The sequence below is a fragment of the Athene cunicularia genome (assembly GCF_003259725.1).
Source record: "Athene cunicularia isolate RWA chromosome 3 unlocalized genomic scaffold, athCun1 chr3_part1, whole genome shotgun sequence".
Classification (NCBI taxonomy): domain Eukaryota; kingdom Metazoa; phylum Chordata; class Aves; order Strigiformes; family Strigidae; genus Athene; species Athene cunicularia.
This window is the reverse complement of record NW_020799097.1, coordinates 59,452,115-59,521,672: the sequence shown is the minus strand read 5'-3', so window position 1 is coordinate 59,521,672 and position 69,558 is coordinate 59,452,115. Positions and strand designations below refer to the sequence as shown.

Here is a 69,558-nt window from a genome sequence, read left to right as displayed (position 1 = left end):
CCGGGCGCTGGCCCCGGGGCTGGGGAGGGACCCCGGGGGCCGGAGCCACGCCGGGCCTCCCCGCAGCCCTCGGGCAGTGCAGAAACGGAACGTGTATCGAGCTACCCGAGAGAGAGAAAAATACCCGTAGTGTGAAGAAAAAAAAAAAAAAAAATCTGGGCAGGCGTTCGGAAAACTAGAATTGCAAATAAGCCAAATACATTTTCCCTGCCGTGTCTGGGAGAAGTATGTCAGCGCTAGCCACATATGACAGGAAAAAAATCCATATTGCTGCATAAAGGAAAAATTAACGTTGCATTAAAATAAAATGCTGATTAAAATCTATTGCATAGCTTTCCTACAGAAAAAAAACAAAAAAAAAAAAAAACAAAAAAACACACCAAAAAACCACCACCAACGGTTTTGATCATGGAAGGAAGTGAACAGCAAGGCTTCCAGCCTGCCTATAAGCATACTGAAAAAGTACATAATAGACCAGTAGAAAAAAAAAAGAGCATGTCTGCACAAAGGCACAAAAATAGGATTACACTGGCAGCCCCTTTCTGACTTGCATCTTCCCACATCTCGTAACGCTGCACTTCAAACTGAATGTTCTTTGTATTTCATATAGAGATTAAGCAATTGTATGCATTTCCCGACATGAGTACTTCAGTATGTACACACACAAACACATCTTTACTTGCTGAAGTCAACACTGAGCAAGGCTAGGGATAAGTACGTGCAAGCCTGAGTTTGATACATTGTCTACTTTAGCTTTCAAACCACAGCATTTTCTGTTGGTAAATTTGCCTGTCGCTCCAAACCGAAATTCAAAGGATGCGGAATTTTGCGTGTAATGGACAGCTATGTCCAGCAACACAGCCTGCTTGTTTCTCTCACTGTCATCCTACCCCAAGCAGATTCGTTCTTTCTCTTCACAGTGACTGCTCACTTCTGAGGTTTCACCCCGAATGGCCTGGGCTCTGCTGCTGGGATTCCTGTTGCCAGACGCCCGTTGTATCCGTGGCCTTCTAAAAACCACTCTCCCAGTACAGAGCAGCAACAATAATGCTCTTATACAACTCAGCTATTTGTCACTCATAAGTCAATGGAAAATACTCCAGTCCTCTTGCCAAGAGATGATGTAGTGGCCTTCTGCACTTCTTATTGGGAAACCCAAGTTCAAGGTTCATCTTAATGGTTTGCGTCTTGTCAGCTATTTGCTTTGTTGTGGAAGTGTACATAGTCAGTGAGCTGTGAGGGACACAGAGGAGACGGTGTTTATGACACTGTCCACAGTTCTATCACTGTCACTAGTCCATAAAGTGTTTCCATACAAGCAGTAATGGTTGCTAATTTCTCATGGCTCCTTCTCCCTGTGCAATTCCCTTCATGCAAAAATTTGGACTACACGGAATTGTGCGTATATGCAAGAGGAGTAAGCTAGTGAATTGTTAAGTACAACAAATAAAGTAAAACCACTTCACCCCAAGTATATGCCTGTAACTTGGAGAAGTCAGTACCAGTTTTATAGGTAGGGATTTGACTACATCTACACTGGTTTGATTCTAAAACCACATTTACTGGTGGAATTAGGTCAAGTGTAGTGGCACCTGCCGCATGAAGGCCATACTAGCATGAATTGCATACTCCCCCAGCTGGAGAGATTCTTTCGAAGCAGATCATAGAAACCAAAAGTGACGCCTGAAGGAGGGATCCTCTGCTGCTTTATGTAAAGAAGGTTTCATCAGATATTGGGTAGTAGGATCAGATATGGATTCATCATATACCAAAGCTAAAATGGGTTATAGTTTTCGCTTTATGTTCAGAACTATCTTAACAACCTTTTTATTCATGTCCAAAGAGGAGTCAAATTCACTTTTGTCAGTGCTGTTTTTTTCTGTGTACCAGCCTTTCTTGCCTTTGCAGCTTCTCAGGTTGCTGTTAGTCTCAAAACCAAAAGCTAGTACTTTTTCAGTCCCTGTCCCATTGTGTTTTCCTCTTTTTAGGTATCTGCAATATATCTCCATGACTTGTGAATTATTAAGGTCAACAGCAGATTAGTTGTAGGGGTCTCTACTTCCCCGAATATCAATATTACACCAATATTAACCCCAACATGTGTTATTTACCTGACCTTTTTTTTGAAACGGCTTTTCCTGCTGTTGAGCTTGCATGGTCTTTAATGTGAGATGGCATTGTAAGAACTCAGCCTAGTTTCTGTTCAGCTGCACTGTTGTCATACCCAGGTACCTAATCACCAGTCAGAGCCAACACTAACATCTCTGTAACTGTACACCAGAGCTATAAACTTTAATAGTTTGGAGACACAGAGAAGCAAGATATGCCAGGATAACCTACTTAGTTATTAAATCAGTAGCATTTTTCACATCTGAACCACAAGAAATAATTTAATACTATAAAATGCTGAGCTGTGTCAAGAAGCAACAAGAGGGGGCTGCTCCAAAAGCAGAGGCAAGTTGGAAGATGAAGGCAACACCAAGGTAGGCAGGACAGTGGCCTCACCAACAGGTCCTCATCCCGTAGTACCCGAATGCAGGAAGAACAGGTCTGGGGATGATAACCAGAATCAAACAAGAGTCCAGCTCTCCAAATAGGTTCATAGTGAGGAGATAGATCTAAGGTCAAGCCAGGAAGTCGAGTCTGCAAATAGGGGTCAGGGTGAGTGAGGTGCAAGGTGAGGCACAAGCATAGCTGCGGTGGTAGCACAGGCAGAGACTGAGGGCAAGGGCTTGAGCTTAAATGCAACACTCACTCCTTAAATGCAGGGAGGCACCAACAATGTTTCTCCAAGCTCTTCCTCACACATCAAATGTCACCACTGCCTGACACAAGGTTACATGGCTGTGCCAGGCACAGGCAGCCAAACCCATAGGAGTGGGGAGAAGAGGCTGCAGAGCCTTTAGGTGCAGTCACAGCCATGACAAGCTGGTCAAAATGGAGACAGATATGAAGATTTTTAGCTTTAGCACTGACTGAAGGGGCAATAATGATAGTGTTTTCTGAGGTGAGAACTGCTGGGCTGAAAAAAGGATGTGAGTACAGATAGGTAAGGATTCATCTGGGAACTAATATCAATATTTTCATGACCTTTGCATTAAAATGGGAAGGTTTTTTAATGAGTAAGATTAGGGAAGACCAATGTATATGTTATAAATTTATACACTTATGTATCTACATTGTAAATTTATACAATTTTTATTCTGGATGACTGGAGTATAGGTAATTAGAAGATACTAAACACTACAAGACCCAAGGTCATGCACATAAGGACTAACAGTAACAGTTTCTTAGGAGAATTAACAATGAGAATATAACCCAAAACTCCCGTGTGGAAGTTACTGGGTCACAAGGCATTTTTGAGTCACTAGAGTGAGGCAGCTGTGAAATAAACAATGCCTAGGATACATAAGGCCTAAGATCAAATGAAATATTTCCAGTGAAGATATGAAAATTAATACTGTTGTACTGCTGCATCCCACTTAGGATATCATATGGAATTATGATCACTTATGCTCAAGAATTAATTCGGACTTAAACAGAGCAGAGGCCTCTAGTGAATGGAGAGCTTCTCTGAGACACATAGATTAGAAGAGTTTGATTTGTTTAACCTAGGAACATAAGATGCGAGTCAGTTCCAAGCATATCAGTGATGTTACTGGATGGAATTGTCACAAAAGGAAATGAGCATAAGCAGGATACAAATCAGTATAGGCTGGAAAACTGGAAGATGGTTTCGAATCATTAGGTGTGGAAAGAGCCTTCTGTTAGGAGATCAGAGGGAGAAAAATTATTTCATTTAAAAGTAGGGCTTGGAAGATTTATGAAAGTAGTTCCATGACAAACTTGCCTGCGAAAGGCAGGAGGAATGGATTTGATGACCTGTGCAACCCTGTCCTATATTCTTCAGAGGACTGTAATCAAAGGATAAAGCAAATAAACATGAAAAAGAGGTTTAAAGGATAGAGAGAGGAATCGAGTACAGCACTTGGGATGAGTTGAAATGTGTGAATCACAACAATCAAAGAATTAACCCATTTTAGGAGCAAAGTCAGGCATGGTCTGTGATTTAGACCCAAATCAGGAGGAGCCAGAGATGTCCTTGTGCCAGGGTTGTGTTCATCCAAAGTAGGTATTAGGGAAAGGGCAGGCAAAACCAAGATAAAGACAGACAAGGGATAAAGAAATGAGATATGTGACTAGGAATCAATATCGAAGCAGGCGAGAGAATTCAAGATCAAAATAGACAAAGGAGATATGAAGAAAAGGAACCTAACACTGCTAGAAAGCCATTCTTGTGAGACCCCTCTGTTGCCGGTGTCACTGAGTATTGTCAGTTTCAAGGCTGATATGCTATAGGATGCAGATCACTGCTGGTCAGGAAGTAATCCTGGAAAATTACAGGGAGAAAGAAAGGAAAAATAATCAGAAGAACAGTGGGAGAATAGGATAGACCTGGGCCTAGATAACAAAGAGAGGGTAAATATGATAATTTGACAGGAAAGGCTGTGAAGAGAAGGGTGACAGCAATAGCAGTTGTTGCATCCTGAAGAGTCAGGAGCTTATTTTGTTTCAAACCCTCCATTTTGCCTTGTTCACCACACTTGTAATTAGTCAGTCTGAATCTCATGCACCCAACCCACCTACTGCCATTGTTATTGATTAACTCTTACAAAACTAAATGCTCATCTATTAATACCTCACTATTGGTACTTAAGCATAAGGAACAGATAGGAGTCATGGTCTTGCCTGATATTGGATTCCATGTGCCATTTGTACATGCCACTCATTTCTTTGCTTGACTTCTAATAACTTCCTTTTAAGCCACTGTCCTTTCTATGCTGCTATTTTGAGTGGCTTTTGTTTTAATTTTGGTCCTGTGAAAAAGAAACGATTTAGAGAGCGATGGCAGCAACATTATGTTAGCTTATGTTTAGCTAAGAATATGAAGCAGAAAGCAAATAGAGTTGCTCAACCCATAATTAATTTTTGCAACCAAAGCCTTTATATATTCTCCATAAATAATATACCTGTTGCAAAGCATTTTTGGCTTATTTTTTGAGAATCAGATAGCTGCCAAAAAAGACTTAACTGATTTTAATAGCTACTCATTACAAAAACCCTAGAACTTACTCTGAAATGACACGTAATCCTTTCAGTTTTAGAATGCATTTAAAAACAGACTCTATCATTCATTTATTTAGGAGGTCTGTTCCATGTGAGAAACTGCCAAAATTGTTAGAACCAGTTAATAAAAAGAGTTAACATTTACTAATTTTGCCCTGCGGTATAACTTTGCCTCTCACAGAACGGAGACGGAGATTGTTTGGCTGAATCATCAGTGTGGGCTTTATGTTTTCCTGCCAGCCGTTAATGAATTGTAAAAAATAAAAATTAAATAATAATAATAAAACAGAAGATTAAACCAATTCTGTAGAATTATATTGACATGCCTTCCTAAAAATGGGTATTACTGCAAAACATGCAGATAGGGAGAGAAACAGATGGACGATATCTGACAAATAAAATTTCCAGATACTGCCCCATCTGTTTCCTTCTACACATTTCAGCTATAAGCTTTTTAGCATTATAGGGTTGCTTAGGTGATATTCCTCTTTGCAATGACGTCACACCCAAAGACTAGCAAAAGCAGGTTGATACAATAATCTGAAAGCAAGAATCAGTTCACTAGATTATTACCAATTTATATCCTAAAAAATACAGGAATTAAATGTCCCTCTTTTATAATGGAAAGATACTATCTTCAATAAATTGTTTAATAAAACTTTTGGTTTGCTTTTGAAATAGTAAAACCAGCAAAATTAGAGACAAAAAATTCAAAATGCACAGAAAGCATTGCTTCACATATGAAGTAAAAGATGTACTTAAAAGTACATTGGAGACTTTAGGTCATTATCAGTTAAGATGTGAGGAGTTCCTGATGGTCTTCTGTAGATTTGAAGACTGTATTACTTTATCTGGTAAATTCTAAATTTTTAGCTCTAAAAAGAACTTATTTTTAGCTCATTAGTTTTATTGCTTTCTTCACTCCCTGATACATTTCTACAAAAAATTTGGTTTTCCTCTCTGAGACTCTCAATTACTTCATTTATGAAAACAAAATGTGTTGTGAATATTGCTACATTTTATGCAACAAGAATTCATTAGGAAGTATCATGGCTCTAAGGAGGATAACCATACAGACTATCCAAAAGGCAACACAGTCCAGACTCCTCCCACTGACTTCAAGGAATCAGAATGGGCATTAGTCTAGCAAAGTATTTAGAGAAACGTCTTTCATCACCTGGGTATTCATGGAGACAACTGAAAGGAGTATGCAGTGTTAGAATCGGTGAAATCAGGTTACACACATGATTACATCTTACTGAACTGCCTGTACTGTGATTTGATGGAAAATTCTTTGTCACTTTTCTGGATCAAGGCCTTTAGAACTCTGCATCATAGTGTAGTTGAAGCTGGTGATAATTTTGGCTTAAAACAGAGGAGCTTGTGCTAACTAACTAGAAAGCAAATCAAAAAAGGAAGAAGAAAAGAGGGAAAGGAAGGAGAGAGGAAGGAAGGAAGGAAGGAAGGAAGGAAGGAAGGAAGGAAGGAAGGAAGGAAGGAAGGGAAAACTCTTGAATCCCTTTAACTAGTATTGAGTTTTTCTCAGCTGATTTACTCCCAGATATAAAGGGCCAAACAAGAGATCTTCTTTAAAGAGTTCTTCCATGCAGCTACTCTGCAAAGTGACAGATCCTTATTGATAAGTACACTCCATCATGGATGGCTGGACAATTATTTTAATTAAATAAAATTAGTCTATGGCATGAAATCTAAATGCTTTCATTATTGGTATACTGCCCATCTTCTATCCTGCAGCACTGTGCACACAGTACAAAAGCATATCCTACCTGTTCTAGACATCAAAAATAATGCCACTTCTTCACAGAACCAATAAACATAAAAAGAAACAGGCACATGGAAAGTAATTCTGTTAATGAAACAGTTGATCTTGTTCTATCTTTATAGGCAAGAAATGGAATGTCTTACAGATCATCTCTCATCAAGATTTAGCTTGACAGCTTGACTAAGATAAACAAGATACATTCCTAGGTTTGTTTTATGTGAGGCTGGTGACTGGATGTTCAGAACAGAAGGTTCTTCATTCTGTTTCTCCTCCTCAGTCCAAGGTTGTAGACTTCTAGAACTTGCTCCAAAATCCAGTTCTTTATTAAAGAAATTCTTTAAAATGATAAGAAATGTATTTGGATCTTAATCTAGACAAAAGAGTTCTGTATATTTTATATCAGACATGCTTTTGTTGTCTTTTCAGGTTAGTATCCCAAAGATGTTGAGATAGTGTTGTTTGATTTCTTTGCCATCTACATCTGAGTTGTGGAGGAGTTCATTTGCTCATGCATTTGTTTCAATTTCAGACACTGGGTTTTTTTGTTTATAAATAGTAAAGAATGGCTTGACACATATCAGAGCATACAATAAAATATGACTATATACACTGGGCAAATGCAGGTACTTCTCTTTGATGGCATTTGTTGACATTTGTTGGCTGTAATATACTTTCCTTTAGTAAGACTTTTGACATCATCTCGTACAGGGTTCTCATTAGGAACCTGAAGACATATGAGCTGGATGAATCAACTGTTAGATGGGCTGAGAATTGGCTGGACCACCAGGCTCAAAATGTCATAATCAATGGCTTGGCATCCAAATGGCATCTTGTAGCAAAATAATGTAACTGGGGTGCATAATGCTTAATTCATTCATCAAAACAGATTTGCAGATGACACTAGACTAGTTGAAGTGTCTGACACAACAGCTGGTAGAGCTTCAGTTCAGAGGGAGTTGGAGAAACTCAAAGACTAACAAAAGCTGGACAGAACTTGGATGACCTAATGTAACGTTGGCAGAAGGGCTGCATCAGGCAGGAGGCTGGACTAATGCACCTCCAAACATCTCATCCAGCCGGCATTTCTGTCTGTGATTTCTATGACATTTGTATGGCATGCTTGCTGTTGCTCAAAGAATATGATTTATAAATTGTGAATGATCTTGTAAGAAAATAAGGAGACTTATAAATTGAAAGTGGTATAAAACAACTTTTTCTGTGGCAGATTATCATTGATGTATTGCAAACCATTACCTTTATAACTAGTTTTCAAACTTGTATTTACACCTTCTTATACAATCACTGCATTTATAAGAGACTTGTTTTTACAAATGGCTAATGAGGTATTTGACATAAACTGTTTGCAGTGTTTGGAAACAATAAAATTTAAAATACATATGAAGTTAATATGAAACCATGCATTATGCTTTAATAACATTAAATATAACAATAAATTAACAATATTAAATTTGTACATATAAATATGCTTCTAACAGTTGCTATATATGGTTTTAATTTTCTGCTAATATACATATACACATATATACCCACTTGGTGTACGTTAAAATACTACTTTTTAATGAAAGTAACATCCATTAATGTATATAAATGAATCAGATATATATATCTCATAAACACTATCCATACTATTAAAAGTTTTAGTAATACCATTGGTGTAAATTTTACCTGAGTGAAATTGGAAAAAACCTTAAAAGTTGTTTGAAAATTACCTGTAATTCCAGACTTTAGGAAGCTGATAAATTAGTACAAGTAACTGTCTCCTAGCTCCATATTTTGATTTTCTTCTACTATAAACTTAACAAAATCTCACTAGGGACTTGTCATGATTTATCTATTGTTTATGAAATCACTTAAAGACTCCCAGTTTAGATTATTAAATATAAAAAAATGAAACAGTTGAATAGGTTAAAACATAAATTATATCTCAAATCTCCAAGAGGAAATTATTGATTCCTTACCACTATGGTAGAGGGTATTGAAGTAATATTTAGGATGTCCTATCCTGCAGGATATACATACATACAGAATGCAAAACCACTGTCAAGTCAGTTCATCTTCCTAATCTCTGGATTAACATAAAATGGGTTCACACTCCAAAACTGTTAATTACCAGGACAGCTGGGAACTACCAGCATGCATCCTCACCCATCCTGAGAGTCTGTCTGCCTGATGAAGGCCTTGAGGTGATCCCTCTTTGGGGAGACTTCCCCCACTTCTGGGACTAGGATTTAAACTCAGGATGTCATTCTGGCTCTGCACCTGAGTCATGCTGCAGGTGTGGTTGTGCATACCTCCTCGCTTCTGACCCTGACCCATAGACTTGGCTCTCTAGCCTGGTCCCAGACCTGTTTCGTCACTACAGATTTGTTTGGTGATCACTGGACTAGGTTCAGTCATGGCTACAATCACTGGACCCAATCTACTTTCCTTGTTCAGCTTCTTGTCAGGAAGGCCACTGCCCTCCCTGCCTTGGTGTTGTCCTCAGCTGTCCTCTGCTTCTCCTTGCAGAGTAACCCACCTCGTCCTGCTCCCTAACACTGACAGGAAAGCATGCATAAGGATTCAAAATCTGCATAGGGTAGGAAAGTGACCTGGGTAGGCTCAGCACACTATGGTTCTTCAAGGATGTCCTAGGAAGCCTTGTATCCCCAAATTAGAAATTAGGAGAAGGGGTTAGGAGTAGATCACAACCCCCTTCCATGGATAGAAGGCCCATATTGTTGAGGTGCAGGGAATGATGAGGCAGCCCTTGAATCACAGTGCTCTCCTGCCATTATGTCCTGCTGGAATGGATGTAGTTCCATGTCTCAGAGAATTTGAATCATAGACAATATAATACAAACCCATTTACATTGCTCAGCATTGAGAGTGTTTTCCAGCACGATGACTGAAGGTAATACAAAATATAGCTTTAATGAGAGACAACCTTTACCTTGTAGACCTTATATGAGTGAAGAGGTAAAATAAGCAAGAGGTGGGAAAAAGGAAAAAAACCTTGAATTTTGGCAAAGCAGACTTTTAACAGCTAAGGTCTTTGAAGAATTTTTAAATATATGTATTTATAGCCACAGTAATTTATTGCAGAATATATTGCATACATTTGCCAGATACTATCAGTAGCCACTCATGAGTGGTGCACTCATCTATGCTAGCTTTAACCCTCAGCAAGAGCTGTTCAGGCAGCCTAAACTTGATTGGAAATTTCAAAATATTTTTTTTTCCTTGAAGGTCAACTTCTTGGAGGTGATTTCCTGTGAATATCAGCTTAATTTTAAAACAAAATGTTAACTTCTAGGAGTATTGCTTGCAGAGGAAAACTTGATCTAAGTGCTTGACCTGAAAGAATTAAAAAAAAAAAAAAAGTAAATAACATGTTAAAAGAATATTGTATACTTATAAATATGGAATTTGGTTATAATTGTCAATACCAAATTGAGCTTTTTTTTTTTTTTTTTTCTAATCAAAATGCATTTGGGCTAGAATTTGGGGACTGTGATTGGATTTGAAGGAGCAAGGAAAAACATCCTTCAAGCAGGCAAATGTTACTGTTGAAAAAGTTTGTTCTCACCCGTGCTTAAAAAAAATTGAGTAGGATCAGAGATTTAGTGGGAAGACATCCAACTTCTTAACTTCTTTTTCCCTTGTGCAGTAACCAGTAAAGCTTCTCCCAGCTCACACAGCACCATCACCACCGTCTGACCCGAGGTTACATGCATCATTTTGTCAGAGCTAGTCTTGAGCGCAGGCAGCCTAGTCTCTAGGAAGGTGTGTGGCAGGCTGCACTCAGAGCCTTGACAAGGACTGAGGAAAGGTAATGCCTTTTTCTATGGGATAAGTGTGGTCTGACCATGTGTCAGTACAATTAACTAGTTTCAGGGTTTTCTTTAGTATGGTTTAACACTGAGATTTCGGGGGGGACTTTATGCATAAGGTTATTACAATGCTGAATAAAGGCTCTTGATCTCTATTGAAGTGTCATGGTAGAGATCACAGGTTTTTCAAAGGACAGAAAAAAAACCTTTTTTGATTAACTGAAACTGTTACTATCAATAAAGGAAATAAGAAATCTAAGAAAAATATATGTAGATGTCTACCCACAGATATAATGAGATAACAAAATAAGACTGATACTGGTTTGTCACCTGAAACTACCAGACCTTTTTCAATTTAGAATCATGGGATCCAGTAGCCCAAATCATTGACAAACAGTTGAAAACAAATCAGAGTGAAAATAGCACTGTCAAAAATAAAGGAAATTTGGCTTTATTTTATCCCTGTATTACATGTGAACCTGATTCTGAAATACTAATTAGTATTAGTAGGATCAGTGTGAATGGTGTTGAAGGTTATAATCAGTATGAGCAAAACAATTTTTTTTTTTTGCCTTACATTGTAAATGAAAAAGAAAAAAATGTGTTTTAGATAGTACATTTATGAAAGGTTAGGATTCTGAGTAGCAAGCAAGGATTACTTTGGCAAGATGTGTAGGCATTTATATCTGAAAAGCAAATGGAATTTAATTATTTTGACAAACCACTGTGGTTTTCAAGATTCATTGCTCATGAAGAAAAATTAATATGCTTAATAAGTGATCATTCTTGTTCCAGCCTAGTAGTTCCAAACTTTTAAATGCTCTTTTCTTAATTCTAGTTAGCATATTAAGCATGGAATTATATAATTTTCAATATATCATTTGAGCTATAGTGGTTTATTTAGGAAATGTTTTGCAGTCCTGATCTGACCAAAAAACTGCTTCTCTGCTACCAAGTGTCAGTCTTCTTCTAGCTTCAGCTGTATTTTTAGGCGGTAAGAGTTCCCTCATTTTTTGGATGCATTTCACCTCAGTTTCTGTCACAGTGAGCTCCTTGCTCTCCTTCCATTGTGGCACAGCCTCCTTTTGGTGCTCCCCAGCACTTCTTATCAGAAAGCTGGTGTATTTTATAACTAGACTGTGGCATTTGAACAACTGGAACACAGAGATCCATATCTACACTTACAGCATTCTCCTGGATCTGTTGCAATGGCTGTCCTAACAAGGATGTTTTTTGGGGACTCACAGCTTCATTCACACCCATACCTTAAATTTCTGGGGTATCTCTGAATGTCATACCTGATTCAACTTCACAGTCCTGGTTGAGATGAATTCAAACATTAATATTTTCTGATAGTACCATTTCATCTTCCAAATTCTGGGGTGAGCTACTAATTTCAGTATATCCAAGTCCCTCTTCCAGGACTTAACACTAGGTCTGGTTATTTCTGGTCCCCCATTTGAAACCTAAGACAACATTATCATGTTCCAGTGGGGAAACATGCCCAGCTGTTCTCAGCTTTAGGCAGATACACATTCCTTCCAACATTCATGGAAAAGAATCCATGACTGGTATAAGTAACTGAGAGAAGAGACAGCTGCTCAGTATACTTCAGGGTCTCTGAGTCACATCCCATCAGCATTAGACACAACGGCCATGTTTACTATGCCCAAGGTTTTGAAATGCCAAACAGACACCCTACTGTATTGATACTCATTGCATGACAGTTCTTACCTTCATTGTCAGCACTGATACTTATTTGCCATTGCTGAAAGTTTGAAGTGTTAAGGTCTACCAGGGCTGCATGCGATATTGATTTGATGACATATGCCATTTAAAACCTACAGAAAGCAAATGAGGAATCTTTCTCGCTCATAGAGTTCCAGTAAGAATGAATGTTTCACAGACCTTTTGCTGTATCATGGGTATCACGAGGATCTGGTACCATGAGGAAAATATTATCCATAGCATCGTCTGCACTTAGACTGATTCCACTTGCCCTAAACTTACTCTAGAATCCTCCTCATTCCATTTTTTCTACATCTGTCCTCCTATTCTTTATCCCTCACTCTTGCTGAAGACACTAGATTTCTTTCTTCTCCCTATAACAGGCAGCAGATTGACTGCGCTGGCTAGAGGAGGGAAAGAACACTTGTATCCTAAATGATAACTTTCTGCTTTACTCTCACTTGTAAAATAAGTTTCACAGCACCGAGTCCAAAGTCCCTCTCACATCCGTATGTAGCATCCTGCTGTTGTGCATGCCCAGTCTTTTTAGAGAAGCCCGGGTCCTGTGAGAGTTGAATGAAAAACGTCAATTCTATTCAGTGCCTAACATAAGGCATAGTGGGTGGCTGCCCACACATGCAGAAAGTGCAAAAATCTGTCTGCAGGATGCTTCCCACACATTTCCCAATCTTCCCTTGTTCCCCTGCTACTATCCTGAACCTGAAGCCTAGAGTCAGGACATATTACCCAACCTTTTATTCTTTTAGCAACTTCTCTGAGGTCTATACTTCTAGGTTAAACACTGCCACAATGTGCAGAGTTTCCATCACTCAGCAGAAAGCCTTGCAAAACTCATCTCCCATTGCAAGGACTACAAGAAGGGACAAAGAGATGGGCTTTGAACCATCAGTGTGTGAAGAACAGGCTTATGTCCCCTCTCTCTCTTTCCAAGTAATCTGTTCCATTTTATAGCACCTCTCTGCATAAGTACAGACCAGTTGCTAGTGTTAGAATTCCTTTTTCTACTAAAACTTGTCTCCTGAGAAGAACAACTGATTTTCCATACGAGTATAGTCATGCAATTTGGAAGAAGGGACAGCAACACAAGATGCAGCACTGGGGCCTCGCTGTCTCTTGGGGGCCCACCAATGGAATGGGAATATTTTTCTGCTTGAAAGCCCAGTTTCAGGCTAGTGGCATTAGTCCTTAATGGCTATCAGCAAAGCAGCAATGCTGGAAAGTTTTCTGGCTGTGAAACAACAGCCTGGCTTTGATAGTGAGCTACCTCTGGTGGCTGAAGGCCTGAGGAACTAATTTCCTTCATCCTCTACATTTTCTTTTGGGTGATTTATGGGGTGGCCTGACAGTCTTACACACTCTGCCAAGAAATAAACATATAGTGAGTGGAGTAAGGGGAAGGATGATCTCCTCCTCATCCCCTTGACAGAGAAAGGGAAGGGTTGAAGAAATACAGGTTTCCAAGGCAGAAGACGGCTCCATTGAGGACTGTGAAAAAACATCAGAAACATCCCCCATGTCTAAACAGGGTGGAGTTTTTTCTATGCAGAACAATGATAGGTGTCTGTGAGCCCAGACAATGATTGTGGCCTGGTATTTTAAGCAAGAATCAGCAGTGAGGTATTTCTTCTTTGGAACAGAAAAGTAGCCCTACATTATTAGCATGTGTACAGGCAGCTCATACTCATTTATTCAGGCAAAATAAAACCATCTTATTTTGTGAAATAAGAAAATCTCATTGGGACAAGAATGATCAATCACAAAACAGTTTTATATAAGAATATTAACTTGTCACTAACTTCCATATTGTTTCCATCTGTTGAATTAACTAAATAATTCTAGGATTTGGTTACTGTGATCCAGCACTGCCTTACTTGAGAAGCAATACTGTAAAGGGAATATTCAGCCTTCCTTTAAAATAAGTTTCCAACCCTTTTGCTTGCAGTGATAGAATTTAAAATATGTTTAAGTCCTACTGCTGAATCACTAAATTTAAGGAATTGAGCAACTGAACTTTACCTCTGTGTCAAGATACAATGAACTTTACCTTTGTGTCAAGATACAATACACACAACTTCATGAGAAGTTAGAAATATCTCTGGACACGTCTTATTTCTAACCCATAGCCCTCTTCAGAAAAAGAACCCTTGTCAGGCCTGTTTATAACGAGCATTATAGGTGAACAGGACTTGCTAAGAGGTGAATAGCAAGAGCAGAACACAGTTGTTAGAGAGGGGAAAAATGTTTGATTTACAAATCACCTCAGAAGACCGGATCTGACTGTAGAGCAAATGGACATTGTATGACCTATACCAATACAACTATTTTTAGTAACAGTAAATATTTTCCTGATCTCTGTCTGGGAAAAAAGAGTTGGGTTATTCCACTGTATTTTCAGCATTCATGACTTACTCATTTCAATAGCTTATTGTTCAAATCCACAGTACACATAATAAGGATACTTATGCTATACTGTGATTGTATTACCTTAAATCAACAGCAATTTACTGTAACAACTTTTCATTATAGTTTTTCAGCATATGCCAAGGGAACCTTCCTTTTATTACAAATTAACAGTAAGTAGTCTCTTATTAAAAATCTGAGATGAGATGAGAATACCTCCCAGCCGTACGTCCTGACCATATCAATAGGTAATTTTTTCCCATTCCTCTGGTTTATATGGAACATGTGTGAAGCCCAGTATTGCTTTTCAACCCTTTTTATTCTTGGTTGCAGCTAACAATCTCTGGTTGGGAAAAGTGATGATGATAACATTTAAGGGTTTCATGGAGCAACAGATGCTCATCAGTCTTTAATCGTATCCTCTCTCCTCTCCCCTCCTCTCCTCTCCTCTCCATGCTGTGCTGCTTCTTTAACTTTGCCTGCCTCTGTCAGCAAACACTTTGTGGCACACATAGAACCACAAATTCAATCTTGCTATAACAAGGGTAATAACAGTTGGAGTTCTTGCTAAAATATATATTTGAACTTTAATTTTTTTTTTTGTTTCCACACAAGGAAGAAGCTAAAGGTTCTGGCTGTGATTTTTCATGAAGCCATCAGTTCCTTGCTCTAAAGCAAGTGCTGTTTCAAAAGTAACCAGTGCCTTTAAAAGCAAACAAAAAAAAAAGGTCTCTCATGCTTGTTGTTGAAATACTAATTTTTACAGTATAGACAGATATGAGTGTATAACATTAGAGTTGTAATCTGAGTAATATAAATTAAGTATCTCTATTGTTGTACATATATCATCTGTATAACTACTGAAAAGATTATTGATCTGTAAACCAAGAACACGTAGAAAAAAATGAAAACTAAAATCATCAGGGTAACAAAAATATACTAAGAAAGACTTTGTGTATCTTACAGGAAAAAATGCATGACTGAAGATTAATAGAGATGGGATGGAACTTGAGTATGAAGCTCAATGTTATGCACATAGGGCTAACAGAAATGTCTGCAGTGAAAAGTCAGTTGCAGAATACAACTGAAAAGGTGAGAGACTTGTACATGTTAATCAATCACAAGTTGTCTGTGATTCACAAATGTGATGATATAATGAAAAAGACAAATACACTCTCTACATCTCAAATATTTCCCACAAAAGAAGAAAAGATTGACAGCATTGTTCAAGCTTTGAGAGATCTCGTGAGGTACTGAGTGCAGTTCTCATTATTCACATTCAAGAAAAATTAATTCAAAATTAAATGAGACACAAGATTATTAGATGATTCTATGGGAAAAGACTAAGAGACACTTTTCTTTCAAGTAAAAAAAAAATAAAAGCTGTATGACTACTGTCTAAGAAAACATTTGTGTTAGGGCAAAAGCACACAGCTAATTCTTGTTACTATGAATTGGCAGAAGTTAAGTAAGAATAAATATAAGCTAGAAATAACATTGCAATTTCAGTGCAATACCCATTAAGGACAAATACCACCAGACTGAAACTGAGCATTCAAGCAGGTAGGTAATCTCTTCCCATCAGAAAACCCCCAGGAGACAGTGAAGCACCACTGCTGCAGCTTGGGTTGCTGTCACTTCTTCCAAACTGCATAATTAGACTGATATGGAAAACAGCTTGTTCTTCTCAGGAGGCAAAAGGAAGACTAGGAAAATATGGACCCATTGCTCAACAAAGCAGGGCAGCTGGTTACACAGGACATGGAAAAGGCTGAAGTAATGAATACCTTCTTTGTCTCGCTCTTTATTAGCAAGTCTGGCCTTCAGGAATCCCAGATCCCAGAGATGAAGGGGAAAGGCTGGAGCAAGGAAAGTCTATCATTGGTGGAAGAAGATCATGTCAAGGAATACTTAAGAAAACCGGATGGTCCATGGGCCCTGATGAGATGCATCCATGAGTGCTGAGGAAGCTGGCTGGGATCATTGCAAAGCCACTCTTGATAATCTTTGATTGATCATGGCAACTGCAAGAAGTACCCAAAGACTAGAGGAAAGCAAATGTCACTCTTGTCTTCAAGAAGGGCAAGGAAGGGAACTACAGGCCAATAGTCTCACTTCAGTCCCTGAAGAGGAACAACCCCAGGCACCAGCATATACTAGGATCGACTTAGCTAGAAAGGAGCTCGGCAGTAAAGGACCTGGGAGTCCTGATGGATGCCGTGTTGAATATGAGGCAGTAACGTGCCCATCTGAACATGAGAAAACTCTTTTTCACTGTGATGGTGACCAAGTACTCATACAGATTGCCCAGGGAGGTTGTGGAATCTCCATTCCTAGAGATATTCTGAAGCTATCTGGACATGGTCCTGGGCACCTGGCTCTAGATGGCCCTGCTTTAGCAGGGAGGTTGGACCAGGTGACCTCCAGAGGTCCACTCTAACTTCAGTCATTCTGTAATTCTGTGATTCTTCTCATGGGAATAATTTCTACAAGAAACCTTAGAAGTTTTAAATCAAATTTGATTAGTTTAAGGAACAGATTACATGAGAAATTTGTCCATAATAAAAGACTAGAACTGATGATAGTGGAGGACTCATTCCTATCTGTCCTACCCTAAAAAATTCTCATTGAAAATACTTACTGATAGAGGTAGAAATGAGATATTGCAAATATTAGAAAATTATTTATGTTGTTTAATCATACAGTGATATGTGTGCTATGCATAATTTAGGATGCTTTTTTACCTAAAAAATAATGAGCTAGGTATTTTACAGACACAGCAACAAGAAATCTTCCCTGTAATCAAGCCACTATGTCAACTCTCCTTACATTTAATGAGCCGGTTCACTTAGAATATACAGCAATATCCTTTTTTATGGGTAGATGTATAATATAAAGGACACTGATAACAAAGAGCGAGCTTCAGGAGTTGGCCAAATGTGAGTTTCAGCAGTGGGACTTATTATAGGGACACACTGTTATTTCCATTCTCATTTCTAACTTCTACTGCTATCCCCCTGACCTTGCTCAGATTCATTCAGTTCCTTAGAGTCAGCAGCTGGATGCTGTACATACCCAACCCCCTCATGAGTCTTAATTATTTTATTATCTTATGGGCTGACCCTAAGAAGTGAAAAGTCATATGCATGTGACTCAGAGGGAATTGTTCATGAGGGTCTGCAATTTGGCAAGAAGTGCTCAGTAATTCTGTGTTTAAAATATGAATAACTTCTTTATACACAATCTTAGAAGTAACAATAAGTCTATTGTATTGCTATTACAGTGTGTTGTAACACAGCCTGTGCACCAGCTGTTCTTGTTTACAACATGAGAAAACCCTTCATCATAAAGGCTTATGTTTAAACAGAAAGCATGTCATGTATTCTGCTCATGAGATAAGCATGTAATTCTTATGAACGAATATATGAGCTAACCATAGTATTTGATGATCACTTCGATCTAATTAGGTTGTGGTTGAATTAACCTTGATCTTTCATCTTATATCCTCCACCTATATCTGTGCATGCATGTATATCTACAGATTTAACTTAGAAAGAATGTGGGTTTTATTAAGCTTGCTCTACTAAACAGGTAGTAAGGTGCTATTATCATTATGTAGAATTAATTGCTTTAGTTTAATTAACTGAATTAATTTGCATCCTCTTCTGTTTTCTCAAAATAAGTCTATTTTTTAATCTAAAACACTGTGTCGACATATGCAATATGTAGAGTGCCCTTCTATTTATATAATACTGATAATAAGCCACCACACAATTCCTCTTAAGTTCTCAGTAATGAAGTGCTGGCATGTGTCTGATTTTTCTCCACATGGTTTTAACGAAGAGCTTTTCAGTTTTACTAGTACATAATTAGAATATATGCATAAATCCCACTCTATTGCTCCAATGTAATTAAAGATCTTTCTTCAAGAAGAAAATTATAAAGCTTTTTTAAGCAGAGTTGCTGAAACTTGAAATCCTTGACTAAATGCATTTTTATGCATGAAGCAATCTTCTGAAATAGTTCTGAAAACAATTAATAATGGTCTGCTTAAAAGAAACTGTCTTAGTTGTTTTATGTGGGAGAGGAGTTTCTCAGTGTTGTCTTCAGCACAACTTTTATAACAGACTTAAGAAAAGCAGAATGTTCAGGCATTCTGCTCATGTAGAAGATGCAAAATCCCTTTGTGATAATTAGCTTAAATAAATCTCTTGACAGGTAAAGTTATTTACCTATCTGGATGCCTTATACTATATATTCCAGTAAAGTGTAAAGCAGAAGAGTCACTCTTACTCCAACAATAAGCATTTTAGGGCTATACAAGTCATATTAATTTATTTAAACTTCACCTCCTTTGCCCAGGATGCAGCAGAGGTAACTAACAGTTTCAACACTTTGCACAGCAATTTCTGGGCTTCTTTTACTGCCTGGGATGGTTGGAGGAGTTCCTGGAATTTGTCTAAGAATTTTGTGGTACCTACTGCTGCTGGAAAAGTGTGGGTACTACTAGAAGCTTTGGCTTCTAGCAAACGCAGTTTGTAAAAATGTCTGCTAGTCTTTCCTGCTCAAAAGGTGCTCAGAGATTTTTTCTGTCATCGAGTCCTGATTAAGGAGCAGCCAACACCCACTGAGCTAGTGCTAGCAAAAGATCTATATAACTACCACACCTACAGTGCAGTAAGTAGTAGCTAATAGATGCAGTAGTTCGTACAGAAGAGTGCATGGAAGGGAGCTGGAAGCCCGCTTACAGCAGCGTGTGCCACAAGGCACGGTCCTCAGCATCAGCTGGAGCACCTAGTCGTACAGTAGAGGCCTCGACTCAGAGCTCTGAAGGGCAGATATGGCCATCCAGGTCTGAGGCTACAGGAAGGGCCTGGTGCCTCTCCTTGGGCTGGGGCAGGAGAAGATTGTGTCCTTGACTGCAGGAGGTGTGCTCTGGCTGAGGACCTGCAATGCCAAAAGGAGAAGACAAGCAGACTATGCAGTGTCAGGAAAAAGATTGACAGGTTCTTCACAAAGATCCTGCAGAGACAAAAGCTCAAATCATCCATCTGCGCAAGAGAAGAAGCTGTCAGAGACCTGTACTTAAGCAGCAAATGAGACTTCCAAGATCAGGAATGTTGGGACTGACTGGGGAAGAAGCTCTACAGAAAGAGTTTGGGGGTCCTGGTGGGCAGCAAACTGAACGTGAGCCAGTGGCTGAGGGAGCAGGGCTTGTTCAGTCTGGTTAAGGGAAGGCTCCAGAGGTTCTGGGGAGAGGGGCAGCTCAACAGCAGCTTCCCCATATCTACAGGGAGATTATCAAGAAGGTGAGGCCAGACTCTTTGCTTTGTTGTGTGATGGGAAGTCAAGAGACAACAGACATAAGTTGAAACAAGAGTGGTTCAGACTGGCTGTAAAGAGGAAATTTCCTCCCATAAAGACAGTCTAGAAGTAGAGCAGATTGGTTACCCAGAGAGTAAGTCTCCATCTTTGGAGTTTTTTCAGCCTCAGCTGGAAGGACCCCTGAGCAATCTTGTCTGACCTCACAGCTGACTTGACTCTCAGCAGGAGTTCAAATGGAGGCCTCCTGAAGTCCCTTCTGACCTAAATTATTTTGTGATCCTATTATGAATAAAATATTTGTCATGTGCACTGACCAGTACTTGAACACAACATGAAAATATTGTGAAGATTTCATATGGTAACTCTTCAAGCACAGAGACTTGAATGGCCCCACATTCGATATTTATATTTAATCAGAAATGCTGCTTGGCATTGGACACTGTCACTTCCCAAAGGAGCAGTGGTTTAAAAAAAAATCATTAAAAGATTAAAAGATGAGATAAAAAGAAATAATATACATAGGGTTTTAATTGAGTTCTTGAAGAAAGACCATTACTGAAAGGGAAAAACAGAAGAGATAAACCACTTATGAAGCTTGATGTACTTCTAATCTAGAGACCAGAGCATGGCGGTTTTATAGTAAGAAACAAGAGATGTTTATTCAGCTGTTTTCTGCACCTTTTGTTTTCTCTGCTTATTCTGATTTAACCACCTGAAAAATGTCTATTATTTTGATTTAATTGCTGCATACTGTCTATTCTAATATGGAGGAGTGCTGATATTTAATCTCTGTTGGAAAATACAACCAAGTTTAGCACCTCAGATCATTTGTTTACATGTGAAAGCAAAGGACAATCATACCTTCTGCAGTTCTTTCTTTTTTCATATGTACTTACAATAATGGATGTCTGTGTTGTCAGACTATGTTATTTCACTATTTATCTACATATTTGAATTTGTTTCAAAAAATTAAATGTAAGAGACTTTGAGGAAAGTCACAGGACTAAACCAATGTTTCACCTAATCGTTCTTCTAAAATGTTTCTTACCAAGAATGAGAGTAAAATATTTTGTTTCCAAATGACTGTAAGCATCACAACACTGTCATCTTCTCTGTTAACTGCAACTACTCCTAAAAGTAACAGTTTCCACCACGGACAACACTAAATTAAATGCACAGACAGATGACAATAATGCCATGCATATAAATTACACCTGTATCTTCCTGTGTAGGATTCCTTGAAGACAATACCTATAATGAAGACATATAATAAGGGAAGAAACCCTTACTCTAAAGAATGAATTCTTGCATACAGGGGCTATAGATGAGAACTGAGAGAGCACAACTTGCTGATGAAGCAATACAGTTGGGCCTGTGGGACTACAAATAAACACAGAAAATTGCAGCTCTGATGGAGACACATTTTCTTTCCTGAAGGCAAAGTAAAAAACCTATTATACTGTTGAACATACATACAAAAATATCTAGCATGCTTTTCATGTTGTGCATCTCAGTTATTTCTAAAGAAGTAGAAATAATAATTTTATGTGCTACATAAGGAATTGCTTATGTCTGCTGGTCTTCATTATCATGACAATTTTTTTCTCAACAGCTGTCTCAACTTGAATTGTAGACATCAACTTCCCCTTTACTGTAGATATGCTTTATTGCTTTCCTATCCCTCACCCTAAGCAGCAAATTACTTCATCTGGATGTTACGTTTTCAATTAGTAAACTCTTGATCTTTTCCTTTTCAGTTTGTCATGGTCTAACCTCAGACAGCAACTAAGCACTATGCAGCTGCTCACTCACTCCTCCCCGCTTCTAGTGGGATGGGAGGCGAATCAGAAAAAAGTAAAACTCACAGGTTGAGATAAGAACAGTTTAATAACTAACATATCATATTTATTATTATAATTTGTTTTAATAATACTAATAACAATAATTGTAATGAAAAGTAATATAACAAAGAGAGACATAAAACCCAAGAAGAGACAAGTGATGCACAGTGCAATTGCTCACCACCTGCTGACCAATACCCAAGCAGTGATCTGCCCCTGCTGGCCAACTCCCCCCAGTTTATGGTATGGAATAGCCCTTTGGTATGGAATAGCCCTTTGGATAGTTCAGGTCAACTGTCCGGGCCATGTTGCCTCCCTGCTTCTTGTGCAGCTGCTTACTGGCAGAGCATAGGAAATTGAAAAGTACTTGACAGCATAAGAACTACTTAATGACAACTAAAACATCTGTGTGTTATCAACATTATTCTCACACTAAATCCAAACACAGCACTGTACCAGCTATTAAGAGCAAAATTAACTCTATCCCAACTAAAACCAGGACACAGTTCATTTCATAAGGAAGTGGAGGAGGATGTTAGTATCTATCCACTGTGGACTCATCTACATAACTGAATTTTTTCAGACATTACAGACTGTTTATTAGTGTTTGTGTGTGCTATTAATGTATGGATTGCTGAATTGAAGGGCAGTATGTTGGGCTGGATAGTTCTTTTACCATACCATCTAAAATTAGAATATAAATACATATTTATTTTTGTAAAACTGTCATTTAAATTCATCAAAACAAGAACAAAACTGAGTTAACATGCCTTCTACCACTGTGACTAATGTTTAAGATTAAATGTGAGTTATTTTATCAGTCCAGTAAAAGAATTATGCCATTGAATCACTGTGTAGGTACAGTTTCTGCATGAGCTGTAGAACAGACATTTGGCATATTCCCCCGCATTCATAGATCCATTTCCAGTCCTGTGAAACAGGTGCACCTCTGTAAGGGACTGTGTTGGACTGTATATCTCAAGCATTGCTGTTGCACCACCACCACTTCCTGGCCTCAGTGTCCCGTGGACATGGAGAAGTACGCTCTGGAGAAGAGGAACTGTCCCAGACAAAACCACGACATCCACCCGAAGTTAAATTGGGGTAAAGAAGACGTGCAGGCGGGCACGACCACCATGAACCCCTGTGCACACGCACATGGAGGACCACGAGGCAGCAATGAGCCCCGTGGAAATGGGTGGACTTTTTGGAGAAATCTGGGACAATAAAAGGGCTGCGTACTCCTCTCTCGGGATCTCTCTCTCTCTCCCTCTTGTCATCACTGTTGGAGCTGGGAGCACCATCACCTGCACCGAGATCAAGCCAACAGTACATCGCTGGATTCGTGGTGGTGGTAATTAATCTTGCTGCATCTCTACTGCTTTTCTTGCTTAAGGATTCTGACTTTTCCATCCTGTTTTCTCTCTGTCCTATTGCTATTACCAGTTGTATGCAAAATAAAGTTCACAAGGTTGTATGGCATCTGACCACGTTTGTGTCTTGATCTCACTCTTGGGATCATTTAAGAATCCTCCCTGATATCAGATCGGAACAACCTCTACAGAATGGTGTATCCCAAGAACTAATTAAAAAGTAAGCCTGAAAACATGTCATGGTTTGAGCCCAGAGGGTGAGTGAGCACCAGGCAGCCACACACTCACCTCTTTACCCCCAGCACGGGGAAGGAGAAAATAAAGCAAAAGCTCAGGAATTGAGATAAGGACAGAGAAGGATGATTCACCCATTACGGTCATGTGCAAGAGATAGACTTATTAGGGGAAGAAAAATAACGTCAATTTAATTCAGAAACCAACAGCAACACTTAACAGACAGAGTAGGACGATGAGAAGCATTACCACATCTTAAAACCATGTTCCTCCCCGCAGTGCCTTCTTCCCAGGCTCAGCTCTGCTCCCAATTTCTCTACCTCCTTTCCCCCAGTGGTACAGAGGGCAGGGACTGGGGGGCTGCAGTCAGTCCTGCCGTTTTGTCCATCATGAGGGTCAGGGGGAACTTCTTGCATTCTTCCTCTCCTCCAGCGTGGTGACCCTCTCACAGGAGACAGCCCTCAGTGAAATTTCTCTGATGTGAGTCCTTCCCACAGGCAGCAGTGTTTAGCAAGCTGCTCCGGTATGGGTCACCCCTGCGTGTTGCAGTCCTTCGAGTGCCAAACTACAACAATGGGGGCTTCCTCCCACAGAGTCCCAGCCTTCTTTGGGTACAGTCACCTGTTCCAGTGTGGCATCCTCCACAGGCTGCAGGTCAGAATCTGCTTCACTGTAGAACTGTGGACTGCAAGAAAGTCTCTGCACCAGCACACACCCCTCTTCCTGCCCCTTTCTTTCAGTGACGTCGATATTCCCATAGGTGTCTCCTTCACAGTTCCTCCTCACAGCTCCCCTTCCTCCTCCCAGGTTCCCCTTCTTAAATAAGTTATCACAGAGGTGCAGTTGCTGTTGCTAATTGGCTTGGCCTTGGCCAGAGACAGATCCAACTTGGAGCTAGGGGACCTTTAAGAAACTTCTCACAGGGGACCACCACTGTAGCCCCCTTCCTCACTACCAAACACCCCTGCCACACAGACAAACCCAGCACAAAAGGCAGTGCCAAAGAGCTGTGAATGCTATTTATGATTTGCTATTGTAATCTTAATTTAGCTCCTTTATGCATCATTACAATAGTCATTTACCACATAATCGCATATATTCACCCCCATCTTATCCCATGCTCAAAGGATGTTCTCCATATAAGAGTTAGTCAGAATTTCTTTTTAATCCTCATTCTCACTGTGGAACCTCATACAAAACAGAGCACACAACATCAAAACCACACCTTGAACACTGAATCATTACATTCCTACTATCCACAAGGCTATAATTTAAGACATGAAAATATCTAACTTTCTAAATCAGTAAGAGCAAAGTACTTCAAAATAAATTAGATTTAAAATCTTGTTCTTATTTCTTAAAAAAAAAAAAAAAAAAAAGTGAATCTTTTTCTACTATAATATTTAGCAATAGGGTTAATTATTTTAATTTACATGTATCTACATGTCTGAACAAAACCACAGATTATCAGCAAAATTGCCAAAGATGTTGATGAACTTGAATGTCAAATTTAATCCGTCTCTGGTGAGAGCGCTAAGATGGGCTACACTGCAGTGGCAGTTATTCAGAAATTGAAATGAGCATTTAGGAAATGCATAGTATGGCATTCACCTCACCCACCTTCACATGACTACAGTACAGATAGATATATAAATCTAAACTAGTGATCCCAGATTTCCCTTATATACAGAGGGGAAAAATGGTCAGTTTTATAGCACTGACCTGTGGCATCTGGCCTACTTCAGGTTCCAGATTTAGGCTGAGACAAACCATTCTCTAGAAGCACCTGTTTTATTCTACTATGTATATGAAAGGAGCCTAAATGGGTAGCTCAGAAAATTTTTCTGCCGCTCAGAGGAATCCCACCCATATTAACCCATGTGAAAAACATGATGCAGGTCACCAACCTGTAACTTAGTGCTGAAGTCAGAGAGAAAACACATTTCTCCATTAGCTACAAGGCTATCTTGAGAACATCAGTCATTTTAGTTCCACAACACTAATTCCTTCCTAGATACTGGTGGTTTCTCTTCAATGAAGTAGCCAATGGGAAGAAATATACCTCTACACAGTTAAGGACTACATCATAATGCATGTGTACAAATGGCCTGAATTAAAGTCAATGCCTACTTCTGGCATTTGCATCTCTTGTGAGCTTGATTTGAAGACCATATATTTCTTGAGGATCATTTTTGGGATATGTTTAAATAGCCACTCCTAATGAAGTATCTTTCTGTCTCTTTCCTTGGCATCCTTGCTGATCCTCACAAATTCCATTTCTTCTTTCAGCAGAATATCCTTAACTGTGAAAATTGCCAGGACTGATTCTCTTTCCCTCTATTGCAAGAAATAGAAACAATCTTAGCATATAACAACTTTGAGAAACTCAGAAAAGGATTCACAATTTTGGTTACATGTGGAGATTTTTGTGGCATGTCTTAGGCAATATTCATAAAATTCTTCATACTATGACGTCCTGCCCTTGATCTTTCCAGTTTCCTTTCTGTCTCTATGCCTGTTCTTATTTTTCTCTTTCTTACATCATGCAGACATATGTTTCTTGCAGTCCTCTTCCCTACTGTTTTCTTTATCCCTCCACTATTGGCTTACTTCCTTTCATGTCCATTAGGCTTTGAATAACTCCTTCTCCTCTGTCAAGAACTGTCCTCTACAAATTCTGGTCAATGATCAAGTACTTTCAAGAAACTTCCCAGTACTGATCTGTTCAGTGTTAACCACTCTATTCTGTTCTTTTTGTTTTAAATTGGTATCTCCTTAATTTTTTTCTGTCTGGATTAGAGTTTCTCTTCTTAGGGGAGAGACCTTATCTTTCATGCCCTTCTAAAATGCCACATACATTTATAGTCATATATTTATATATAAAAGTTTGCATGCATGAACATAATTTTAAATAAATATTCAGAAAGTTGTCAGAGTAATATGCATAGAGCAAACAATAATACAGAAAACCTTACAAAGTCATACAAATAAATGTAAGTGAATGCAAAGAAACCTTTCCACAAACATACAATCAACTAATAATATTGTCTTTCATCAGGGGGTATGCCTTCTCTGTGTCTGCTTTCCGAATTTGTATAATTGGTAGAAAAACCTGGAGAAGATGAATTTTGGTAATAAACCTGAGCATTCACAAGCAGTATCAGTTACAAGTGTGAAAGAAAGTTGCAAATATTTGTATTAGGGATCCACAGTACCAAAACTGAAATCCTTATTTCACTAAAAAAAAAATTACTTATATCAGTCACCATTAACCTACACAAGGCAAAGGGTGGATGGATAGTCTGTGATTTATTTTTTTTTTTCTGGATATGCCTGTCAAACTGAATTGTGGTTTGTTTCAGATATTTCTTTATTTTGCACTATTTTAGTTTAAAGTCATTTAAGCAGTACTGAAAGCTAGACTAATATCAAAAAAGAGCTTCTTTACCAAAAAGGACACTACTGAGGTTGTGCTGGAGAGTGGGTAGCCAGGATGTGCTTAAACTGTGCAACATGGACAATGGAGTGCACCTGCATTCCTCGTCGCTCCATCATACAGCAGGGTTCTGTCGGAATATACCATGATCTATTTTCCATGACTCAAATTTTCATGCTCTTGGACCCAGGTTTACACATAGGCCTACTGCATTGACATGGAAAGATTGGAAAAGCCCTTTAATTGCCAGCTGACTCCATTATGGGAAGTGATAGCAGTGCATATCCTCTAAGAAGACATATCTAGAAGTACTGTATTTGCCCCAGTTAATAGCCGCATGACTAAGAATGGTGACTACTTAAGACACCTTTTTTTGTGGAGATCTTCTCACTTGTGAAAGAGTGTGCTAAGCAGCCATGACATGCTACTACCCCAGTACTTGAACCAAACCAATGTCCCACAGTGGAAGTGATGAGGGAGACATAGGGTTGACTGTTATATAAAAAGATCTGTAAATACACTGCTATGTAAGATAAAAACATACGGGATTGAGAAACTGTTTTGTTCTCCTGCTTTTCATTGCTGTTCTGAAACACTGTCCTGAAGGTTATAACTGAAGGATCCTACAGTTAAATAGATTTTGAAGAAAACGTGGCCAAAACAAGTGGCAGCTCTGAAGACCTAATTCCCTCGATCATAAGCAAGTGCACTATGAAATCCTATCAGCCAAGAAAGGTGTTTTTTCTGAGACTATTCACTTACTCTTCCTGTTCCTGAAATTCAGCCCTGTCAAGCTTATGAACCGCAGTGACAGTCTTCTGCTTTACAAGAAGAAAATTTTAATCTTGATTTACGTACTGAAATAGAAATAGGTGAATAGGTGATGAGGACAATGAAAACCATGCTTACAGGTCTACCATAAATCAGGAAGTTTTTCCCTAAGACAAGACATAAGGTTTAATTAAACTTACAATATTGGCTTGTGTGGATAAAGAACATCTGCAGAAAGATTGTCCAGCAGAAGTAGTGCATGGGAAAAGGGAAGAACTGAACCACCCTATGTCTGAGTCCAGTTCTCATTTCTTGCCTTTACTGTTTATTATATTTCTGTTGGCCTAGTAGTAGCACAAAAAATTATGAAATTTGCTGCAGTCATCTAGTCAGCAGTTTTTAATGCAATAATAAAATCAGATTTGATATATCTTCCTTTGCTCATTATTTATGTCAGACAGTAGATATACAGTAGTGTAGTCTAAGAGCATAATTTGTCCTACTGACTGCAAAAATCAAAACTGCAGGTAATATATAGAGTGAAAAATCCATGCCCAGTAGACAAAGAAGGATAGACTCACAGATTGACAAATCGCTGTCTGTCTTGTCGTGTTAAATGTAAACATTTCATAAAGAAGCTGTGTCCTACTATTTGATTTTAAGACACTTAATCCAAAGGTGACTGCAGTATTAAAAATAAATAAAATAATAAATATTGTACAATTGTGATCTGTGTTGTCCTGTGCTATGCTGCGTGTCAGAGATTAATAATGATATTTAATTGAAACAAATAGTCCCAACAGTATACCAAGCTTGGGAGATCTAACATAAATATTTTATCAAAATACAGATATTTCTGAAAACATATAAACTTACTTGCATTTGTATTTGATAGTCAGTAGGAAAGAATGAACTTAAACCAAGTAAAATTTATTCTTTAAAATAGATTTTATGTTCTTTTGCATAACTGTGAAAGAATATTTTTAGCTATTATTTAATTTTTCTGACTTCCAGATGTGATGTATCTTGCAGATAAGAGATCTGAAAATGGGATTCTTTCCACTGCTGTCAGAGAGCCTTGGATAAAACTGGACAATTCCTCTCTAACCATGTAAAGGCAAATAAAATGGTTCTATATCCAGAGGTATCTCTGTTCCTAAATTTGCTTGCACTTCCCTTGATTAAGACAGCCGCATGAAACCCTGACTAATATACAAGGAAAAACAAACTAAAAAAAAAACAAACCCAACCCACACAACAAAACATAAAAGCAAAACAAAGAAAAACACAAAAACTATCAAGCAGAACTGATTGCTTTCTCAATAAATTCTTTTAGACAGAAAAAAAAAAACAAAAACAAAAACAAAAAAAACCCCAAACACAAATACCAGATAAACAATGCAATTTCTTATGTAATGCATCATTTGTAAATGAACAACTTTTGCATTTGAAGTAATTCAGTTCCTCAGGGTGTTAAAATGGTTCTCATCTGTATTTATACAGATTTATAAATAAAGTATTTTTAAATGCTAATTTTGTGTCCTATGAGGTTAAACCTTTCATAAGAGATAAGTCAACTACAAGAAAATGTTTCTGTCCAGAAGTGTAAATATCTTAAGAAGTAATGCTTAAGAATAAACTTACTTATGGAAAATACATACTAATATTTGCCACTTCTGATGGTTCCATTTGCGTATCTCAGACCATTCTGTACATATTAGGAAAATCAACCTTCTAATTTTTATGTTATTATTTTCTCTCTATAGACACTGTTACCAGGTTTACTTAATGTGAGCAGTATATACACTATCATAGAGCAGTTCCCCTCAGAAATCTGCCTGAAGCTTTCAGTTGGAATGGCTTTGATGAGAGAAACCGGGTCAAAATTTGCTGTAAAAACCATAGTTGTATTCTCAAGCACCTTCCAGGTCACTCCAGGAGATCACGATACGTTAGCGAGATGACTAGTGACATTCACTTTGGTCTTCAGAAATACCAATAAATGGATATTTTGACAAGCAAGGGCCACTTGTTCAGCTCAGGTCAACATTAGCAGATTTCACAATGTGTAAAAGAAAGACTCTAGAGCATACAGTGGTAAATCCATGGACATGGCACATACAGGTGTCAGTGAAGAGGTTTGCACAAGGTAGGTACAGGAACATAATTCTGACTGGTAGTATTTCTAAAATATTTCTGGGTTTTAGAACAGATGGATAAACTGTGGAGAGGTTCAGAATATTAGTTATGTGATGAGAACAAGAGAAATTTCAGTGTCTGGTCATAAAAGACAGAACAATGAAGGTTGTCTTCATGTTTATTTAATCCTGAGCACATACGAAGAAATAGACAACAAGGCCTGCATGAAGGATATTTAATTTTGGAAATGGGAAAGACCTGAGAGTTACTAGTAAGACTGCATTTCATATACATCTGGCAGGAAAGTCATCAGTTCAGAATTCTAGCTCAGAAATATAAGCTTCTATATTTTTTTTTGAGAACTCCAGAAATTTCGGCTAACAGGAAGGACATGCTAGTGCAAGTAAGGTCTGTAACTCATCTCACATGGTCCAATTTAGATCCCTTTTGAACAAGTACTTTTTTTTTTTTCCAGTGTGATCAGCAGTGTTGTACCAGTTACTCAGCTGTTAATATAGAAATATAGCTGTTAAAACCCAGTACTCTTAATTAAAAAACAGAGGGAAGCGGAATGAATGTAGAGCAGGCATGGGAAACAACAAAAGAAAAATGGGCATAAATAATCCTACAGCAGTGCTTCCCAGCTCTCTCTCTTTACCTTTCACAAATTCCATGGGCCATGAAAGAAAAGGATACTTTTGTAAATATTATTTTTAGGATTTTCATTGTGAATAATCATAATGTATCACTATGTATATCCATACGGTAAACATACAATCACAGCTCTATGTCATTCCCCTGTCACCAGCAACTGTGAATTAGATATAGTTACAAACAAGCTACTTCTTTTTTTTTCTTGCAACTTAGAGCTTTTTAAAGAACATTTTTAAAGTTCTACTGACCTCTGTAGACACTAAAACACAGCAGAAAATTCTCACATCTGGAAAAGTGAACTTATTTACATGCATTTACTTAGCAGTCAGTCCATCAACTCTAGTTTTTAATGAAGCATTTTTTTTTCCTTTGGCAGAACTATTTATTTGTATTAGAAACATGCATAATTTCCAGGAAGAGATTCTTGCAGCCACCTGTAGATGCTTCATGAATGACTGATCTTCATAGATACCATATGTAAAAGGAAAAGGATTTGAATTGTAAATTGCAGCTTGCAGACTACTAAATCTTACTGCAGACTACTCTGGGCAGTATGTTGAAGACCCTGGAGATATTTCTTTAGCTAGCGTTTGAAACTGGCACAAGTGGATGGACTAAGGACAACAAGCTTCATTAATCCTAGCTACAATATCAAGGCTAACATAACAAAAGGATTAACAGTGTACAACTGCTGAAAACAATAAAGACATGTAAGAAAATATTTTACTTTAATACTCAGTGTTCAGGATGGCTCACCTGAAGCAGACTTTTTCATCTCTTTTCAACTGCTTTAGGGAAACACCATCTCTCTTTTTAGGAATGGTGAGATGGGACAGCTGCCTTGACACTGATGAAGAGCATGTGCATTTTGCTAGAAGAGATGAACTGAACAGAACTCACAGTGAGGAGAGAGGGGAACCAGATGGACCTCTGAACTTTGAGCTTGATGTTTGCCACCAAGATCCAGAATACAAGTCCCCAGCTCCCCTGCCACATGCCCAGATCAAACTGATCACCAGCTGGGAAGCAGGATGGAATGTAACAAATGCCATTCAGGTAACCTTTTACTTCCCCACTTATTACATCCGCCATTTGAAAAACCTATCCATCACTTAGCCTGCTTTATTTTACTTAACGATACCATCGTTTTGCAATATTCTAAAAGGTTTCTATGAATTTATTACTAATGTATTTCAACCTTTCTGCATAAGATTAGCACTCTGAAGAAATAAAGTTCCAAGGGGAAAGATAGATATGTTAGCTAAAGTTTAAAACATATTTAAACTATGTGAAAATAAAAAGCTGGTGATTACACCTGTTTTGAAAGTGCAGACATTACCTTTAATAAGTATATTTGAATTCAGTGACAGAGATGTTTGACAGAAATGTGAGGTAAACATCTAATAAAAAGAGGATAGCAAGAGCCAGACTGACGTCAGACATAAATTTACTGACATGTAAGTTAGGATAGATATAAATTGGAGCATGAAACACAAGAAGTGTAATAATACTTGTCAGTGTTAAACAAAATAGGTCAAAAAGACTGTAAGCATTTGGTCCCAGCATTCTGTGTGGAATTTGAGTATCCTTCTGAATCCCTAAATTTAGCATTAAATGTTTCAGATTCTTTTTCTCACTTTTCATGATTCATTTTCTTACATAATTCTATCATTACCACTAACTTTCTGTCTGACATAGTAAGAGGAAAGCAGTATCCACAGACACATCTAGTCCCAGTAACTGTTACTTAAACACTTTTTATGGCACCTCAGTTACAGAAAAATAATCCTTCCAGTGTCACACAAGTCTGTGATTATGCTGATGACCATTTGTTCAGGTATCCAGTTCATGCCTCAGCTCTGCAAAGGACAAAAAAAAAAGATGTATTTCTAACCCTGCTGTATTTTCAAACATGAGCACCACCACATGAGAGCCAATGCAATAACATCTAGGGCACAGTAGCGTATCATACTCAGGAAGTGTTCAGCTGTGAATAAAAGCATGAAGTCCTAAAATATCCCAACTACATTCTAGTAACACATTTTATCTTCAGTCTCCCTCAGCAGCATCTAGTCAGGACAGGAGTCTGGGAGGAGAGCCCATTGCTGTCTCTGTGAGTTTTGCCTTTGATTTCACCGAAGCCAAGATTTCTGGAAGTCAATTTTGTCAATATTTGTTGTATGACCTTTTGGCAAGTCACGTTCTCTCTCACCCATTGTTTTCCTTTCTGAAAAACAAAAGTAATGCCTCTGTAAATACATCAAAGTGCCTAAAAATTCCTGAGTGTTATGTACACAATTACTATTAATTATTAATATTATAGCTACCAGTTAAAAAATAGACCAATAACAGTGTAAAAACACAACTGAACATAGAGTTGCCTATTTAAAAACAGAACAAATGTAAACTAAATGATTCAATCAGATCAGTAACTATGGTCTTAGTCAAAACTCAGCATGCAGGGTGTTGCATACTGCTATTGGATCTCATTTGATCAAATAATTCAGAAATCCGCATTAAAAGAGAAGGTAGATACAGCTGTATTGAGCTTTCCTCCTAAGGCAGGCTGAGGATGGCAAAGCCTGCGAGCTGCAGTTTTGTTAACAGTAAAACTGAAGTGTCCTAACAACACACTGTGAAACTGCATATGTAAGCAGATATGTGAATCTATGTACACATGTGTGTATTTTTCCTGTTTCCCAATACCTTGGCATTTGGTTTAGGAACAAGGGTAGAGAGTAGAGAAAGGGAAGGGGAAAGGCAAGAGAGGAGGAGAGAGAGCAGAGAATTTTGAACGGGCATCTGTCAGTAAAAAATAACAGTTTGAAGAAATTTCTATGAATAGCTTTGAAGAGAAGTCAGAGTTGTGAACAGAATGATTAAAACAATCCAAACATTCTTGACTGGTGAAGACAAACTACGCTAAAATGACAGTTGTTTTTGCCCTACCCAGAGGAAAGGGCAGAAGTGTTTTGCATGGCAATTAGAAGTAAACATTTCAGCAGAATTCAGAAGTGTTCTAAACAGTTAGTCTGGTGAATACAATTAGTCTAAAAGTGAAATTATTTCACAGTCCAGATTTATTATAGGAATGACTGAATCTTTGGTCTCTGAAATTAAATACAGGGATTTTCTTGCAGTGTTTTGAATGCAAATGTTTTCAAACAACGAAGTAGAGATTTGAATTTTGTTTTTAACTTCAACTGAAAAAAATGTGTATTTTTGGTGATGATACTGTATGTGTAAATGATTGCAACAGACATGTAAAGTTTGCAGGGAAACGTGTTTCATATTCCAACACTGCACAGGCAAAAGAAAACCTGTAGCCAGTTAATCTAAGTAAGGACAGAGTCCATAAAGCTGAGTTAATTCAAAAGTGAAAATGAACAGCATCATCTGGCAGGGTGATGCAAGTTGCATTTGTTTGTATACAGCTGTAAAAGGCCAGAAAATTTTGTCCTGGTTGTACAGTAGTGCTGGATAAATAAGCAAAGCAGCAGTCACAAGGATGAAGGTAGTTAAATTCTAATGGTACAGCATTTCACAGCAGAACCAAAGGAAAAATAAAGTCTATTTATTTGCCAGTCACATGCAGGAGGATTGTGACAAAGAGTATGGAGAATGTTTGACCAAGAAAGAGAAAGCCAAAGTAAAAGGCATTCAGTCTATAGTGTCATGAAGCAGTACAAGACAATAAAGACTGGAGAAAAAAACAAGAGAGACAAAGGGAAGAAGTGAAATAATGGCAAGTGAAATAATGTTCATCTGAGCATAACTGTAATTTAAACCATTGTGAGTCTATCTCTGCTTAGGTCTTAGAGGCACAAACAAGTTTAACAATGCGAAAAAGTCAGCCACTTTACTAAGCAGCTCCAAAGTGCTTTCAGTATTATGATGTTTGTACAATCTTTAAATACAGTGTAATATAAGCACGCAATTCTTTCCTGGACATTTGGTAAAACATGATGTATCAAAGCATACCGAATGTGCCATTTGATTCAATGCATCTGATACTTAATGTAACCATCTTTTGTCTCCTGTCTTTTGCAGAGATTAGGTTGTACAAAGATTAGAAATACCTACTGCAGAGGCAATTTTCTTGTTCCATGATCAGAATAACACAATAGGGTGCTTGGGTATGAATAATTAAATTGTTATTAATAATGATTAAAAATTGTGTCAATACTAAATTAATAATTACAGTAGTGATCATAAATATTCTCATATTTATATTCTGTATACATTAGTTTAGAAAAGACTCAACACATCAATAATCACCATTTTTAAAAACGAAAGTGTATATCTGTATATACTTCACAGTGTGTCGTTATAGATACATATCCATATTGTGTTCCAATTTGGCTCATTTTTATATGCCTAAAAGATTCACTTGAAAATATCTCATAGTTGATATTTATTTTTTTCTGTGATATTTCCTCTGAGTTACCTGCCTTCATCTCCCTAACATAGACTGAATCTTTTGAGTGCTTACTGAGGATCAACAACTCCCAAAGACTTAAGTGGAAAACACGGTGATGCTGAGAAACAGAATTAGCAGAATTAGCAGACATGCCCCTAAAGATATAAAGGCAAACATCTTTTTAAGGTGTCTAAACACCCATCCCATCAAGCTTTGCTGACATTGTATTTAAGCATTTTCTAAATATAAATATGTACATGCTTGTGTGCTTAGAAAGCTAAATATTTTTGCCATCAGGTCATTAGGTGTACCACAATACAAATCTTCTCATCCACAACCTTAAATAATTTAGTGACATTTAACTAAATAACCACTTAGATCTTAACTGCAGTACTTGATCTTAAGTATTTATTTTCCAGACTTGAGAACAAAGGTCAATCCTTTCTGGTGCCCAGAGCAGTTAACTTCCTTGAATTATACATTGAAGCTAAAGTCATATGCTGAACTAAATTATAGATGCCTGAGAGAAATAAACTTCTGCATTTCATATCAAGAGGTGGTACTGAGAATTAAAGGGAGATGCCCAATGCTGATATCCAACCTAGGTCCAAGTTTCCAAATGGAGCTACTCAAAATATGACAGCACAAAATTCCAAGACTGTAAGAAATGCCAGTTAATATGATTTTAGATGAAATGCACCTGCAGTACTGGCCAAATTTACTTCTCATAGGTTTACAATCACAAACCCATATAGCCACAACTGGAGACCCCCAAAAAGCCTAGAGCCTAGTGAGAGCCATCTAAACTCACATCTCTTTTTCCTATAATAGAATGTCACCATTATACAATGTAATTGATAAAAGATGTATTTTAGGGACGAAGACTCTGTAACTAATGTTTGTGCCCTGGTTTTCTCTTTTGATTTTCTCTTGAGTGAAAAAATGTTTCTGGACATACATCGCTACTTCATACAACCTTTTATTTCAGCTCAGATGCTGCAGTAGATTTCTTTAGTTTTGTGCACATATTCATATAGCTCAGAGAAGGCTACATACAGGATATATATTCTATTCCCAACTCTACTTTTTATCACAAAAGCTTTTTATCAAAAATGTGTTATCCTGCAACAATGAGATTACATCTACTTCACAGAAGTCTCTTTATTTGACATATAAGCACTGTGCAGTGGACTGATTTTAAGTTAACTAACTGCCATTCCCATAAATCTCATTAGACGATGCACTATATCAGTCTACTTTTCTCTTGGTCAGCTGCAAACACTAAAAATGTTATGAAGCCAGAACTCCTAAACATAGAAAAGTGTCTCATCTAAAATTGTTTCTTGATCCAGGAAGAAATATTTGGATTGTTCTCCTGGGATTGAAGTTGCTGTTTTGTAGGTTTTGCATTTTATGTTGTTTGTCACATCATCAGGGCAATGAACAGATGGAGGGAGCATTGAATGGATTTACATCACCATATTCTACTGTAACTATAATAGAAATGTTAGGAGTGGCAAATCAGCTTTCCATAGCCCCTCTGTGTCAGATTTGCCAGCATGTAGGAGCTGTGATATAACATAGCTACTCCACAAATTATTCCCTGGACATACAGACAGTCCTAACATATGGACAATTGGTTCAGAAAGCACCATGCTAGCTCCAAAACATCCCAGAAACAAGTACATGGGTTATACAAGTAGTGGATCAAAGTACTCCAATTCTTGAAGCCATCTAGATGTTAAAATGACATATTAAAGATCTTTAGAAATTAAAGCAGTCCTCAGATTATGCTTGCCCACACCATGGGCCAAAAATTGCATTTCCTAATAGGTGAGTTGCAAGACAGTTACGGGAGGTGTCTATTAGTTTCCTTCATAAATTACTCTCAATAGTTTGGCTATAACTGATATAGAATGGTCTATAATTTATGATTTTATGTTTTAAGCTAATTACTATATGAGATGAGAGGGAGACATTCTAAAGTATAATAACACAGACACAGAATTTAACATGCAACCTCAGCCTTAAATCTGAATATCTTGATTACACTGGGTATAAGATAGATATATTTAAAAATATTTATTCTTAACCAGCACCTTTATTTTATATCTTTAAGTGATTTTTACCTGAGCTTTACTGACATAGGTGTCTAATATTACATCCTTTTGGCAACAGTAGCCAGAAGTGCTGCTGTGCTTAAAGAAATCTGAATAATTCTGTTCAGAACCTCAAATTATAACGTCACATTTCAGAAAGTATTTATTCGAAACCTGATTTTTAGCAATGTCAATTATCCATAATTTCCAACAACTTTAGCTGAAACTCTTCTTGGCTCGTACTTTTGAAATCTATATATTTTAGCATCTGAATTTCAAAGCCACTGTATCATCTTGCAGGTTATTTTAGAAATAGTAGCTAAGTCACTGCAGTGCATAATATTCTTATCCTGGTGTTGATATCCAGTTTGACACAGTCTGGTTGGGAAAATCTTGAGGAATTTGCAAGTGTCTGTTTCCTGTTAGCAGTGACTTCTTGTGGATTGTTTATTTGTCATATCAATTTGAAAATCCTTTCATCTGGAAAATCTACTACTATTAATCTTTTAGAACAGCTATTTTATAGGTGTGAGGCTATAGTCCTCCTTCAGTACAGTACAGAAGTAGCTGGTAGTTGAAATTTTGTGCATGTAAAAAAACAAATGAACTAGGAAGTAAGCATACGGTAGTGTGATGGGTTAGCCTTAGTAACAGCCACACTTCCACCCAGCTGCTCGCTCACTCCCACCAACCCCCAGCTGAGCAGCAGGGTGGAAATGGAACAGGACCAAGAAAGAATGTGGATCGAGTTAAGGACAGGGAGCTCACTTAACAGATACAGTTGTGGGGAAAACAGACACTTGGGGAAAATTAACTTTATTGCTAAGTAATAGATATATATGTTTAATTACTGCGTCTGGTATTGGAGAAGAAAAAGACAAACGTTAAAGTAACACCCTTCCTCTTGCCTTTTCCATGCTCAACTTCACTCCAGAGTCCTCTATTGCCCCCTTCCTCCTCTCTCTATGGCATTTTCAGCCCTTCCTTACACAGATTTCCCCAAGACACTGCCATCCTGGCGGTGGGGCTCAGCATGCCCTGCCATGGGGTGCTGGAGCTGGCTGGGTCCAGCATGGAGCTCTCCTCACAGAGGCCACCCTGCAGATCCCTGCCATCACCTGGGCATGGACACCCAGTACAAGTAGTAGATAGAGCACGTTGATCTTGCTGATGCTTATCCTTACTGCTGCATTCCCAAGCAAAACAGCAGATTTGTCACTACCCAGTGTGCGTTTGAGAACAGAGAAGAGAAAAAGTACACAGACAGTTGACTACTTGGACATGGATTTTCAACCACCTAAATCGTTTGCCAGTAAAGACTATGAACAAAGCTTTTGTTGTCAAAAGTCAACATGGCCTCATGCTGGGGGCCCTCCTTCTTGCTTCCTCCTGCCCTTCTCCTTCTGGTCCACAGCGAGAGGGAGCTCCCTGTAGGTCTGATGGAGTCAGAGCAGGGAATGGGTGCCAAGGTCCCTGTGTGGGGGTCAGTGGAGGATCTAGGAGAGGCCAGCTCAACTTTTCTCCTTCTGGTGGTGCTTTCGACTCAGTAATCATATGAACCTTTGTGTTAATTGGAATTTGTGAGTTGGTTTGGCATGCTGCAAAATTCAGCTTGACAACATACACCCTTAGCAGGAACATCAGTATTTCCACTATATTATATCGCAGTCAGCTTAAGTACAGTTACATGATTGAAGTGAAAGCACATCTCCACTCAAGAGCTTTAAACCCTGCCATTCTTCTAAGGCCAACTACTATCAACAGTGTTGTTAGAGTTTAATAGCCTGCCAAGTGACAGAGGTGTGATTTACATGCACATATACTTGCAAAAAGGGTGTGTCGGTTTGCATTTCTCCCATGACATACATAAATTATATACTTCAGAAACCTCAATACTATGTCTCTTCCTCCCAGACCTCTTTTTCTTTCATTTCATCATTAGGAAGCCTTCAAACCACACAGGAGCTGGCCTGCTTTGGGAGTGTTAATGCCTAAAAAATGCCTTTGCATGAGTAGGTAGATAACTACAAGCACACCCATGCTACACCACTGTATTTGTATTTTTCACTGTAATAACTTTTTGTAAGAAAAAGTGATATATGTTTTAATACACAGGGTCACAACCAGCTTTCTCGGCTCTACACTGCTGTCCTGGCACAAAACAAAATGCTGGTGACCTCTCCTCAATGTCTGCCTCCTGCCTTCCTCCCAGAGGTTGTCACCTGCAGCAGACTCAGGCTCTCAGGGCTGCTAGAGACACTGCTGATAGACTCCTGGGCCGGTTCAACTTCCCATCTTATTTAGATCCCTCTGCTAACTACGTAAAATATTGTTCTCTCTGTTTAGCAGTCAGTAGAAGCAACTAAACAGAGCTCCTTGTCTTCCATCCAGAGTCTGCCCATGACAGACTTCTTCCTTCACCACCTGTGAATGTCTTCGTTCTTGTTGCCATGCAGGCCTATCATCTGGCATCAGCTTTCAGTCAGGCCTCTTTCTAAATCCTCACACTCAGACTACGTCCAGCTTCTATTTATTTTTACTGTAAAACCTCACTAATACATACTCTGATTTACCTATCCACAAGGCTAAAGCTCTTATCTGAACACATATTTCCCCATCTGGGTCACAGTAGTACACTCTTCCCAGAGCTTGCCAAGCTTGCCCCATGCACACTCACCTGAAAAGCTGATGCAGTTCCATACCCCATGGGTCCACCAGCTCATGCAGGCACCAATTCAACCATCAAATCAAATGTAAGCCACTCGTCTTTTCTTTAACAATCTACCATTTATCTTTCTGCATCTATTGACTCAGATCTCTGTTCTTCCAGTTACAATTACCATTGTCAATTTGTTAAATATTCATACAAGCATTCTATGAAGTTATATGAAGACATTTATTTGTGCTCCTCTGATCCTCTTAGAAATGTGCTTTTGCTGACAATTTCACAGTTATAAGCTATATTGGAACCACCATTTACTCTCTTGACTCACAGTTTCTGGTATTGACTTACGGTTTCCTTGACTGCCCTGTCTGCCTGTATTCATTTCTTGTTATCTTACCCCTAGATTTTAAATTATTTGGAGAAGAGACCATCTTTTTGTACTTTGTTTGCACAGTGCCCTTCACAATGGGTTTCTGATCAAGGTCTTCCAAGTGCTCCAATAATGAAAACAATTTTGAAAGTAAGTCTTAAAATGTTTTCTATTTTACAGAAACTCTTTACAAAATAATGATTGTTTAAATGTGGCCTGAGATAAATCAGCTTAATATTTTATTCAATTTCCTCTCTTTTTTTTTTATGTGGAATTGATTCTCCTTGCTATTGAGACCCATTGTAGGGACTGATGACAAGATATATCAGCAGGTGAATGCAATAAGAGTACCGTAGAATATTCGTACATTAAAATGGGCATTCCATCTTCAAAATCCAGATGGTCAAGAAAGAGAATGACAGAACCATGTTATCAAAGATAAATGGATAGTAGCATTATGCAAATGATACTCTCTGAAATAGTAAAGGTTACCAAACAGGATCAAGCAACAGTCAGCTGCTTGAAATCAATGATCACTTTATTCTATAGGAGAACTCAATGCACTACAACTTGTTGCAGAACAAGGATCTCTGGCTCCCTCAGGTGAAGGGAATAGCTGTTGTACTTTCCCACTACACTGAAATCAAATTAATCTACCATGTTTTTTGGTTTCATCAATCCCTGAGAGCATTTGTAACAAGCTGAATGAAAACAGATGGTATAATTTCTCCCTTTTTAATTCATAGCGGGTCACATGGTGTTTAAACCCACTATTATTAGGCAACTTTGAATTTCTATATCTGTTCTATCTGCTTACTTTATTTTTGTGATATTATGTTTGACAGATACCTTTCAAAACAAAGCCCAAATTAATATTGTAATTATTTACCAGCATTCTGTGGCTGAGATGATTTTTACACTTGTGCCTCTCTATAACACATGCTGCTAAGCAGCATTGGTAGAAATTATTCTTAAAAATATTCTTTCTGTCTCTATTCTTAAATTTATGAGGTGTGTAACTTCAGTGAATTTGCGTTAATAAACCGTATTTAGACATATAACTCCTCCCAAGAAAACATTCCTCCCAAGACAGCAAGAACATAGTGATAGCCAGCAGAAAGTAAAATATTTTGTCAGATTGCATTCCTTTCCTGTCTTGTATAAACTTCCTTTACTTTCATTAAGAAATTTCATTTTTTTATAAAAAGAAAGAGTGAGCCATAGGGTTCATCAAGGAATAGAAGTTTGACAATCTCATCATCTGCAGGTGTGTATGAGAATTTAATGTTGAAAGTTAAGGATATCTGAATTATTATAATGTACTGATAGAATCAAAAAGAGTAATGTTTCTGTAACAGACTTTCCAAATGGTAAAGCTTCTTCCACACAATCCATAGATGGTTAATCTACAGTTTACTTCAATGTGTATAATTCACTGAATTCAGAAGATTAACTGAAATGACACAAGCTCTGTCTGAATGATCAAATGGAGCTATTTGAGAAAATAAAAAGCCCTAAACACTGATTACACACAGTACTGAAGATGATATATTGTAACCTAGTTTTAGCACAGTAAGCTGTATAAAATGTTTTGCCTCTAAAGCTAAATAAAAGAAATTTACTTCTATTTGCATCTATTCTCCCTCTTCTCCCCACACACACGTTTCTTGGAACCCAGTGTTTCTCCGTATTCTTGGCCAGTGGCACTAGTTTTGCCATATGTACAATACTGTGTTCACTAAATAGCTAACCAAAAAAAAAAACAAACCAAACTTAATATTTACTCCTCAAAAATATAAACATATGAGTCAAAGTAAGAAAACATTCACTCCAACTCATACACACATACGCTGCTATCCATTTAATTTCTCTCAGTCCATTTCTTGAATTGACACAAGTAACAGCACCACCAGATTATGTTTTCTAGGTCCCTAGAGCAAACAAGCATTTTTGGTTGTTTTATGTTATCAGTAGCAATGGTAGCTACAGCTTTTGCCTTTACTGTACATGGGTCTTTCCATTCATGATAGCTTTTTTTATTGCTCAGTTTTCCCCTCTAGAAACGTGTTTGATTCTGGCTAGTTCCTCCCTGATAAGCAGAGGATTTTTTTCCGTTTTAAAACCCATTCTAGTTTGATTATTTCAAACTAAATTTGGGTATTTCACAAATTATGAATAGTTGTAATGAAGCCTGAAGAAATTTAAATATGGGTATAGCAATTACATGATGTAAGATACATTATTTCTTTTCTATAAGAAAAATATTTATAAAACATTATCTTATTTTTTTTCCTTTATAATGACAATGCCCTCACTTTACTGCTTGTATCATATTTAGAAGTTGACATTGAGGGGTTTTTTTCTATCTCACTACATCTTAAAGCCATTCTCTTGTTTCGTTGCCTGCATGATTTCTGAAACTCCAAATGATATGTCCCCAGCCATTTTCCCTTGAGGGACTTAAAAATCTTCTAAGCTTTAATGGGGATCTGGAGTTTAAAATTAGTTATCTACTCCTGCTTTTGTTGCTTTTGCTTGCCTGCTGACTTTTTTCAGTTTTTCTGGGAAGCCAGCTTCTCTCAGAGCTCTTCCTTTTGTACTTTTTATTGTTGTCATCTCAAGTTAAAAAAAAAAAAACCACACCAAAAAACACCCTGCTCAGAACTGGAGGCTTCACTCTGCTGCTTGGATGGGATTTCAGAGACTCTTTACTATATCTCCTAAATTGTGAGGAGCTGCCATTGCACTGCCACCAGGTTTCCTTTCCTAATCAGAAAGGATAATCAACTGCACAGCTCATACTTCCCCTCTAGCCTTCTACTTATTCCTGTCATGCCTATAGTTAGATATTTCTCATATCCAGTCATTTTTTTCCTCACAGTCTCTTGCCTGTCATGTTCTCCTACCCTTTGTTTCTACCTCATATGGTTCACAGCCTTATGTTTTTGTGTTTACCTGATGATACCTTTTTTCTCCCTGTTCCTGCCTCCCCTGGTGCAGTCCTACTTCCAAGTTATCCAGCATTCCTGCTCTTCATTTGCTCTTCCAGGGCACCTCACAGTCTCATGGCCTTCATAAACAAACTCATCTGACTTTACAGATGACACAGAGACATAAGCATCTCTGATGGAGATTCATAAATCCTAAAATAAGTGCCCTACACTATTGGAAAGAATAATCCTGTGGTGGTCCTTATTTCTCTCCATCCTCTCCAGAGCCAGCAGATTAGCTTTATTATTTGCTGTACTTAGATAGGTGAGGTTAGGAAACCCATTCCTAATAAATGTGCATCAAAGAAAGGTAGATTTGTCATGCATGTCCTTTCTGCTGCTGTGTGTACTCATTCATTAAATGTCTGAGATAGAAGTTGACTAGATTAACCCAATTCATACCTGCCAAGAAGTGGTCATTTCCTTGGGTACCAAAGAGAGTTAAAAAAAGTAGTCACTTTAGTAAATTTAGTAATAGTCATTAAGTTTTCACCTAAAATCCATTAATTTCACCTCATGACTAAATTGGGATTTTGCTTAAAAATTTGAATGTGAGAAATTAAAGTTATATAGGAGAAAGGAACAGGAGCTAAATCCAGTCTTATAATAAATTTCTCAAATATTAAATCACTACAGATCTCCACACTGAAGTATGAACAAAGGAGAGATCCAACAGAGCTGAGTAGTTTTCCCTGCACTGTCAGAATGGCTCAGGTTAAGAAAAAGGAATTAAACTCTTTTTTTAAAATATACAAAATTATACAGTAATTACTTAACTAACTTTGTTTTAGTAATGAAAGAATTGGTTTTATCTCTATCCATACAGACAGTATTTGTATCTAAAAGTTAAGAATAAACCTGAAGTCTTTGTTAAAGGTCAAGAATAATCAAGGTCCCCAGTCTGTTCATCCAGAGATCCTCAGCTGTTGTTTCCAAACAGCAACCAAGTCTTTCCAGTGTGGCTGCAGATCAAGAAAATTAATTTTTTAAAAAGATGAAAAAAAACGAAACAAACCACAGGAAAGGAATATGACTTACTTTATAAGTCCAGCATTTTTGTTCATGGGCCAGAACAGGTCAAGAACCACTATGTCACAGTCTGTACAGACAGAATGAGAATACCTCCTCAAGTGGTAATACCAAGTATTTTACATCTAGAGACCTTAAAAAGACATCTTCAGCATGCACTTTATATGCCATATGCCTGGTTTCACAATGCATAACTATATTCAAAATTTAGATTTTTTTAAAAAGAGAGCTTAAATAACTTTGCTTTTATGCTGAGTAATGAGGGGATGTCAGAACACTCAATCACATTTCTTTTCTGATCTTTAGTTTTTATTATTAATTATACAAATTTGGGAAGGTTTGTATAATCTACTTGAAATTAGGGGAATTATTGTACTTTGTTGAATTTTAAGAATTAGGTGATCTTTCATGTCATCATAGGAGAGAGACACCTCCATTAGAGTAATTCATTTGCAAGCTCAACTATTTGTATCTGTGCATCATGAAATATCAGCAGGAAAATCAGTTGCTGCTTTTTTTATCCTAAAGGTAGAAGTCCCTGGGGTGCCACTGAGGTTTAACTGAGGTTAAGAGAGGAAAAGCAGTAGAGATTTGTTGTCTATTCCTAGCCTAATTGTAAGACGTCTTTTCTCATGTATTCCAGAAGAATATACTATGATACTCCATATCAGTTTGCTGATTCCTAGAGACCAAAAATAATAGTATACCACTATTTATGTCTTTCACCCAGACTATTAACTGTATTCTCTCCAGGCAGTGCTCTAAGACAAATTTCCCCTTTATATGCCGAGCTCTGGGAGTCATTATAGCTTGAGTAAGAGTCCACCTAAAACTGGTGGTTGGGTCTGCGATGAGGAAGGAACAGGAGAATATCAGCCAGGGGAGGATTCAGTCACCTTTTATTCTGCATGCAATCATAACAGATCTTATGCCAGCTTTCAGAAAATATAACCCAGCTTCCAGAAGATGCAACATCTCTTCCTTTTCACCTCTCAGAGGTGCATAAGGTTTGTTCCAGTGAAATGTTCTTTGTAGTATGGGTTTGGGTTTTTTTCCATTTCCTCTTCAGCCTTACTTGTTAAAAGTAACAAGAATTGTGGCTTGTCCCATACAGGCAGCATTCAAGAAAAACTCCTAACAAGCCAAATGCTTTCTCCCAGCCTGAGTTTGAACTTTCTATGGACTTTAACTCTTCCTTTTGTTATGTCAGTGCAGACTCAAATATTAAGTTATTTGGCTTCCCACTGCTCCGCTTTGCTTCTAGTCTTCCAGAGTTCCTTCTCTGCCTCCCCTCAATCTCTTTTGACCACATTTCACTCACTCACATGCTGCTGTAGTGGATGTTTTGAGTACTTGACTGCCTTCAGGTGAAACCCTGAGAATCCATGATGAGCTATAAAGTAAGGAATGGGTAAGCAGCCAGTGAGTTCATGTTGCTTGCCACTACTAACTTTAAAAATAATGTTTGTTTTAGTTTTGACTGCTTTACTTTTTTCATCTCTCTCTTCTCTCTGCTACATAACACAAAATAAAAGCCCTCATTCTTTTACTAAAGCCTGCTTTCTCCTTTGGGACCAAGCAAAATAATATGTTTTCTTAAAAGGTAATTTGCTTGGGAGATTTACTTTGTGTGATTCAGTGCATTCTTGCAGACAGCTCTGAATTCATGCAAACTAACATTTTCTATCAAACCATGCAAAATTAAGCATCAAGGATATTATTTCAGTTTTAGAACAAACACTTAAACCAATAGCAAAGCCAATGGATCAGCTGTCATATACAATAGCAGCAATTCCTTTTTTGTTGAGGCATCTATTTCTTCTGGTCTCTTTCCTAATATTTAGGAGATTCTTAAAACTAATCTGTCCCCTAAAAGGAGAACAAAATCAGTGGCTTCTGTCAGTCAAATGGACACATGCATTTTGCAGTGCAGACCATGAGACTTGTTTACTTTCTTATCTTATCACATCATCTCCTGAGCAGTCTGTCTGCCTTATCATCTGCTTATGGGACCTGAAGGATTGACAGAACAACATTTCTAAAGTTTCTCTCAGTATATAAGGTGATTGTAGATATTAATCACAGAATAAACACCTTAGCTACTTTCCTTCCTGTAGCTAAAACAGGCTGGCATTGGCAAAGAGAAAGAATAAGAAAATCAGGAAAAACAATATTGCTGGTGTCCAATTCAACCATTCCTGAAGTTAAAGGAAGATTTTTTCACTGCCATTAAAGGAGATGGACCTGCTGCTAAGGTCGTACAGGCCATGGACAATATTTGAAGTTTTCCAAAGAACAGCTTGTAGTATTTTTGAATTCAAACTCAGCTGAGCTGTGAACAAACTGTGAAGCAAGTAGGAAAGCAGATGAATTCTTTTCCTGGTGTCTGCAGAGCAGTGCCAGGAGTCTGGGTAGTCAGCTAGGGAACCAGAAATTTTCACTGGTGAGGAGAAGTAGGATATAACCAATGATACTGCAAATACATGGTGGGATGATTCATGCAACTGGAATTTTAAAATAATCAGATAAATCATGTTTACAAAAAAAGAGTAGATAAAAGAAGTTGAGGGTGGCACTCTATGTTAGAGAGATTATTATCTGTGTTAGAGCTATTGTCCGGAAAGAAAAATTGTATTGTTCTTGGTGACTACAGTTTTAAAGACCTGTCCTGGAGGTTGTATGAAGTCTGTAGTAAAACATCTTTAAAATTTCTAAAAATTATAGATGATAATTATCTAACACAAAAGGTATTGAACCTAGCATAAGGTAGTTCTATTTTGAGCCTCATTACATTGAATAAAGATGATCAGATCAGTGGATCTAATTACATTCATTATGAGAAAACAGAGGACAGTAATAAAAAACTTGGTACTTCAGAAGAGTGAATTTTACAAACCTGGAGAAAATTATGAGTGATAATTGATTAGGAAGAATAAATACAGACAGCCAATTTTGAAAACAATTTGAAAGATGTTTAACAAGAATTTATGAGATGTCCAGAAGCCACATCTCATAATTAAGAAATAGTACGCCTGTGTGTTAAAACCCCTCCTACTTCAGATGTGAAATGAATATATCAATTAATATTTTTTTTAAATAGCAAAAAGGAGAAAGGGAGTGTGAGAGTAATCATTGTACATGATGAATTATGAAGTGTAGCAAAGAAATATAGGAACCCAAAGATACTAGGAAAATAGACATCTCCCAGAGATTAGGACAGTAAGAAAATAATTATTAGGAATTAGGGGAAATAAAGCTACATTTAGTGTAAAAATTTGTAAAAAATACTAATAAATTAAGTATGAATGGAACTGTGTGTCTGTGTATGTGACTGTGTATACCTGTCTAAAAGCACCAGGAGGAACAGCAGAAAAAATTTAAAAGGGAAGGTGTGCATTGAAGACTACAGCACACCATATATGTGATTTCATTCAAATGGAGAGGTAGAAAAACTGACCTATAGATAAGTGTTAAGGTTATGAAGTAGAGGACAGTATCAATAAAACATGCAGATAAGGAAAGCAACAGTACTGTGAAATTCAGGAATTTTGCTAATATTTATGAGGGATGAGACAACATAATAAGGCAAAAGACCAAAACTGCATCCATTTCAGAAGAGTACAGAAGGTAAATCCAAAATCTGTTTGTCATCACTAGTCAAGATCAACACCAGAGACATAGTGAGCACTTGACTGCCAGCATCGCTTGTCCTCCTTGATGCTCACAAGTGATCCTGGCCAGGCCACTGGGATACACACACCAGTGTTGTTGAGTATGTGAAACTGAGAGTGCGAAAAATCAACTTAGAGATTTTTTAATGTAGGGTCAACCTCCTCTACTCTGAGATCTCTCACTGAATTCCGCTACACTGATTTCCTACACTGGCAGTAGAGGGAGGTTCTAAAATTGTTCTTAACTCTGAAAAAAGATTTGAATGTTCATAAGGAGTCTCTGTAGAGAATCAGGAGGATGTGCTCATAGCACAGAACAGTGGGTCATTTTGTAATTTTTCAGGATGGGTATCATGGTATTCTGCATAAGATATTTAAAAGTTAACTCTCAGAGTTTCTAAGGTGTGTGTCTGCACTCCACTGTGTACATATTCTTTCACCCAGCAAGAGGAAGAGGAATCTCTGAAAGGACATTAATCTCAGCTCTGCTATCTTAAAATAGGTGTGTGCTATAAACTGAGGTGCCTATTTTTTCCAAGCTTAGACTTGGACAATTAACTATTAGATAACTATAGCTATAGTATTCAATTGCTATTACATGTGGAATTCTCAGAAGATTGTGGATGACATTCCAATATTTAAAAAGTCAGTTAAATCCTGACTAGTGAAACCTGGCAACAATTCTGAGAAAAAGAATGTAATTGTTAATACAGGTTTTAATTGATACAGAATAAAAAGCCAGGAATATAATTAGTGTCAGTCATTATGGTTGTGGAGAAAGAGTCCTTATAGTCCTTATTAAACATATGTAATATAATTCTTTGATGACATTGTAAAATAGGCAGTGAAAGATAAATAATATATTTAGACTTCTAAAAGGAATTTTCACAGAATCACAGAATCGTCTAGGTTGGAAAAGACCTTGAAGATCATCCAGTCCAACCATTAAACTAACACTGACAGTTCCCAACTACACCAGATCCCTCAGCGCTAAGTCAACCCGACTCTTAAACACCTCCAGGGATGGGGACTCCACCACTGCCCTGGGCAGCCCATTCCAACCTCTAACAACCCCTTCTGGAAAGAAATGCTTCATAATATCCAGTCTAAACCTTCCCTGGAACAATCTGAGGCCATTCCCTCTTGTCCTGTCACTTCTAACTTGGTTAAAGAGACTCATCCCCAGCTCTCTGCACCCTCCTTTCAGGGAGCTGTAGAGGGCGATGAGGTCTCCCCTCAGCCTCCTCTTCTCCAGACTAAACACCCCCAGTTCCCTCAGCCGCTCCCCGTCCGACCTGTGCTCCAGACCCTGCACCAGCTCCGTTGCCCTTCTCTGGACACGCTCGAGTCATTCCATGTCCTTTTTGGAGTGAGGGGCCCAAAACTGAACACAGGAATCGAGGGGCGGCCTCACCAGTGCCGAGTACAGGGGTCAGATCCCTTCCCTGTCCCTGCTGGCCACGCTATTGCTGACACAAGCCAGGATGCCATTGGCCTTCTTGGCCCCCTGGGCACACTGCTGGCTCCTGTTCAGCCGGCTGTCAATCAGCACCCCCAGGTCCCTCTCTGACTGGCAGCTCCCCAGCCACTCCTCCCCAAGCCTGTAGCGCTGCTGGGGGTTGTTGTGGCCCAAGGGCAGCCCCCGGCATTTGGCCTTATGGAAACTCCTGCAGTTGGCCTCAGCCCATGGCTCCAGCCTGTCCAGGTCTCTCTGCAGAGCCTCCCTGCCCTCGAGCAGATCAACACTCCCACCCAGCTGGGTGTCATCTGCAAACTGACTGAGGGTGCCTCGATCCCCTCATCTAGATCATCAATAAAGATGTTAAACAGGAGTGGGCCCAGAACCGAGCCCTGGGGGACACCACTCTTGATCTGCCACCAATCAGATTTAACTCCATTCACCACAACTCTTTGGGCCCGGCCATCCAGCCAGATTTTTACCCAGCAAAGCGTGTGCCCATCCAAGCTGGAAGCAGCCAGTTTTGCCAGGAGAATGCTGTGGGAAACGATGTCAAAGGCCTTACTAAATTCAAGGTAGGCAACATCCACAGCCTTTCCCTCATCCACTAAGCAGGTCGCCCTCTCGTAGAAGGAGATCAGGTTTGTCAGGCAGGACCTGCCTTTCATAACGCCATGCTGACTGGGCCTGATTGACTGGTTGATGACTTTTAATGGCACCCGAGATGACCTGCTCCATGACCTTCCCTGGCACCGAGGTCAGACTGATAGGTCTATAGTTTCCTGGATCATCCTTTCTGCCTTTCTTGTAGGTGGGTGTTACATTTGCCACCCTCCTGTCCAATAGGACCTCCCCAGTTAGCCATGACTTCAGGTAAATCATGCTTTGCAAGCACATCTTCCAAGTGTCTGAGCACCCTTAGGTGTAACCCATCTGGTCCCACAGACTTGTGTGCATCCACATTTTGACACATTTTGACACTTTAATGCACAACATTCTAATTTAAAATTTAGTGGAACAATAGAATACATCTTTAAAGGATTCATAAAGAACCCAAAAAAGAAATTGTCAGTGTGGATCTATTGTCAAAGGAATTAGTTTTTATTAGGGTTAGGAGGTTATCTAGTAGGATAATTGGCATCTGGTCCAGTATTGTTCAATGGAGTCAACAGTGATCTGGAAGAAAATACAAAATCACCGTTGATCACAGTGGCGTTTGAGAAAGGAAAAAGACCATGGAGGTCAACAAGCAAGTAGGTTTGTTATCATGGTATGAAATAAAGGGATTTGCTTTTTTTTTTTTTTTTATTTAATGCTTATAAAGTTATATCTTCACATAAATAACACAGCAACACAGGCTTGCATTTGTTCAGGAAAATTATTTATTTTAAATGACAGCAAATGCTAAATCACATAATTAAATATTTTGTGGAAGTGCACTGAAAAGCAGGGTTCCTGAATTTATGTCCCTACTCTTTCAAGAGGATCCATGAAGGACGCTTTCCTGTATAGTTCCTATGCCCAACCCATGTTCATGCGGGGAATCAAATACATAGTTGGGAAATAGTTAGGCTTAAATGAACCGTTCCAGTAGAGTAACTGCAGATGGTGAGAAAGGCAATCAGAGCTAATTCAGCAGTCTGGCATATTAACATGTATTCTGCATGTAGGAGAGTTGTACTAACTGAATAATTTTTAGTTAAATTATTCTTAATTTCTTAATTTATTTTTCCATCTGATTAAGTCTTAAGGTGAAAACTTTTTCTCCCTCCTTTTCTTTTAGCATTGCTTTTTACTCCTTTTTATTTCATTGTCTTTTGCCATATCTCAGGTCTGACCATGATTTGATCTTCTTTATTTTTTAATTACCTATCAATCTGCTTTGTTTTTCAAAGTGTCATATTTCAGGTTAAAATAGCCTATGAAATGAAGCATTTTACCTGGGATTAAAAGTCTTAAAACTGAACATTAAAGAATTTTAATGTTTTCTCAGAGTGCTTGTCTGTGTTCATTTATGTAGTTTTCTAAGCACATTTTATTCCCTGGGGAGGGGCTTGCCCTGAGGTGAAGTAGTGTTTGAAAAAGTCCATCTCCCCTGCACGAAACTGTGTGAGTGTTTTTTCTCTGTGCTGTTCTATTTTGTAAATAGATCACCTTAAAACAGCATATTCAAAGTGCAAATTATTTGACTTTGGACTAGAACCGTTGGAATTAAAACCACTCAGACAGTAACACTTCCCAGACAGAACACTAAACAAAGAGCTGGGCGGCAATTTAAGAAACAGCTCCTTTTGCTGCTCATTTTTAATTGATGCTTCACAGCTAAGACTGTCTGTGCCATAATTTGGACATGAGAACACAGGATCAGAAGACTCAATAAGAGCAAGTGCTGAGGCCAGGCTGGACCAAGTGAGCATTGACAAACAGCACAGAGATTACCTGTGTCCCTCTTCCACTAGCAAAGAATCGGTGAAATGTTGATATGCTCTGTCTACATTCTCTGTACACTCACTCCTCATGAGAGGGGGACAAAAGCTGCCTTCAGCAACATCCATGAAAGGATTTTTTTATGGAGGAGTTTTCCCACAGATAAGTCACTCTAAGCATTGGTCTAAGGTTGCTGAGCAGCTTTAAACCAGAGAACACAGCTCGATGCCTGTACTGTCATATTACATTGACAGCAAAATAAGTGCTTCTTAAAGATACCTTTTTCTTTGAAACTAAAGTATTTAAACTAGGTGATGTTCAGGAAATGGTTCTATCAGAAAGTGTTGCTTTTGGAAAGGTAAGAAGATCAAATACAAAATAGGTCTTGAAGTCTGACAAAGGGTCTTTTGTTGTTTGAGTTCTTGTGGCCATCACTAACATTTTTGGTTATTTTGTAGAAATTTAACAATGTGCTGATACATTAAACCTTTCTTCTTCTTCTTCTTCTTTTTTAATGGAAAAAAACATTTCTGTCAAGGCAGGAAAAATACTGTCATTTCACCACATACATATTTACTGTATTGGCGCATTCAGAGTTCTCCCATTACTCACTACTAACCATGCTCTGTATCTAAAAAGCTGCAAAACCAGTTATGTCCACAATGTTTGCTTTCTGCTATTAACTGAAAGCTGAAGTTTACAAAGACATCAGCTGAAAGGAAAACTTACAGTTTCTGTAGAGAGTTTCAATTTAGAAATTCTAAAGTCTGAACTTTGAAATTGGCAATCACTGATACATAATTTTAAGAAAGAATATATATAGTGCAAAAATGGGTTTGTTTAGTAAGGCCTGAATTCAGAAGATGGGGAAAAAAAAAAGTCTAAAAAACCTCACCTCTATCATCCTGTGGTCTGTGTTGCATACCAAATAAAATTATTTGATATAAACAGCAAGGACATGTTAGAGGTTAAAATTATGTTATGCTCTGATTAAACTAACAATTAAGCATGGAAAAGCAGACACCTGTGGGAAGGACTGTAAATGGCTGTCTAATGTGATAACGTCTCTGAAAGACTTATGCTTTGGTTTAGGTTGAGGCTAGTCATACAAACGTTAATAGACTAAATTCAGCAGGGGAGAAGTCATTGTGTGGGTAAGGCCTGTGCTGACACCTACCTGCAGTTTAATTATACAGTGACCCTTTGTGTCAGCAAATACCATTTGAACTCCCAAATGCAGGTTAAGGAGCAAAATAATAATGCTGTGAGTACAGAACAAATGAGATAAGCTTGCTATAAACTGCAAGGAACTGAGAAAACATCATTGTTCTTATGTTAATATGGAAGATGACTCTGACTTTTATCCTGATTTTTTCATAGACTTGGTTTATTTGTGATGCTTTTAAACTCAATCTGTTATGTAAATGTTCTCCAAGGATTGTTCTCATAGGAAAGAAATCACATTTTGTTCTTTAAGCAACTAGATAACTTGCCAGTCAGTGAAATCCACAATTAAAAATGGCATGATATCAAAAGCTACAATTACATGTGTGCTACCTGCAGTCTGGATACAGCCAGATATCTAGTCTGTTTTAAAAAGTAGACTGTTGGAGGGCAGAAATGGTAGAATTCTGAACACTTCTGTGAAGCTCATGTAAAAGAAATGCTAATTACACTGCAGAATAATTGGGTCATGAGACCTGTATTAGAATGGAGCTGAGCCATTGGAGTGGGGAGATTTGGGTGACTGAAGTGCCACAAGCTATGTAGTTGAACATCCCAACTCCTAAATGAAACGGCACCTGTGACTTACACAAAACCATTGCTGTAAATAAAGTCACGGAAAACAACCATAAAAGGTATCTAGTCAATAATTTTATTGTTGTATCAGTAAAAATAACTGAGGTACTTCTGTTTCAGTACATGAAGGCATAGACCTTTTTAATCAAAATGTACTAGGGCATGTACTTAATATGATTCTTCCAGCTCTAATTCAGCTGAAAGCTGAAGATAGCTGCATCTAGAGTGAAGCCTGATGAAATAGGCAATGATGCTCATTAATACGATGGGCACTCTATTTTTCTCATTGACTTAGAGAAAAAATACCGTTTTAATTCAAGGATTTCTAATCTTCCTTTTCTGGTTGATGCTCATCCCACAATCTGCCCAGAAAGGACTGCTATTTTGTGGCTAGAAGAAAAGGAGAATATTTTTTATACCCTGATGATTATTTATACACTGATGATTATTTAGTGTTTGAAAAATTGCCTCTCTTCAGAGCTCTCCTTATGGATCAGGCCTGGAAGTACTTGTATCACTTAGAAATGGAGTGATGGGTATAAACCCTGCAAAGCTGAGGTAGAGCTGGGCTCCTAGACTGTCCTTTCAGGAACTGTCTGCTGGGTATAAAATCTGAAGGAGCTGATAGCTAACACCAAAAACAGAAGCATGCCTGAAACATTTGTTCCCTGCATGGCCTCATACCCACAGTTGTAGATGGAAAAGTCTGAAATTAAGATTTAGCCCATTAAACTCACCTCTTCTGCTCTGGCTCCTGAAAGCAAGCAGTGGCACTACCCACTCGGGAAGTGAAAGAAGAAAAGTGGGTCACCCCTTCTGCGAGGAGGCCTGTTTCTGTTGGGTGTTCATGGGTTTTGCAGAGCAGATGGGGGTGCTCTGATTAGGTCAGAAAAAGAGTTTAGATGGGTTTAATCCAAATCAAGTCCTTCTGTCAGGCCAGAATAGCAAATATGAGGACAAATGCTCATATTTCATCATGTCATTGGTGCTGTAAGAAATACTGAAGTAAAAATTTCTGTAGAACTAGTTAACTGTATTTTGTTTCCTCCCTACCTTTCTTCAGTCATCAGGAATGAATACGCCTGACCAGTCTGACTAATGTACATTGTTTAGTTTCAGCTTTGTAGCATAAAAAGGGAGATGTCATGGAAGCATCTTTCCTAAATTGAATCTTTTTATGAATATTGTTCAAGGGTTTTGTTGGGTTTGTGCTAATAGAAATTAAACCACATGAAAGTGTCATTTGCCCTTAAATATAGGGGAAAAATAGGGGAAAAACCCAAAGAAATACACACAGTGTTCTGTGAAACAAAAATGTCACAGCTTTTTTACTGGATAAAACAAGTATAATTCTGTTATTTTCAGAAACTGTTTAGAGGAAAGTACATCTATATATTTTACGTGTATTTTTAAACACCTAAATAAGTTTGCACAGTCTAGAATCTGAGCTGTGAGAAGAATCACTTTAGCAGTGGACTTAACAAGAGCAAAGACTGCATGAGGCATACAGAAGCCACAGAGGAAATACAAGCAAAGTCTGATGTCACTCTAATGCCATTTTCTTTCCAGAGGTCTGTTAACAATTTGTAGACTGAAGAGGATTGTCATTACTGGATCTATCTCTAGTGTTATTTTTAATTTGAATTTGAACTTGTACAGATGATGCTGCAGTTGCTTAATTTTACTGATATTGAACCTGTTCATTAATATGCATGTTGACTGAATAACTGCCTATGAACCTTCTAAAATGTGCTTCTAATCACGTCAGCGTTAAATATTAACTAGGAACCTGACTCTATCATTCAGTCACATTCTCTTTTTCCTAGCTTATCGTTACATGTGTGTTGATAGGAGCAGTTATTTTTGCTGATAATTTCATTTATCACGAATAAACACATTTCTCATGATCATTACTTACTTAGCTAAATGTAGAAGTACTTTCACCATGCTGTTAGGTGAAAGCAATGTTCAATGGAGAGCAGGTTTGGGACTGTCACTTCTAGTAAACATTTTGCCTCAGGGATTTTGTGCTAACTTTTCTTCCTCTTTTTCCTCTTCAGGGAATATTCGTCCTAGGATTGCCGTATGCTCTTCTCCACAGTGGATATAGCGGCTTGTTTCTTATTATCTTGGCTGCAGCATTATGCTGTTACACAGGCAAAATTCTAATTGCTTGCCTGTATGAAGAAAACGAAAATGGGCAGCTCATAAGAGTGAGAGATACGTATGAAGATATTGCGAACGCCTGCTGCAAAAATCTATCTCCCAAACTAGGTGGCATAGTTGTCAATGTGACCCAAGTGATGGAACTGATCATGACATGTATTTTGTATCTGGTTGTTAGTGGGAACTTGCTGTTACATAGTTTTCCTTATGTACTAGTGACTGAGAAAACTTGGTCTGCAATTGCCTTTGTTACATTGCTGCCTTGTGTATTTATCAAGACTCTCAAAATTGTTTCCAAACTCAGCCAGCTTTGCTCCTTGGTCCATTTTTTTATCATCCTTGTAGTGATGACTTACTGTCTCACACAAATACATCAGTGGTCCTGGGCAAAATTCAGACTCTCCATTGAGTTTGAGGACTTCTTGGTGTCTGTAGGGGTGATCATTTTCAGTTATACGTCACAAATATTTCTTCCCACACTTGAAGGTAACATGAAAAACCCTGGGGAATTTAGATGTATGCTGAATTGGACCCACTTTTTTGCTTGTGTCTTGAAAACAACCTTTGCACTGACTGCATTCTTGACCTGGGGTGAAGAGACAAAGGAAGTTATTACAGACAACCTGCCATCATTTCTTCAAACCCTAGTGAATTTGTGTCTCTTAACCAAAGCTCTTCTTTCTTACCCTTTGCCCTTTTTTGCAGCCACAGAAATTGTGTATACTTGTATTTCTAGAGGCAACCATTCCAATTACAGATCTCCACTATTTGCTCTGGGTGTAAGAGGCTCATTTCTCCTGATAACTCTGCTGATGGCCATGTTCATACCACATTTTGCCCTGTTGATGGGTTTAACGGGCAGTGTAACAGGTGCTGCTATGACTTTTCTTCTTCCTTCTCTCTTCCATTTAAAACTTAAATGGAAAAAACTATCCTTCATAGAGAAATGTGCAGATATCTCTGTTTTTGCTTTGGGTTTCCTTTGTAGCCTTGCAGGCATGGTTTGCTCAATAAAAGGGCTGCTTGAAGTATTTGGAGGAATGTGAAAACATTTCCTAAAAGCCAAATAAGGCCCAGATCTCATAAATGCCTTTACCTTATTAGTCAGTATATAAGAGATTTTGTCACTAGATAAAATTAAGGATATGCTTTAATTTTTGCAGGGTCAGGGCTTTAGTGAGAGTAAGTGGCTCTAAGCAAACTGGAAAATAAGCTTTATAGACAAAAAGTACAAAATTACCCCTATTTAAAATGTTGAGACAAAAGACGGTATTGGAGATGGTTTAGAATGAAAATTATTTTAAATTAATCCTATACAGTTTTGTTCATATGACATGCACATCCTGAATTGGTTACTGCAAGTGATTTCACCAATTTAACCAGAATTTCTCACATGGCTAGATACTGTTCAGTCTCAAAGCTATCAAATCTAGCTTACGGGATATGACACAGCTTGAGAGAGCTATCATTGCAAATGGATGAAATATGATTTCACATTATTGGTGGAATGTAATTCAACAAGTGAAAAGAACGAATCAGTGATTTTCATTTTTGATGTAAGACAAATTCTGCTACTTGTTTTTTAAATGACTAGGCAAAAAGAGAACTCAGTTTATAACAGCTTTGAAAGCCTGCTTTTATCATGAGTTCAAATGGGAATGCAGTCAGAGTAAAACAGGCATTCTAACAGTTCACAGTCATGGAAAAGGGAATTTGTTCTGAAAGAAGCTATAGCTGATGACTGCGGCTTTTCTGCAAGTCTAATTCCTAAGATTCATGCCTCTGCAATGCAGTTTTTCTATTGGTTGGGTTACAAGAAGTCTCACTGGTAGCATGAAAAAGTTAATATGCAATTCACTTTCCCTCTTAGGCAGGAAATTTCTTTGATCTTTGTATTTTATCTGATGATATTAAAAGCTCGAGGAAGTAAATCAAGTTCAATAAACAGGCACACAGTTAACTTCCTGTATGACTTGCTGGATCTTTAGCTTTAAAAGATATTGACTTAATAAAAAGATCAACACTGATACGTATTTCACACTAGTGATAAAACATCATGACAAGAAGCAATCTAATCAAAGTACTCTAATGAATACATATCATCTTATTGTACTAAATCTATGTTATATTAGGTAATTAAAGTAATTATTTGAAAGAAGAGTTCTCATTTTCGTTATGAACAATTTCACACAACCTTCTACTGCATCATATGAAGAAGTCTTTGCATGTCAACATAAGACTGGATTATAGAGTAAAAAGCCTAGTAGTAACGGCTTAACTAAACTGTTTTTCTATGTAGTGTCTCAGCATTAATGCTTCTGTCCTGTGTGAGCAACAGTGACCTCTCAAGGCTAATTTGCTGGATGATAAATAACATGCAATTAAAATTAAGAGAGGAGTTCTCATAAGCCTTGTATATCACCCTGTTCCTTTCTTTGCTTCCTAATGTATGCTTGTCATGTGTAGAATAGCAATGAAAAGTTTATTAAAACAAATTAATTGTGTAATTACAAAATTATTAAGAAAACTGAGGAAATAACTAGTCTCTTAGAACTTGTATTACTTCTTTGGTATAGTGGGTCAAATCCTGCACTTGAATCCACAATTTAATTTATTGATACAGAAATTTGTGCTGGAACAAATAGGAGGTATGTATGTTTAAGAAGCCTTTTTATTTTTATGTAGAATGTCAAAAATACATTATTCATTGAAATACTTGAAAGCTTGTTATTACCCCTATGACAGAGTCAGAAGGATATTATTACTTGGATGCTGTCAATGAAAGGGTATCATTACGTTTTGTGTGGAGAAGTTTCACAGATAAACAAACACGCAGGAACAGTATTTGTTCTATATATCCTATATAAATCTCTGAGGACAGAGGGAGGTTGTCCAAAGAGTTTTGTAAAAATTCTTTCACCTACTTTATTTAAAATCTCTCCACAAACAATTTACCATTTTTTCCCATCTCCTACTTCCATTGAATGTGTTTTGTCTCCACCTCTTCAGAAATTCTTGGAATTGCCTCAGTGTACTTGTGGTTGAGGGAAGCTTGGAAATGGGTTAAGCACTTTATTTGTATGGCACTTTTAGGAATTCCCTGGCTCATCAGTGCGATTCAAAACTGGCTTTATTGGACTTTGTTCTCTCAGCCTTTTCAAAAAAACAATGCCTATTCCTTTCAAGCCAAAAGATGTTTATTTCCACCCACAATCGTGCTCTATCACTTATGTAAACTCTTTCCTACAAGGGTAGATGATTCATATTTTATAAGACATGTACTATTATTGTCCTTATTGAATCATTTACATAATCTCCATTAGCATCAGGAAACAGCAAGGACAATGATTAACAAGTAAATACAACTGTAAATGCACAAAAGTGAAAGAAAAGTCATCCAAGTGCAAGACCTCAAGAAGTCACTTAACAGAGACCACTAGATTAGAAGAGAAAACATAGTTCAAGATTCCCTTATTGTGGCCAGCACTCAGCAATTTTGAAGTGTGCCATTGTTGTGGCACACAAAAGCTGTATGAGCTTCCCTTTAAAGCCACAGCCAGACATCTTCATGAGAAACTATGTTCTGGGGTCAAGATTAAATGAACCTTCCAACTCAGAAAGGCGGAGATACACTTACACACCCTACAGTTCAAGCCTGAATGTGGTGCTCAGCACATGATAAAGACAAAAATAAATATCATGCTATAAGGCTGACTCACTGGATTTCATTTCCTAAAACACACAATTGAATATTTTTAGATAGAGACATTTCTAACTACTTTCCAACGGCAAAATTCTATTAATAATATACTTAAAATATTTGCAACTGTCTATATTAGACATTAAAATACCATCTATAGAGTATGTTCAGAGAATCTAGAAAGACAGTGTTACGATCAATTGTGAACCAGGAGGCACTGTATTTATCTATATAATGACTATCGGGAATTTTTGTCACTAAATTTATACCACTAGTCATTAGAATCACTGAAGCTAGAAAAGTAAAAGATTGACTAAGTATTAATCTTATTATTTTGACCACTCCTGGATTATTCATTGTAATATGATAGTGCTTTATCAAAATTAATTCTGAAAGCAAACAATGAACAGTAGTGAACACGAAGAAAATGCTAAGGAACAAGTTATGTGCTGAAATAAAACATTTTCAAACAGTCTTGCTTCATTTGTTGTGCCAATAAAAGTATGAATAAAGGAACCTTTTACCTTTCATCAAGAGGGTCAGAGGCACTGCCTAAAATGCTTCTCCCATTTTATAGGGATTGCTGTGTCAACACCAAACCCTGAATTCCTAGTTCTGACAGTACTCATACAGATTTAAGTCAATCATATTACTCTAAAATTAAAATATAGGCTCAACTAAGGGATCTCTTGCAGGTAAACTGAGCAACTTTAAGTGTTTATTTATGAAGGCTTTTAAAAGCTTAAATCTGAAGTTAGGGTGAAAACCTTGCTCCCACTGAGTCAGTTAGAGTATAATCATTGACTTCAGTGGACCAAGGCTCTAATGTCTATCGGCCATTAACAATGTTTAATTTACTTTTACACCAAAGCTTCCTTGTCACTTTACCTCATACCTGGAGGTTCTTTTCCACATTATCACATCTTTTATCTTTTTACAGCAGTGAGATAAATGTTTTCCCTGTCTATGCTACTAATATTTTAGAGATGTCAGAAGAGCTACTGAAAGAAGTTCTTGAGGCTAACACTATTTCCTCTTCATCCTTGATTATTCACTTTATTTTTATTTTGTAAAGTTAATTCTGAACTATGTGTACAAAATTCACTTTGTATTAACTGGTTACTTTGAAAATGTGGTTGTACAAAAATGGAACAAATGAAACATCCTGTGAATGCTTCATTAAATCAAGTTTCAATTTTCAGCATTTCTTTTCAGAATTACAACATTTCTAAAACTGATAGCTGATTTCTAGAAATCATTTACCCAGCTCTTCTGCATTATTACTAATTATCTGGATGATATGTTTAGAAGGAAATGTATCTCAAAAAATATTTTGATAGTATGCTGAGATTTAGTTGTCCCAAGAGCTCATATGGGAATTAAAATGTTAGAAAATTTATTGTGTTCTGTAGTAGCTGGCAATGAATTTGAAAATACACAGTTTGAAAACCACTTCAATATTTTTGTCCACTGCTTAAGTATATGTCAAGCTGTTGCCACTTTGAAATTAACTGTTTTTCATTCTTTAGGGGTGTCATTAGCTTTATTATGTGGCCACCCCTCAAACTTCTAATATTTTTGTCTTCACACTGCCTCTTTGAGAGAGAGAAATTCCAAAATCTTCATTTTGCAGATGTAAAGCCAATATTCAGGCCATAGTTTAACTCAGAAAGGAATCCCAAGGAAGCTCTAGGTTAATACTCTTCACTATACTATGTCTTCATGGTGATTCTGACAGTCAACACTTCTTTTTTTCTCTCCTTCATCCTTCATTTTATCTCCTCTGTCAGTTTGTGTCAGGATGACATGAAGGTATATAACACATCAAGCAGCCTATTACGCAGCATAAATATTTCGCTGAAAGCTGCTTATCCCATTTATTTTTTTGTCTTTTAAGATAGAAATATTAAGATATCCAGGGAAATGAAGTAGCTAAATAATTATATAGAGAGATACAAAAGAAAAAAGGCACATGGGAGAGAAATTAAAGATAGAGCAAATGCAACAAAAAAGGCAAAAGGGGAGAGAAGGAGAAAAAGTGCGGTGAGGGACTGGAAGAGAAAAACTAGAAACTAGCAAAAAGTGAGAAGCTGAGAGCAAGTAAAAGGGAAAAGAAAGATCAGAGAAAGGAAAAAACTCAGAAGGAGACAAGGGGAAGACAAGCTGGGGAAATCATCTTATGTGAGGATAACATCGCCTGTAAACTTTTTCTACAGTTTTGCACAAGCAGTGGTTCAAGCTTCTCTAGTTGATGCAAGTCAATATATTCTCTGTGTGAACAGTTTTCATTTCTTTTGCTTCCCCAAACCTCTTATGAATTCAAACCACCTAAAAAAAAAATCCTTCTCATTTCTCTGAAATTATCTCTATGTTTAATGTTCTGTGTTTCCCAAAGGAATCAGAAAAAATGCTAAATAAATAATATTATAAACAAATTCCATTTGTCTATGTGTTCTTATCTGTTCCTCTTCTTGACCTCTCCTACAGCATTGATTCAGAGATATGAACTGCTCCTAAGCAGTTATTGCCTAGCAGACTCAAAGCCAGTGCAAAAATATCTTGAAATGGTAGAAAACCTCTTACAAGAGCCACTACAGATGGTCTATTGCATCTCAGGTCAGAACCAAATCTAATATACCAACAGAATTCCTAGTCTGGAAATGGTTTAGATCCACTTAGGTGCGTGCTAACAAACTCAGGTTAGGCAGGAGTTGGGAAAAGATAACACTGAGATGGCACTGTACCTCTGTTGCTCCTCTGATGACACAACATGTAAAATGGCAATTTCTACCAGGATACAAAATAAAGTATCCCTGTGAGCTCCTTCACGTGGTAATAGGGACCTAATTAGCCAGTCAGCTTCCCCCAAATCAGGAATGTGCAGGAGATCCAGTTCCCTCCAGAGATACAGCAGTGGGAGATAGGGCTGCCTCTGGATGTAACGTGAGTACTAATCCAAATTCTGCATGGATGCTTCAGAGAGAAAGATTTGCTCCAACATCAAGAGGAGTTTTACCGTACACTTTCTGTGCTAATGCTAAAACACTAATGATGAGACAAAGAATTATAAGATATAAAGGATTTATTGATAGCTAATCAAATAAATAAATGAAATAGGAAAGAGGATGGGATAAGGATCTTGAAGGAACACACTTGGAAGTAAATGGAGAAACAAAGCAAAGGAAGAAGAAAGAAACACTAAGAGTGCAGTGGAAAAGAAATTGAAAGGTACAGAGTTAATCTTAATTTCACTCTGTGCAAAATCAAGCAATTTAAATCATAACCTAAATTTAAGTATTCCATCAAGGTTATCTTTACCTCTGTCTTCTGGCTTCAGTGATAGATTCAAAAGGGACTGAATTCAATAATTAAGCCTTGAATCATGTTCTTGTGTCATGGGCTACCATTTAAAATGCTATTTACCCTTCCTACACAAAACTATTGACACCCATAAAATTGTTCCTACTCTAAGTGGGAAGCAAAGCAAAGCCAAACCAAAACTAGCAAGAAACGTAATAATGTACAATGAATGAATGGTGTAGTCTACTTTAGGCCAGGAACCCAGAGAACACAGGACATAAGGCTAGGTCAACAGGTTGCCATATTTGGGAGCTTTAGCAATGGTCATAATTTGTAATAATAATGTAATGAGCAAAGATAAGGTGAAGGCAGAAGGATTAAAGGAGAGCACTCAGCACATATAAGCCATGCTACATCTACCAAATACCCAGTGCAGCTGCTTCAGGGATACTAAGCCTCATGCAGACAGCTGCATCCCCTTGTTGCCATCTGTGACTTGCATCTCTGGTGCTACTGCTCACAACAATCTGCACAGTTGTAAAGGCACAACCCTCCATCAGCAGAAAATATCTGCTCCCACACCTGCTTGCAGGGAGCATGGCTAGCACCCAATCCATAGCATACAAGAGCTTTCCTGAGATTTAATCAGCTGTTGACTAATCCTAGGAGTGATGGCTACAGGGAGGAATGTCTTGCCAGCTGATGCATCAGATGGGAACACAGAATAGGCATTAAGTTATCCATTTTATTAGACAACACTTAATCTCATTGGTACAGACTCGCTAATTACACTTCAGGAGAAAGTTTTATTAAGAACGGTGTGATGGGAATCTGAAATGGGTCAAATTTTAAAGGTGGGTCAACCTAAATCAAAAAGGTAGGTCAAATATTTTGTCAGGAGCACTGATTTCCAAAAGCGGTCTTATTGGAGCACAGGAACTTAAACATCAGCATCAGATAAACAAATTTTATCCTCTGCCCTAGATATAATTACTGGGCAGACCCTTTCCTTCAGTCTCACCCTCAGTTCTGCAAATCAGAGACTTACTGGGTTGCAGCAAATTCCACTGTAACCCCTTGCTCCCTAGAAAGACTTTTCCATCACAGTTAAGGCTCAGTGAGATATCTGCTCCCTGTTCTTGTTGGATATCCCCTCATTCTCTGCTTGTGCTGTTAGTCCCTGCCTCTCTCACTGGCACATCACAAGCAACTCACCCCTGTGTGTTTTCATCAGCTTTCAGGAAAGAAGCAACTTCCCCAAACTCCCACAGGCTGCTCTTAACGTGATGTAGCAGCCAGGGCAAGGGAAACGTGTAAGTGGGCAACCTTCTCTCCTAGTTCAGTGTGCTGCTTTTACATGATAATCTGCATACAGGTAACTAAACTCATAGGCTAGTTAACACAGGTGGTCATTTGAATTAAAAACCAAATGCTCCCATCATCTTTATAATTATATCAGTCACACACTTTGCTATTGTGGGCCCAAACTTAATCTTCTATGAATGGAAGTCATGTAAAACAAGTTACTACCAAAATAAAATATATCTGCTGTAGTTACTGCAGGTAAACCCAATCTGAGTTTGATAATTTACATTTCACAGTGGCTGTGTGTATGAAACATGTGAGATGATCAGGCCCTAAAATACCAATTCAAATCAGTTAAGCATCATGCTTTCTTATACTCTCAAACTCCATTAGCCAGCCAAATTAAAAAAAAATAAAAAATAAAATCAACATTATGGAAGTCTTATTATCATAACACAGCCATACAGAGAGCTCCACGCCAGTGTGTAATGCATGAATCAAGTCAGGAGTACAGCACAGATATTTTCAGTGCCCTTGAGCAGCACCAAACAGGACAAGAGGACACGAATTTCAGAAGATCTGAGAGCTGCTAAGGCCACAGATCTCAAAAAGGGGAGGACAGGATCAGAAGTCCTAAAGAAGTCCTATACTCCTAGGAGGGGCCATATGAGTAGCTGAAGGATGCTTAATGAATAAATGTCTAATGCAAAGCATCATCCCTGAATGTTGTCCATCAGGCTCATCTTGCAGATCCAAACCCTCAAATATGAGTCAAGACTTACTTGCAAGCCTAATTTGTTTGCCTACCTGGGAACAAAAGCCTGACCTTGATTTTCAATGACACTTCATCTATTTTAACTTTAGAGTTTGGAAATGCGGTTATTTGACAAGGCCATCAGCAAATGCAACATCTTACTTGACGTCCAGATTTTATGTCAATGCAGCATTTCAGCCTAAAGTCTGATTAGGATTCTTTCAGGGTGATTGAACATGGCAAGCTTCTGGAATAACACTAAACCCTTACAATTGTAAGAGGCTCTTAGAAGAGATCTAGTCTCCTAATGACATGTGGTCAAGAGGTTACTTTGAAATCCAAGGAATCTTTCTGCCTTCATTTCTCAGGTCTGCATATTTCTTCTTGGCTGAACCTGGGGATGTGGCTCTGAGACTTTCTTCTAAAGACAGAATAAGGGAAACAAAGTCTTTGAATACTGACTTCGTGTGGTAGAAATGGTGTATTGGAGAAACGTACGTATCATTTTAAAACCTGGGACTACTGTATTTTCCTGCTTAATGTTATTATAACTACTGATAAAAGATTGCTCTATCTCAATGGTTAATTTCTAATACAGAATACATAATATGTTATATATAAGAACCATAATTTCATTCACCATTAAACTGAAACAATCTTAGAATATATTATGTACAGTGCAGAATGGAAGTGGATCAGACAATACAGGTAAGAAAAAATAATTTGCTATCTTTCTGGAAATAGATATTTTAGGAACCATTGATATTTTAGGGACGGGCAATTGTAAGCCAATGAGTATTACTAATATTGGTCACATTTAAAAGTATGATTGAACCACAATATGATCAGAATCTTGCTTTTATGCAAGAATGACTATGTACAGTATCATCTATTTAGAAATTATAGGCCTAAATTATGTTTATTTCACTGAAGATTTCTCCCCCAAATTAAACAGCAGAACCAGGGAGAAAGACACAACAAATACATAAAGCAAGGCAGAGGGATTTGAGGGAATATGGAATTTCCCAGCCTACAGTATAATCATAATCTTTGAAAACCTTATCTTTATGGTAAAATACTATTTCATTTCATATAAGAAGTCTGTAATATATTATACTTTAAAGCTCTTGACAAAAACAGGTGACAAAATCATCCAGAGATGTTTTATGATACAGCCTACTGTACGAAAGGCAAAACAGAGAGTAATCTGCTGTTTTAATTACATGCTTGGAGCAAATGCAATATCTGCAGCTTTAATAAACACTGACCCTTTAACTGAATGTGCCCTACAAACACATTAATGCCCATCTGGGAAATAATCCAATGAAATAATCCAATCATACCAACAGGGAATGACTGTTAGATTGGCAAGTGAGGGTTCATATACTCTGGTCTGTAGCAGGCTGTTCCCTATTAGCTTGTTGCAGGAGCTGTGCACCTTTCATAGAATTTTTTGTCTTTTGAAAGCAACTTGAAAAACCAGTTGTCATGAAACGAGTCAAACTAACATCAATGTGAAATTAAGCCCTCTTGGGTTACACATACATTAGTTGGCAGAAAAAGATGTAAACTGAATTTCTCTTTGCTAGCTTCACGCCTTGTTTCAGAGAGGTGCTTTTTTTCCCAGCAAAAGGGAGCTGATGTTGCTATTGTTTGCCTTCTCTTTAGTAAGGCTGCTGAATGGGCACTGTGGTTATAGAGAAAAAATAAATTCAATTGAGGAGACTCTTCAGAAAAGTGATTGAATCCAGAAAATCTCCAAACTGCCTGGAAGCACCCAATCCAGTCTCAGAAGCAAAGGCTACCTGCTTATCACCTTTGAGACTCAGATAACATGATGTCCTGCAAACAGAAACGGAAATTTTCTCCCCTTTACCACACTGATGTTTTTTGCCATCAGTTGTGACCAAACCACAGCAAAAGACTGAAAACTTTCCAGTTTTGATGTTACAGTGGGCTACAAAGTTGCAACTGGCTAGTGTCTCATGGATAGGTAAAATCTCTCTGAATCAGTGAGGTCCAGACAGATTGATAGTAATTACTGTATTAATTTAGAGCCACTGCATCCTGATAGTTATCAGGAATTTTTGAAGTGCAGAGAAGGTGTTACACTGCAGACAATATACATCTACTGGCATAAATATAAAGCTAACAAAAAAGGAAGAGAAAAAGAGAGGAACAGATAAGTAAGTGATTTGCCTAAGTCTGGAGAAAGAAATCCTGTCCTGTTCATTCTTCCTATAATGGCATATTCTTAAATTGTATGTATAGGTCCCTACCTACTGGTCTATGCACCATTTTTTAAATATGGATTGTCTCCAAAGAGAAAAAGTGAAATCAGACTCCAGTCATTTGATTCACAGCAATTGCAGGCTAATGAATTTTCCATTTGTGATGGTTTTAAGCCCTGCCGGGACCAGAGACCACGTTGCCGTTGTCCCTCCCCCACCCTCGGACATAAGTAGGGCACAAACCCCGGGTTAAAATAAGAAGAAATTTAATACAACAGTGTGATAAGCAATCTGAACAACAGCAGTAGCAATGATAACAACAATAAACAGTAATAACAGTAAACAAGACAAATGATATACAGACAAATACTGCAGTGGTTACAGACAGCCCCGTGCTCCCTGTCACCAAAGCCTCAAAGGAAAAATTTCCCACGCTCCCACGCCCGGACCTGACATCAGCATGGTATGAATAACCTGGATGGAGATCCCTTCCCCTCTCTGCTGGGGAAACTTAACCCTATCCTAGCTGAACCAGGACACCATTCATGCTAGGTTTTTTTGTTTGTTTGTTTGAATGTTGATCCTAGAAACCAAAAAGTGTGCAATTAATTCCTGTAAGGTCTCAAGCCACAAGCAGAAGGTAATAGTTTGTACTCTTTTCTAGCCTTAAAAAGCAAGGGTTGTCATGGAACTCAAATAATCATCAGCAAATTGCAAACTGAAGGAGCATTTTATTCCTACTACCTTCATCAGAAACTCTGTGGAAAATAGCCACACTTAAAACACATGCAGATCTCTCTTTACTTTAAAATTCTAGCTCTAATTTGGTAACAGATTTGCACTGATGAATCCCTTTTTTATTGGAATTCATAACTGTGTAATGTCTAAGCCTTAAAGGAGACCTAATGTTGTTGTATGTTGAAAAAAATATCCAACTACAGGAAAGATTTATTATCTTTTACTTTTTTTTTTTGGTATTTTTCACCCTCAGTTGAAAAACTCCTGGGCACAGATTTTCCTTGTGGACATTTTGGAATATATTATTTTTGCTCTGTCTTGTCTTCAAGATGATTACACAGAATTTCATGTACTTCCTCAGAAGCACAATGTTGTGTGCAATTAATACAAAAAAAAAATATATTATTTCAAGCCATCTTTTTTTTTTTTTTTTCATTTCCTCAAGATCTGATGTAGTTTGCATTCTTGAGAGGCCAAATATTAGTAGTAGCTATGACATTCCCTTCATACCTAAAATCTAACCACATTTATGCCTAAGAGAAACAGAAGGTAAATTCTGACTGAGACTCTGCCCAGATACCAGGGCATAAAGGACTTCAGAAATTAACCTTGATATCCGTTATAACCTTGGATGGGGTTTTCCTATATGCAAATGAAGATGCAAATGATAAGTACAGTTTACTGTATAAGATCAAAAGTCCATACAGAAGTGTAACACCTCTTTGACAGTGGCCAATAACAGATACATTAGTAACGGTGTAAAAATGAAGCCAGGACATGCCAGTACTTCCCCACAATACTTATTCGATCTCCAGGAATTAGTGGTTCAGTGAATTCCTGAATGAGAGGTATTATCTATATGCACATAGTATCTGGTGGATTTTTCCTCTGTTAATTAGCTTTCTGAACAGCTGTACAATTTTAATATCAAAATATCCTGTGGGGAAGAGTTCTACAGTATAACTAATTTTGTTCATTTTCAACTTACCCCTCAAAAATATCATTTGAGCTCTCACTAGCATTTGTAGGAAGAATCATTGGCTGTTTACCTTCTCCAGGCCATGATTGTTGTACAAAATTAAGTTGTCTCTCCCTGGCTGAACAGTCCTAAACAATTCAGTTGTTCCGCTTGTGGAAGCAGTTTCGTCTCTTTGATCACTGTTATTGTCCTTTTTTGAACCTTTCCTAGTTCTGCCCTGTCCCTTCTGGGGGTGAGAGATAGGAGGGAAGACCAGAAATATAAAACAGTATTTAAAAGTGGACGTAGCTTGACATGCTGTTTTGTTCTCCATTCCTGCAGTAATAATTTCCTGCTCTTTTATTGGTAGCATTGTTCTTGCTGTGGTGGCCCAAGGACATATCAAAGCACGTGGCTTGGAAATAGAGGTAATATGTTTATCCGAACAAATGAAAGAAGAAAAAAACCCACTTTTGACATGCATTTTGCAAAGAGGCTCATATGCTGAAGAACAAGTGTAACACCTAAAAGTTCTGTCTTATTCTGTAGTTGCTTCTTCGACTTTTATTGAACACAAAAATGACATTTTCACAGAACTGTGTTACATATCTTTCTTTTTCTCAGTTGTAGCATCTAGTTCAGAGTTTATCACCCTGCATGTAAATTAGAATTATTTTTTCCACATTGTGTGTTACTTCCTAGAAATCAAAATAATTGGTCTGTAGTCCCAGAATCCCTAATTAAGATGCTTGTAAAAAGTTATTGTCACAGTCACCACCTTCCATATCTTTGGCACAGAGGCAGTTTTCAG

At 37.9% G+C, this 69,558-nt stretch overlaps 1 protein-coding gene across 1 annotated transcript; it reads left to right on the top strand.

Moving 5' to 3' along the window:
• Nucleotides 1-23,216: 23,216 nt before the first annotated feature.
• LOC113477854 (vesicular inhibitory amino acid transporter-like) lies at nt 23,217-56,807 on the top strand. Its single transcript, XM_026844534.1, has 3 exons — nt 23,217-23,412; nt 31,483-31,721; nt 55,656-56,807. The coding sequence occupies exons 1-3, from the start codon at nt 23,217-23,219 to the stop codon at nt 56,805-56,807; spliced, it is 1,587 nt and encodes a 528-aa protein (XP_026700335.1).
• The last annotated feature ends 12,751 nt before the right edge of the window (nt 56,808-69,558 follow it).

What these genes read in the sequence shown, in the direction of transcription:
- LOC113477854 (XM_026844534.1), top strand. Translation starts at nt 23,217, where the DNA reads ATGGAGGACCACGAGGCAGCAATGAGCCCCGTGGAAATGGGTGGACTT. An exon ending in TCGCTGGATTCGTGGTGGTG is followed by an intron (nt 23,413 to 31,482) that starts GTAATTAATCTT and finishes CTCTCTTTTTAG; the next exon opens with GAATGGTGAGATGGGACAGC. An exon ending in ATGTAACAAATGCCATTCAG is followed by an intron (nt 31,722 to 55,655) that starts GTAACCTTTTAC and finishes TTTCCTCTTCAG; the next exon opens with GGAATATTCGTCCTAGGATT.